Source organism: Chenopodium quinoa, unplaced genomic scaffold (assembly GCF_001683475.1).
Source record: "Chenopodium quinoa cultivar QQ74 unplaced genomic scaffold, ASM168347v1, whole genome shotgun sequence".
In the NCBI taxonomy this organism is placed as follows: domain Eukaryota; kingdom Viridiplantae; phylum Streptophyta; class Magnoliopsida; order Caryophyllales; family Amaranthaceae; genus Chenopodium; species Chenopodium quinoa.
In genome coordinates this window covers 282,375-354,235 of record NW_018743608.1, presented here as the reverse complement: position 1 = coordinate 354,235, position 71,861 = coordinate 282,375, and the positions used below count along the sequence as shown (strand labels likewise).

Below are 71,861 nucleotides of genomic sequence, written 5' to 3'. Positions count from 1 at the left end.
GGCCTTTTTTTAGAACTAGATGAATGTTATCATGTTCCAAACATTACCAAAAACAGTATTTCAATTTCAGCGTTGGATGCCAAGGGTTTTTGATCGGGTCCCTAGGCGTCGTGGGTCTAGGAACCTAGTTAAATTATACCCTAACCTTTACACTAAAGAGTAATATAGTGGAGTAGGGATCGTATCCACAAGGAAGTAGGTGAAAAGAATTGGCTAAAGTGAAATTCGCTTATTGAGGGTCTTTTTTTTTTGGTGTATAAACGGCAATTGCAACCTATAAAATAGCAAATAGAACACAAAAGAAGAAGCTAAAACAAGAAGTGAAGGCGCTAGGGAAAGGGGATCAAGGGAATTAACGAGACGAGCACAAACATAACAATATAAATGGGCATTCTCAATAAATTAGAGGGGGTATTGCCTAACCATCTAGGTATCTCCCAAGCACACTACACAATTTTAAGCACCCGATCCCGACAAGGGCTCGTGGTCAAATCAAGGAGGCTCACATAATTAACTCTAGCTATTAATCTACTCAAGCATAATTAAATCAAATAAATAAACACACAAATAAAGAGATGAAAGTAAATAACAAATTAATAACAATAAACCAAGATTAAAATAAAGCAAAAACAATTAATAAAATTAAAGCAATAAAAGCATGTAATAAATAAAACACTAAATAGAGGAGGGAGGGTAAGAAATGCACAATGTATGATGAATCTTTCTTCAAATTGATTATGTCACTAAATAATCTTCTAAAGCCTCCAATCTTTTCTTGATTTTTCTCACTTCCTCTCTTTAAAAAAATTAAGAACCCGAAACTAATCTAACCCTAAGCTAAGAGAGAGAAGATAAGAGAGAGTTCTAATCTAATCTGGGATGAAATAAGGGGTTTATTTTTTTTAGAGAGTATTAACCCCAAAAGGGGTATTTATATACAAAGATAATAAAATGAAAGGAATAAAATAAAGGAAAAAAAAAATAAAATAAAAAAATAAAGAAAACAAATGAAAACAGTAAAATGAAAAAAAAAAAAAGGAAAACAAAGCTAAGGCCCTGTTTACTTCACCTTAAAAAAATAATATTCAGTAAAAACTATTTCAGTTCAGCAAAAATAATTTCAGTTTAGCAAAATTAATTTCAGTTTAGTAAAAATAATTTAAGTTCAATAAAAATAATTTCATTTCAGTAAAAATAATTTCAGTTCAGCAAAAATAAGGTGAAGTGAACAGGGCCTAAAGCTGGGCACGGGTCGGGTTGGCCTGCGGGCGGCCCGGCACGGCACGAAAGTCGACGTGGCACGGCACGGCCCGACAGCTGGCTCGGCCTGGCACGATCGTCGCCTGGCGTGCCGTGGGTCGTGACACGGACCAAAATTGCCATTTTCCGGCACGGGACGGCACGAGCCCACCTCTTGGCCCGCGTGCCGGCACGGCTTGGCACGCCAATAACGGCTATAATTAGAGCCATTGTTTCTTTGCTGTCGTTGCTCTTCCCCTCTTTCTAATGGCCATTAACGGCTCTTTTCCCTAATTTGCCTATAAATACCAAATTTCACTTCACTTCCAAATCACAATTCAACTCATCTCTTCTCTTAATCTCTAATTCTCTTAATCTCTTATTCACTTATATTCTCTAATTATTTTTATTAATATCAAAAAAAGTTAAAAGTTCGTAATCGTAATTAGTGGAAAGCGTTGAAGCACAGTTGTAAGATCTAACTAATCTTTATTATTATTGTTAATATTATTGTTATTACTTATTATTATTGTTATAATTATTGTTATTAATTATTATTATTATTGTTATTGTTATAGTTTTTGTTATTAATCATTATTATTGTTATTGTTATAATTGTTGTTATTAATTATTATTATTATTGTTATTGTTAAAATTGTTATTATTGTTTGTTATGGCATCACCAAACATGAACAACCCATCATTCTCTAGGAAAGCCCGATTTGTCCGTGGTAATAGTTCTAGGGAATCACCTAATCCAATTACTCCCCTAATTTCAAGTCCGACTAATGACCCCGGTAACGTCCCCCTAGGCTTTGAACAATTTAGGCACGATGGTACTTCCGGTTTTCAACCCTATAACATGAATAATATGAATATGCCCGGATTTCCACAAAACCAATTTCCACCACAAATCCAATTTCCACAATTCGGTCAATTCCCACCTAATTTTTGTGACCCACAAAATTTTTATTCTAGCCAAGGTAGCCAACTAGATACCTTAAATGCCTCCGATTCTACTACTAACCAACAAATCCCCGAATCTACAAACACCCAATTCCCAAACACACGAGCAATGGTTAACCGAAAGTGACATGGTAAATATTTAAAGCCGCAAAAGTGATGTATGGCATTATTTTCTGCTAAATGTAGCCCAAACAAGAGCAAAATGTAGAACATGTGGTAAAATATACTCGAAAGAATCCAAATCCGGGACGGGACACCTAAGTAGACACATGAGAAGTTGTGCACAACCAACTAGTGATCTAACCCAGCCAAAAATTTCCCAATTCCATCCACACGGCTTACCTACAACTATGAGAGGGATAGGGATGAACTAGGGAAAATGATAATACACGCCGAACAACCTTTTCTTTTCTCCGAAAGTGACCCATTTAACACTTACATTAACAAAGCATTACAACCCCACCATAAAAGAATCTCTAGGAAAACCGTTCGTTCCGCCGCCATGAAAAACTTCCTAGAGTACAAAATGCGGTTACAAGACGAATTGAGTAAACTTAATTGTAGAGTGTCTTTGACTGCCGATTCTTGGGATAGTGGTTATAAATATCACTATTTATGCGTGACTTGCCATTGGGTAGATGATCAATGGTTGTTACAAAAACGAATAATCCATTTCAAAATGCTGGAATACCCCCACACCGGTATTAACATTGCTCACCATTTAATGGAAACTATTAAATAAATACAACCTTCGAGAAAAAATCATGTCTATGACATTTGACGATGCAACCTCAATGACATATACTGCTAATTATGTCAAACAAAACTTGACCAATGTAATATTAGATGGTGACGCACTTCATACTAGATGTGTTTGCCATGTTCTTAACTTATGTGTACAAGATGGAATTAGAGCAATTGGTCCATACTATAACAAAATTAGAGATGCTATTATGTCTATTAATAGCTCAAACATGAGATACCAATAATGGAAGTGTTTTCTAAAGCAACAAAAGATAAGAGCAATAAAAATCAAAACCGATTGCCCAACTAGGTGGAATTCCACCTATGACATGTTAGCAATTGAGTACAAGAATCCGTTGACAATTTTTTTACAACCAAAAATTTCCAAACAATGCTACATATGAGGATTATTGGGATAAATGTGAATGATATATGCAATTGTTACATTTATTATATAATATGACGTCTTGTTTTTCTTCTGTTTATAATCCTTGTGCTCAAAACTTTCTTTCAAATGCATGTTTACTCGCCCAACTTTTCGCTGATCATCGCAACCAAAGTGATTATGATCAATATCTTCCAGCAATGGAAACAAAGTGGCGTAAATATTATAGTGAAATTCCTTTGATTTATATTTTTGCTTACATATTAGATCCTAGGAAAAAGTATTAAAATACATTTATGTTAGTTGACATTTATTTTTTATGCATGTTTTTTGACGATAATATAGAAACCTATAAGAGTAATGTGAAGGATCAGCTTTTTTCTTTATATAGAGTCTATGAAACCAAATATGGCATCGTTCCTCGCTCAGGCCCTTCCCAACCATCCAAAAACGTAAGTAAGAAGGCCAAATATTTATTTTCACAAGCTACTAACTTGATTTCAAGGTTTTCAGGTGATTCATTAATAAGGAGAACGCAAAGCGATGTTTCGAAGTTGCAAATGTACCTAAGTTACGACTTCACCAAGGGCATGGACGACGATGGGATAAACAGCCTCGACCCCCTTGCATGGTGGAAACAACAAAGCACGAAGCATCCAACTTTGGCGGCAATGGCACGAGACATTCTTGGTATCCAAGTCTCCTCCATTGCCTCCGAACGAGCTTTCAGCGCATCCAAGAGGGTTTTAGACGAGAGAAGAACAAGTCTAAAACCCGAAACATTTGAAATGTGTGTGTGTTTCAAAGATTGGTTGGATGCTGAAAATCGCTCACAAGACCGTTCTTACGACGACAACGATGAATGAACCTCCGCTTCCGACCGTTCGGGTTCGACTAGTTCCAAATCTATTCAACTAGCCGATGACCTTGAAGAAGAAGAAGAAGAAGAAGAAGAAGAAGAAGAAGAAGAAGAAGAAGAAGAAGAAGAAGAAGAAGAAGAAAGAAGAAGAAGAAGAAGAAGAAGAAGAAGAAGAAGAAGAAGAAGAAGAAGAAGAAGAAGAAGAAGAAGAAGAAGAAGAAGAAGAAGAAGAAGAAGAAGAAGAAGAAGAAGAAGAAGAAGAAGAAGAAAGAAGAAGAAGAAGAAGAAGAAGAAGAAGAAGAAGAAGAAGAAGAAGAAGAAGAAGAAGAAGAAGAAGAAGAAGAAGAAGAAGAAGAAGAAGAAGAAGAAGAAGAAGAAGAAGAAGAAGAAGAAGAAGAAGAAGAAGAAGAAGAAGAAAAGAAAAGAGACAATTTTTGTATATTGTACGATTTTTATCATTATCAATATTATCATTTTACGATTTTTATCATTATCCAATTTTTGTTTAATATCCTTGTACGATTTTAATCATTATTATTATCATTGTACAATTTTTTCAGGTAATAATAATATCAAGTATGCATTATTCACATCCAAAGTACAATTTGTCTTTTTTCCCCGTTAAGTTATAATAATTAATAATACAAAAATAAATATAATAAATTATAAACATTAAACTATAAAGTAATAGTATAAACTAAATATATAAATATAAATATTAAATATAAAAATAATAAAACATAAATTAACTTAATTTAAATTAGAAAAATAATAATACTCCCTCCGATTTTTTTTTAATGCAACTTTGAGGCCTTACACGGTTCACGATGCAAAAGTTAAGGGGTATGTAAAAGTGGGGTTGATTGAAGTTGATTTAAAGTGTGTAGAGAGAGAAAGTTTGGCCCACCACTTGGTAAAGTAGTGGGTAAAATAGTTTAAAGTAGTGTGTAGAGAGAGAAAGTTTGGCCCACCACTTGGTAAAGTAGTAATTTTAAGGGTTTTTGTTTACCCAAAATAGAAATAACATAGAAAGTTGCATTTAATTAAAATCGGACTAAAATAGCAAGAGTTGCAATTAAAAAAAATCAGAGGGAGTATAAGATTATAAGTTATAAACTTTTAAAAATTTAAAAAAATAAAAAAAAAACAAAGGAAAGGCAGCAGCCCACCAGGCCAGCACGTAGGCCAGCCCGGCACGAGCCCACTCGGCACGTAGGCCAGCCCAGCACGAGCCCACTCTGCACGTGGGTCGTGCCGTGGGCTTTTGGGTGGCACGGCACGACACGCTTCCTCTGGCACGGTGGCACGGCACGGCCCAGCACGCCGGAGACAGTGGCCCGCTAGGCACGGCCCGGCAAGGTACGTTGCCCACCTTTACTTCAGTTTAAACAATTCTGCAACTGTTCAAAAGCTTAATGTTACCTTCAGAAGTTGAACCTTCATCCACTGAGATTTGCTCTTCATCCGCCGAGATTTGCACTTCATCAGCTGAGACTGTTCTTCATCGAGATGAACTCTACTCTCATGTGAATCTGGATTCATCGTAATTTATTCAATCACCAGTTTACCTATTTTTAGTAAATTTGTACAAATTCATATACAAAATTACGTACCTGAATTGAGGTTTTGATGCAATGCATTGTCATCGATTTTGCAATTTAGGTCAATATTATTGCCACATTGCCTGCAATTTAGGGTTTGTTGCATAGAGTTGTTATTTAAATCAACATTAATAGCAGAATCAACTTCAATTTCTTCTGAAGTTTGCAGATCGTTTGAAATTGGAGCTTGAATTTGTTTTTGAGATTGTAATACTTTGTGAATTAGGGAATCCATCGATGTTTTGCAGAGAATTTGCAGAGAATTTGAGAGAATATTTCTAAGAAGACGATGTTTTGCATGCGGCTCTAATTTAGCGCTATTTATACTCTAATTGGCACGTGTGAATCAGGCCTTACATTAAGGTTAGTGTTAGCCGGTTGTACGCAAGAACTTTTGTTCTTTGATACGGAGTATAAAATTAAGGAGTTAGTATAACCGAAAATGATTGGTATTGTACCAAATTTAATGAATGATAGAGTATTTAAACAATGTTGTGTTACTTTGTTAGTATAGTGGGATTAAAGAAAAATAATTAGGAACATACAATGCTTAAATCTTGCAAAACCCGCAACTGATTCAAGTGTGGTACTGCATTGAACGTTTATCCGTGTTGCTTTCCTTAGGAAAGTAAAATTCTGCATTGAACGTGAAAAATGTGTTGATAGCGAAAGTGAGTTGGCTAAATGTTGCCCTTAAAAGTTTTTTCTCCTTGGCTTTGATTTTCTGCATTACAGCGTAAATACAAGAATGAGTATACATTAGACATTGGACTGTGTTCCCGGTAATCAAACCTTGAATATATGTTATTTAAAATTTTGTATTGCCGAATTATTCAATCAAACAGGGCTGGGTTTTAGAATTGCTAGAAATTTAAATTATCTATTATAGTCTCTTACTGTAGTACAATTTGAAGAGTACAATTTGTTCTTTCTTGTAGACTCTTATTAACCGCTAATTAACATATTTCTAGACGAGTGAGTATGAATGAGTGGTAATCAATTATCTGAGTGTGAACTGCAAATGAACGCTCCCTTTATTTGCCAGCTTTCACTCTGAAGTCTTTTTTTGTTATAGATGCAGCCACAGATTTTTGATCCTTAGAGATACATCTCTTGTCTCATGTTCTGATTTTGACCATATCTGATTCCATTTTGTTGGTTGATGAACTTTAAAAGTTCTCTTTCTTGCATTTTGGTAGTACAGATATTGTAGAAAGCTAAATTTGACAATTGAGGCTTCTCTTCATTTCTTGTGATGAACCTTTATGACCTGACAATGAAATATTATTGTATTGCATAAGTTGATCATATATGTTTTATCTAAGCAACATCCTGTACAGATCATACACCATTCTACCGCCTTTCTTCTGTCAAAGTCTAATTGTTGATTTATCCATCCCATCATGATCTCGCTAATCTGTGATGGGTGAACGTTTCATGTGATTTTATTTGAATGGTATTAGACATTTCAGTAGTCCTAGACATAAACTAAATTGTATTACAAACAACAATTCAGCAAGGTTTTTATAATTTCAGATTTAGGCTCTTAATTTCAAAAGTTCTGTTATGCAATTTTTCAGCTTATAGTCCTCTATTCTTGTATATTTAGCCATACTGAATGGATAGAAGCTTGCACTTTGTTCGGCTTCATGATACTCTGCTATATAAGCCAGATTATGAGGCTCCGAGCTTGCACTTGGTGGATGATGAAATGTTAAAAAAATCACTCGAGAAACAACATCGATAACAAAATCGATCGAAAATATACATTGATAACTTGGGGAACCGCGTCGCGCGCGGGTCCACAACTAGTTAAAGAAAGAACGCTTATACTTGTTGATGAAAGAAAGCTTCTGCAATTTTTCTTCTACACCACCTATTCCCCATTGATCCAACTCTTATCAATACCTCTTGATAATATAACAATAATAATTTAAGCCCTAAAGAAATCCAGTACCCTTTACCCCCTAAAGTAATTTCCAATACCCTTCATAAACCCTCGGAAATTTATTCCGGTACCATTTATCAACCCCCGTAAATTTATTCCGGTACCTTTTATCACCCCCTGGAAATATTTTCTGGTACCCTATATCATCCCCTGTAAAGTAAATCTGGCAGTAATCCTCATGCCCCTAAAATTAAATTCATTGAAATATCTTGAAATTTATACTGATAATTAATCTTAAGCCCGAATAGTAGTTCTAGTAGTTGTAATGCTGAAAATTTATTTGTTCGATCGTGTTTGCAGATTGAATGGTTAAGGGTGATTATATATAATTCACGTTTTTAGTAATTACCACTTAATATAATTCACGTTTTAGTAATATCAAAATTTACCACCTCTTACATGATATCATTTTGGACCCCATCCCTTACTTTTCTCTTCTTTTTTTTCTTTCTTCTCACGATTTTCCTTCTCTATTCATTCATCTATCTCAAATTTGGGCAAAACCCTAAAATCGAAAAATGAAAACTAAATTGAAGGTTTCAAAAATCATTCTCCTTGCTTCAATACTCAAATGCTTTATAGTGAGGTATGTATTGTTATTTTATGCTTTTAGAAACTTAAATTAGGGGTTTTGAAATGAAATTAGGGTTTTGAAATCAAATTAGTGATTTAATTAAAGTAAGGCGTGATTAAGGTATTTTTACCCTGCCACGTGGACCAATCAGAGTCCGTCACGTGTCACCCTAAGGAGAGCCCAAAGTGGACCTACCAGGTCTCGACACGTGGCAGACAGATATTCAGTGAGGCTTGGCGGCCTTCAAGGCCCAAATCCCTAGGCAGCCCGTCAGTCCTAGGTTTTCTGTAACCTAGGATGGACACGTATTTCCAGACCCTATAAAAGGGAGATGTTTCCTCTTAGGAAACACAGACATTAATTATTCAACAAGAGAGATTAGATTAATTAATCAGATAGAGCAATAATTGTAGAATTAATTACACACGAGAGTGAAACACTCGGATACTGAGGCTATCTATGATAGCTGGATGATCCTTTCTCTCAATAGAGAAAACCTAATCCCACTTTACATTCCGCATCTTTTATCTTCCAAAAACATTCTAACTTGATCGTCGGAGGCGGAACTCCACCCAACCGGAGTCTCCGTTGTTTTGTAGGTACAGGCACCTGGAATCCAATCTTGGAATTGTAACTCTCCCGAGGGACACAGAAAACCCCGAAACATTTGGCGCCGTCTATAGGGAGAATACTGAGATGGCTTCACATGAGTTTGTACCGCCAACTAATGAGAAACGGCCTACGGCCAAAGTTCAGGTTTATTTAGACCAAGACAGTGATGAAGACTTTGATGTCGACACCTATGTAGCTTCTGACGGTTCACTCAAAACTAAGCGCACCCGTCCCATGGAAACAAGGGAACGGGGCAAAGAGCAAGTTGGTCCAAGTGAGCCAACCGGACAGCCGTCTGGATGGACAACCCCAGGCGACAGAAGGCGCAGCCCCAGTTACTAGAGACGAACTCATGAAATTCATGACTAGTTTCAAAGGGAAAATAAAGGACTTAATTGAGAAAAGGACGGATGGCCCCAACAAGGGGCAATCGGCCAGGAAACCTTCTCTTTAAGAGAAAAATAAACCAGTCAAGGACTGTGTCCCTACTCCACATCCTAAAACAAAGAAGGGGAACCGGCCCTTGATTGAGCTGTTCAAGATCTGTTTCCCTAAGACAGGGAAAAGGAAGGCCACGCACCCAGCAGAAGCATTGCACGCACCTAGCATGAGCATCGCAACATGTTAGGCATCGCACAGCGCAGCACGTAGCACCGCAAGCCATGCGTGTGTGTGGGTGGGTGTGCATGCTTGCTAGCCAAGTAGAGCCAGCCATCGCAACATGCTTTGCGTGCGTGCCAGCTCTTCGCAGCCTCTCACCAAGCAGCAGCATCGCATAGCAACAGTGCTCTCGCTAGCACGAGCATCGCAGAAGCGTGCTAGGCATGTCAAGCTATGCGTGCGTGCTAACGTAGCAGCACCTAGCAGCAGCAACAGCAGCATCGCATGCGTGCTTGCTGGCTGCACATGTGTTGCGTGCTGGCAAGCTGCGCGTGTAATGCGTGCTGGCTGGTTAGGCTGCCAGCCTTGGTGCTAGGCGCCAGCTGGCAGCCTTGGCAGCCAAGGCAGGCTGCCAGCCAGCCACGTGGCATGGTTATCCAGTCAAGAGGAGGGGACCAAGGGGTTAGTGTGTGGCGTGTGGAGCAAGGTGATTTGGTCCCCCACTTTGGTGGTCCTCACCTACTCTCTCCCTCCATGTGACACTTGAAGCTTGTTAATTGCCTTGCATTTTCATTTTGTTTTTGATTAAAATAAAATAGAGGAAAATGTAAATCTCCCACATTGATGGGAGAAGGGAGATCAAGTCTCCATTCCCTATAAATACCCAAGTTTTGGGTTTGGGAAAAATCACTTGTGTTGAACTCAATAAGCCATCTCATCATTAGTGAGAAAACCTTTAAGTTCGTAATACTCTAGTTTTATTTGGTCATGTCCCGACTAACCCTCGAGATTAAGACCATTCAGGAAGGGTCGAGGGTGCAAGCCGTAGGAGGCCTTCGCACTTGCGTGGCTCGAGCTTTGAAGTAAGAGCTCGTGAATCGAGCGAAGCACGTGTCAAGGGTAAGAATGTCTTTTCTTTTTCTCTCTCTTATGTTGTTAATTATGTGATTGCATGCTTAGTTGCTTTAATTAGTGGGCGGGTCTTGGGCAAGTTTCTCTTCCGCGTAGCGTTGGACGCTACGAAACCCAACAGCAGTATCGGAGCCGCGCTCATTTTAATTATTGTAAGTAATAATTAATTGAGATGATTTAAAATGGATTTAAATTCTGGTTTTTCTTTCTAATTAAATTAAAAGCTCGTTTTAATCTCGTATATTTTACTAATTCTGGCCAACGAACCCAGATTTCGACTAGAAAATAGTGATTTTTGGGTGGAATCGATGTTCTAAATCGTTTTTTATTCTCTTTGAGGGCTGTCCAGAAGCCAAAATCCACCCAGAAACATGTTTTTCGAGGGGTTTATCGTTTTTGACAAAAAAATTTAAATCTTTAAACCTTGATTAATTATCGCATGTTAAAGGTAGATTAAATGTATGGTTGCATCACCAATCTACTGCAATTATAAACCTTATTAAACATGTTTATGAAGTTATAATTGGTGCTTAATTTGGTGAGTTCATTTTTCACATAAACTTGAAATTTTCACATTTTTGCAAATAAATTGCTTCAAGTGTGAATGTTTATGGTGAACTTGTAATTTTGAAGTCCCTAATATGTTAAAGATAAAATCTTTAATTGTTTATTTGGTTGGAACTTTGATTGCTAAATTTCATGTTGAACTAATTTTTGGATTTAATCATTTTTGAGTTGATTAAAGTCCTAAAAGTTCAAAACTTGTGATTGAAATTTAATTAAACTTCATATTGGAAGATATAATTTTTCAATTATACACAAGTTAGTGTTGGAAATTTTTCATTAGATGAATGGGTTTATTTTTCCAACCTCTTTAATTTTGTCAAATCTCATTATTAATTCATGTATGGTTAAATTAATTATGAGTATAGCCCTTCAATTTTGTATCATCAAGATAGACCTAAATTGATTTTAAGAATGGTTATTGAATAATTTAGGCTTGTGCACTATTAAAATTGAATTTAATTAAGTTCTGTATCTTGGAACCTCCCTATAACAAAGAAAACGTATCTTTAGCAGTCAACTCATGTAAATTCATGCAGTATAATTCCCCTCAAAAAGTTGAAACCAAGAAATCATGTTATGGAGAATTTTCTTAAAGCTAACTCTGCTATGTTAGGTATAGCCCCACATTAATTAAGAAAAAGAAATACATGCAGCTCGGTCAATTGTATTTGCAACAAAGCAGAAATTTCATGTTCATGTATACATGAAACCAGAACAGGTTCACACATGACAAACAGGTCATGTCAGCAGGCATCAGCATTTAAATGATGTACAGATCATGTACATACTGGTAATTTAAGCAACTGACTCATATATAGTAAGGCAGATATTAGTACTTTTCATTTTCTCCAGTTTTAGGCAGAATAGTTGTCAGTAAGAAAAGGGATTTCAAAATCATTTATAGTTTTGCGAAGTAAATTCTCACCTTCATCGGGATCAGAGGAAAAAGACCCATCTGGGTAATCACTTTCATTATCAGGCCTGCATAAAAAAAAAACAAGTTAACAGTAATCAAAATTATCTCACTAACGTATAAAATGAGCAGAAGGAGAATATGAAAACAGAAAATCATAATCGCCTACTGCTAGAGTGCTTTGTGCTAGCTACTAAGAAGCGAATTTTTTTTTCTTTGTATCAGAGACCCTCAGAGTTATGTACAAATACATTCACTAGATTTTGAGGTGAATTTTTGAGTAATAACATAGAATAAAAACAATAATGTCAAGGCTAGAAGAGTAGTTCTGATATACAAAGTATAAAACTTAGTTTCAATTTCAGTTCCATAAATTGCTTACATTAATTTACAGAGGTTAGCTATTTAGCTTACTGTTACTTAGCTAACATCAAACAAAAAATGATATAGAAGTTCCCTTCATCTCTCTATAGCTTTCTCCATTCTCCCACTTCAGTTTAATCTTTACCTACACTACAAGGCATCTCAATTTCAATACAACTTAGACGACTACCTATTGATGTTGGCACAATGTACTACGGAAAATCAGACACTACAAGCAAATCTATAAACTCAAAAATTGTATCAAGGAACTATCCTGATGTGAAAGAGCCATAACATACAAATATTAAAGACTGTAAAGGCTCATTCAATGAACGCGAATGAATTTACATTTTAGAAGCAACGGCTCAGGCTAATGTCCATGGTATTGTTTTGTCAACATTTAGATTGTCAAAAGCTCAATTAGTAACAAGACCGCCATAAAGGGCAAACAAACCAATGAGAAGCATCCCACTAACTTAGCATCTAACTAACACTAAATGTAGCCCTTTTATAAATATGAGTAATACAATAATACAGAGTACTACTTAGCTTAATTCAAAGAATCTAAACTAGTAAAGATACCAGGCAAAAAAAAAATAGTGATAAATTGATCAGACTTACCCTTATCAGTAGTCTTCATTAGAACAATAAGACCCTTAGAGTTCCTGCTGGTGTGATGAAACAAAAGAATTACACTCAGTTTTATAATTTACAAATAGAAAACATAAAAATGACTGTATGATTTAGACTCCCTGACCAACACACAACCTTCCTATGTCATTCGTTCCTGCAATAGTGGTCTTTGTGATTGGGACACGCTTTGCCAATATTTCCCTAATTGATTTTGGTGTGGCGATATTTGTTCATGGAATTAGTATTGATAGTCTTATACTATAATAAGTATCTTCAGTTGAAATGACTATTAGTAATCAATCTTTTTGCGTTTTCATACCATAAGTTGTACACCAATTTCCCACTTCTAAAGAATCAAATTGACCTAGAAAAAAAAAAAATCAACCAATACATAAAACACCAATATTCACTATAGCAAGAATTTAACTTAGTTCCGCAAAATAAATTTTAAATCTAACTCAATGCCATCATATCTACTTAATACAGATAAATTTAACTCAATGGAATAAAATAAATTTCAAAATTTTCAACATATACAATAACAAGAGTTCACAAATTATATATTAACAACAATAATGTATGTACATAAATTGAAAGAGACCTGACGAAATTGAATTGCATGACATTCTTCCAATTAACCCTTAATTCGAAAACCCTTAATTTCTTCCAATTAACAGCCTCGAGAAATTAGAAAACCCTTAATTTCTTCCAATTAACCTCAATTGGCAAAAATCACTCAAACATAGAACAAATTCACGAGTAAATCCATTAAAAATCAATCCAATAACACATGAATAACACAACCAGATTCGACAACCCTAAAACAACAGCAACAAAATCAACCAACAATTCATCAATCGCAAAGGAAAGCGAAATCGAAGCAAACCAGGAGCAGCTTCAATGGAGGTGAGAAAGCTCAGATTCGGCTTCAATGGAGAATATAGAGCACGATTCAATGGAGGCGGAGGTGCTGCTTCAATGGAGTGAGAAGGCGGAGGTGATGCTTCAATGGAGTAAGAAAGCTAGGGCAATTCGGGATTCTGGATAGAGAACGAAGGCGAAAACGAGAGGGAAATTAAAAGTACAGAACATGGAAAGAAAGAAAGAAAGAAAGAAGAAGAAAAGCAGCCCGGTTTTTTTTTTTATATTTCGTAATTCGCACTGGTTTGAACCGGTGCGAAAAATATGATTTCGCACCGGTTTATTAGGAACCGGTGGGAAAAATATTTTCCCCAATCCTGCCCATTTCTTTTCCCACTGGTTTTCAAGAACTGGTGCGAAAAGTGCGCTGCGTAATTCATTTTTTCTACCAGTGTTAGTGCCACAGTTAGAAGTGCGTGTCCCCAGAAAGAGATAGGAAGTTCACTAAGACCCATCATTGATCGAACCATGTCTAACAAGGTTCGATTCCTCCGTTCAGATGCTTCATTCCATTGTGGAGTTCCGGGAGGTGTCAATTCTGAAAGAATACCATTTTCTTTCAAGTGATCGTCGAATTCGTGGCTCAAATACTCGCCACCTCGATCCGATCGAAGTGCTTTGATTTTCTTGGCAAGCTGATTTTCAACTTCACTTTGAAACTCTTTGAATTTCTCAAAGGATTCAGATTTGTTCGACATAAGGTAGAAATAACCATATCTACTATAGTCGTCCGTGAAGGTGATGACATATCGACAACCATTCCTTGCAGGTGGACTCATTGATCCACATACATCCTTATGTATTAGACCTAATAAGTCACTAGCCCTTTCTCCTAACTTGGAGAATGGCTGCTTTATCATCTTGCCTAACAGACATCCTTCGCAATTTTCAAACGACTCCAAGTCGAATGAGTCAAGAATACCTTCATGAAGAAGTTTCTTGATGCGTTTAATGTTAATGTGGCCAAGACGACAATGCCACAAGTAGGTTTAATTCGACTCAATGGTCTTAGCTCTTTTGGCGGTATCGTCAATTTGTCTAATCATATGTAAAACATGCAATTTTATAGAACATATAAGAAAGACATTTCAAAAAAACAACCATTGTTTAAGTCTTGTGATCAAAGTAACCCGGTGTCCAACACCATAGATCAAAAGTATGTTCAAAAGCATGAGAAACTAAGATTAGTAAATTACAATCCATAGACAAAATAAATGTGCCTACAAGCACGATCGAAAGACCATCTTTGTCATCCGCTTGTAGTTGCACATCCACTTGTGAAGCCCTCTCACTTGGTTCCTGAAAAGTAAACATAAAGTGAGTTACACATGGTATCCAATACCTATGAATAGCTTTATACACAAGTGCTGATGAAGATACCTGCGGCAGATGAAACATTCCTCTCCTCCTCATCCTTTTGGAAGAGCTTGCATTCCCTCTTGTAGTGGTCTTTCCCACCACAACAGAAGCATCGCATCTTCGCCTTGTTCTTGAACTCCCTCTTCCTTACTCTCAAGGGCCTTTTGGTTGCTCCATAGGAGGTAGCTCGGTGAAGGAGTTGCACCACCTCTCTTAAAGAGCGTGTCTCCTTTCCCGCAACTATATGCACTCTAAGTGCATCATAGCCCGAGTGGAGTGAAGCAAGCAAGATATGACCCGCCATCTCATCCTCCAATGAGATTCCGAGAAGCTCCATGTGCTTGAAGAGCCTAATCATTCCAAGCACATGAGGTCGGAGGGGCATACCGGGTCTCAATTTGATATTGTAGACCCTTGACCAAAGTCGGCGCCTCTCCTTAGCAAGACAACCCACTTCCAATGGCTTTATCTTCATGTTCGAGAGTGACCTAGTCACATCAAACACAATTCCATCATAGTTGCCATTGTCACTCTTGGTGACTCTCACATTGATAACGTCCTCAAGTGCTTTGAGGAACATGTCCGGAAAATAGAAGGAGAGCTTTTCCTTCCAATCTTCCAGGATGGAGTTAGCCATTAGTCGTGAGACTTTCTTGCAATCGGAAGACCATTTATCATGAGCCTCATCGCTCATGATTCCCTTAAAGAAGAAGCTTGGAATGGGAGTATCAAGAGTGTACTTCAAGGAACAATTCCGAAGAGTTTTCCTGAGTTCCTCTTCCCATTCCTTGAAGTTGACCAAGTTAAGGCTAAAAGCCAACTTGTCAGGGAGTTTCGGGCACATAGAGTTTTTGATTGAGTTACTAGCAGACATATTTCTACAATTAAAAGAATTTGAAATGAAAAACCATTCATAAAACCAATAAGTTTGAAATTTTAAGTGTTCATGCAAATTTTCAATCTTATTGAGCATTTTATCCACGCGTTAACATTAGTCCCTTTTAGGCGAGAATAAAATGATTCCAAGTCCCAAAAATCAAAAAGTGATTAAGCATGCTTTGGCTTGTCTTAACACTTAAAATTTTAGGGTAAGCAATCCAACTGCTAATAGCTCCAAGCTACTCTTGGTCCGATAAAACTTCGCATCTAATGCTTCCATGACATTACATCTCCATTACCACGACATTTAAGGACTCCTTACTGATATCGTTGAGCTTAACCAAGACGACTTGTATACCTAGTATACCTTACTTTCCTAGGGAAGTGGTGACACCTCGCTTTGGCGTAGCCCGTCACCACGCACATTAGTTCGATAAGTGTCGTTCTTGGAATGGCAAATTTGGCTCAATATTATAGGGACCTAGGGTTTCTCTGTTGGTTGATTCAAGTGAACTTAATTAATCATCGCAACATTTGAAATCCTTAACATGCATTTATCATACAATTCAAGCATATATAAACACAATATATATAAATCATAAGTATAAGATGCATTTGGAAACTAGCATGACCCCTTGAGTCTTCAAATCTTCAAGGATCTCCAATGCAACTTCTTGGCTTGCCTTCTTAGAAACGCCGTCTTCGAGACATCTCTGCCAATCTATGCAACCACTATCTACTACGACTAGTAATAATCTAAATATTGAGGTACAAAAACACGCAACGGTACGCAGACCGTATTTAAATTTACAAAATACATAACAGATCGCAGTCCGTATTTACTATCCTAGTCGGGCCCCACTAGTTGCCATTTTCACAAAACTTGTGAAACAATATACATTCCATTCATCCATTCACTATATGTGAATGGCCCATGCATTTTACAACGATAAACAAGTAACAATGCATTAACACGCGCGAACTAGCAACTAACTTAGGTGGTTAATCCAATTAACACGCCTAATTAAAATGAGTCAAAGTTGTTAAACATTTTATGTGATTAAGGCGCAAATAGTCCAAGTAATTAACGAAGCTCCCACTAAACTCCGCATCCAACTTATTTATTAAATTAATTAAGTTGATTAACCCAAATTTTGTCAAAATATTTTGCAAGTGCCAGAAGAACCGAGGCCTAGCCTCGTTAAAATAATTAAAACGGCCCCAATTACACAAAACAATAGCCCACAAAATGCCCCAAGTGCCTAACATCAAAGCCACGGGGCTACGCTTGTTAGGCACCTAGGGTCGCGGCTGTGCGTGTTGGCATGCTTGCCTAGCAGAGCACGCCACGCTTGCTGGCACCAGCATCATCGCAGCAACCTACTACGCATGCTTGCGTGCATGCTGGCGCTGGCAGCGTGTCCTGCCCAGCAGCACTTGCGAGCACCTTCACACAGCACACGCATCATTCTCGCACAGCCCATAGCACCAAGTGTGCATTACATTCTCACACACACCATGCACTAGCGCAACTTGGCAGCCATATGTGGGCTGCTTGAGCAGCCCGGCTAGCCTAAGGGCATGTCTTGGGCGATTTTTCCTCGATTTGCGTGCACTTGCCTCGGGATTTTAATTCCCGATTTATGTGTGATAAAAATTAATTATAAATTTATTTTAGAACCAATTTAGAGAAAAAATTAAAAATAAATCAGGTCCAACTTAATTAAATTCAACTTTAGTAGTGCACAAGCCTAAATTATTCTAAGAACCATTCTTTAAATCAATTTAGGTTCATCTTGATGCTACAAAATTGAAGGGCTATACTCATAATTAATTTAGCCATACACAAATTAATAATGAGATTTGACAAAATTAAAGAGGTTGGAAAAATAAACCCATTTGATTCAGGGTTTTTGGAGTCCCTCGGGAGAGTTACAATTCCAAGACCGGATGCCGACCGTCTGTACCTGCAAAACCACGGAAACTCCGATTGGGTGGAGTTCCGCCTCCAACGATCAAGTTAGAACGTGCTCGGATGTAAAAAGTGCTGAATGTAAAGAGTTTCTCTCAGATTCCGAGAGAGAGTATTTGCAATTAATATTGCTCTGTTTTGTGAGAATTTCTCTGAATGTGCAATAAATGGGGATCTCTCCCTAATTATAGGGTTTTAGGATTAACTCCCCTATCATTACATGGACTGCCATGTGTCGTCAGAGGATTGGTTCTTTTAGAACCTCTTTGAGGTTGACATGTGTCAGCATGCTATTAGTCCACGTGGACAGGGTTATTTTACCCTAAATAGTTGCCCCTCACAGGTGTGACAAGTGTCATCTTCTGAGAAGGCGGCGATTCGCCTCCTTCTCTCTCTTTTTTTTTTTGAAGGTGACGGTTCGCCTTCTAAGGGATTTCCTCTATAAGTAGAGGTTCCCCCCCCCAATCATTTTCCTCACTTTGCCATTTTTGAGAAACTTTCTGAGAGAAAGGAGAGCTCTGATACCGACTGCTATTTCTTGCACAACTGTCTTTCTTTTCTTCACTCAACCGGCTACCGTCTGAGTGCTCACCATTCAAAACATATTAGAACCGTCTGGGGGTCCTTTGACAGATTCCTTTTGCTTTCAATACACCCACAGCCGGTCAACCGTCTGGGGTATCATCAAGCAAAACTTCACAGGAACGTCTGGGTTTTTCAACAATTTTCAATTGCTCTTCAAGTGGGTACATCCGGGCAACCGTCTGGGTATCTAGCAAGCAGCAAACAGATTTCCGCCTACTGATCAAGTGTCAACCTCTTCCACACTCTAAACATCTTCAAGGTACCGTATCTACCCCTAGCAACTTTTTTGCGCTTTTCCAGTTGTATACCTTGTAAAGAATAATGGACTCACCCAACACACACACGGTACGGCATAAGGCAGTTGTCAGCAGGTCACCGGATACAGCTGAGTCTAGAACAGGGGATACCGTCTGGGAGAGATGGGAGGTTATAGATCCCGACTATTGATCAGATGGCTCGGCAAAAGTTCCGGCTGACATAGTACATTATGACTAGGGGGTGCACCCAGCACACCCAGCGATGATATTTTAGAAGAGTCTAAGGAAGTAGGCGGCGATGAGACCATCCAACAATCAGACTACGAGGAGTCATCTTCGTTAGAACCGGATGCCCTCCAAGGGGATGAGGAGGCGTACAAATGGCCTTCCATCAATAATCCTACTGAGGTGCACATGTCCGCCAGGGACGTTGTTAGTCTAAATGCCACCTTCCCCGCCTTTATTAAGAAGTATCCGGTTGGGGATGGATGGGAGGTTGTAGTACCGCCTGTGGAGGCATCCGTAGTCTAGGACAATGATACTGATCATGCCGAAAATTATTTTGGCTACTACGAGGCGACGTTTAAAGCCGACCTCTGGTTCCCCCTCCACAATGCAATAAAAGCCATTCTAAGAGGCTACGACCTTGGCGTTTGGCAGTTAACACCCAACTCCTGGGTCAACATATTAGGATATATAGCCGCCTGCAAGATGTAGGACATAACGCCTAGCTGGGAGGCGTTTACCCGTATGCACTACCTTAACCGTGCCCCAGGCGGCTGGAATGCGTGGTATACACTAACCATGCACCCGGAATATATGATGACATTGGACAAGTCGTCAAAATGGAGCAACTAGAAGAGAAAGTTTTACTTGGTTTCTTCTCCATCTTTGCGTCTAAACCACCGGCTCCGTCATTACAATAAACATCCGGCTCTCCTTGGGAAGAAATGCGCCCTTCCCCGCGTCCCTGAAGAGGCTTGGATGCAAATAATTGAGACAGGGTTCTTCAAGAGAACCTCCATGCCTCTGGATGATGGGACTGAAATTATTGTCCCTAAGAACTGGGTCCCTCATCTAAACTGGCTAAAGGATGAGGCGTTTCTTTCTGCCTGCGACCTTAGCACTCTTTTCAGCAGACGTATGTTAACTGATTAACCGGCACTTTAAGCCGTCTCTAATATTCTGAGTTGTGCCTGACGTGTTGCTTTTCTTTTTGCAGAAAAAGGACTAGAAATGGTGCCTCTTGAGACGACGCGTGCCAAATCTGCTGCCCAAATCCGGAAGGATCAATTGGAAAAGAAGAGGGCCCAACTGGCGACCAAGGACGATGGGGTAAGCTCCGGCTGAACTCTTTTTACCGTCTTTATAGTTGATGTCAATTCTAATATTAATCGGTTGCTCTGATTCTTTTTCAGACGGGGAGCAAGAATGTTCCTCGCTCCCTTGCAAAAATGCTAAAAAGACCGGCTGAGGAGCCCTCTCATACTCCTTCCAAGACAAGAAGGGCTCCGGATGCCCCTCCCTCTTCTGGAAGGCCGCCTGTATCTGACAGGCCTACCTCACAGGCAAGAGCCTGAAAGACCTCGGTCTAAACACAGGGCCAGCTGAGGTTGAGACAAGGAAGCCTGAAATGCCCTCGGGCCGGCAGCCAGCTGTTGCAACCGGCTCCAATGCGGCTGGGGGTAGGGTGACCCCTCAGCCTGAAAATCAAGGTATGGCTTTCACCTTTGATCCACCCTGGCCGCTTGGGCCTATGCGAGTCAAGTCCCAAGCTACCCAATCAGGGGATTCCTCTGACAGCCAACAGAATATAGGTGCCGCCTATGCTCGTTACTTAACACCTAACTCTGTTGGTGCAGATGCCTCATTCCGTTGGCCTGACCTCCAACAATACGTAAAGAGGATGCTGAGGACCCTCACCCGGTCCGAGAAGGAGGCGGGGCCGGGTGTGCACCAGGTCAACATTGACCGCATCAACTCGCTGCTTACTGAGGTAATTTGCCGGTTAGGGTACTTTTGTATAATTTACTCTTTTTGTCGGATGTACCATAATTGAGAGGCTAACCCTTTTCCGGCTGATGTTGCAGGTGATGCTGAGGGTAGACGGCCTCAAGGTTCCCTTGAGGAAGAAACGGGAGGAGGTAAAAGACGTCAATAGGCGGGCGGCTAATCTCATTAATGTTACTTAATACAACACCTTAATGTATGAAATAAAAACTAAAAGCCGGGAGATGAAACAGGAGGAGCTTATCAAGGAGCTCACTGCGGCTGCGGACACATCCAACAAGAAGGCGGCTGAATTTGAGTTGCAAGTGAAAAACCTCCAGGCCGATGTCAAAGCGCTTGGGGATGCCGACAAGGAGAACACCGAACTAAGGGCAAACGTCTCCCGGCTGAAGAACGAGCTGGCCCAAACGCAGGCTGATCAATAGGTCGAGCTGGCAGCCGAACAGGACCGGCTGGTCGCTGAAAACGAGCAAGACTGCGAGGCTCGCATGAAAATGGCCTACTCCCTCATCCACCTAGACACCGAATGGGAGTTCTTGGAGCTAAGGTACAAGTACGCCACCGAGGTGCACGATGCTCAGACTCTTGGGCTTGAGAAGCCGCACTATAAGAAATAAGCTTGATTCCGACGGAAAAAATCCGTTGGAAAACAGTCTTTCGTCGGAATCAGTCTGTCGCAAAACCCTTTGTAGGGAATTCGACCTTTTCCGACGGAATTTCCGTCGGAAGACCGTTTTCCGACGGAATTTCCGTCGGAAGACCGTTTTCCGACGGAATTTCCGACCTATTTATTTCTGTCAGGCTGTTTTTGACTTTAATCAAGAGTCCGTTGCAATTTTCCGACAAAAAATATTCCGTCGGAATATACCATTTTCGACGGCAAATTTACTTTTCCGACGGAATATTTCGTCAGAAATTTCTAACGGATTTTATATCCGTCGAAAATTTAATGTTCCGACGGAGTTTCCGTTGAACTTCCAACGGATTTTATTTCCATCAGAAATTGAATGTTCCGACTAAATATTCCGTCGAAAAGCCCATATATTCCGACGGACTTATATTCCGTCGGAAGTTTCTGACGGATTTCCAACGGAATAAAAATCCGTCGGAATTTCTGACTTTTCCGACGGAAATTCTTGTCCGTCAGAAACAATCCGTCGGAAATTGGCCTATTTCTAGTAGTGCCAGCTCCCTTCGAAGAATGGGCTGGCATTGCCGAAGAAGATCAGGAGGAGAAGCAGGCGGAAGAACGAATGTCGGGTGAGGCTAATCAAGCCCAACCTTAGCAAACTCAAGATGCTCCTCCATCCGGCCAGGGCCAGACGTCTCAGCCTCCCCAGCAGCATTGAGCCTTGTTGTTTTTCTTTTTATCTCCGGCCTGCGAGCCGAGTATCTCATGTATTCTCTTTCTCCCCGAACGTAGTTCCGACAAACAATTATTATTATTAGCCGACTGAGTCGGTTTTGCCCATATTTGCCTTTGATATATTTTGCTTCAATTTTTGCAATTTTCTCAATTTTCTGGTATGCACGAATATTTTTGCAAGTATCCTAACGCATGCGATTTTTCGGGTGCATCGGCTTTGTCTACCCCTGGACAATTGTTTGTTTGGTATTTGCCCAATTCTAAGCAGGCAGCCGTCCAATCAAGCATCCAGATGAATAAAGAGACAGTCATTGGCCGCCTTTATAGAAATTTCTCAAATTATTTTCTAAGTTAGATTAGAAGACGGTTTCGGCTAGAGACCAACCTAGATCACTCTATTAACCGGCTGCGATTTAGCCGTTAGGGTAATCAGTCTTTGCCGGTCGCGTAATAGCAAGTGCCCATTGGCCGAATGTTGGTGTCATGACCATTGTTATGTTTTAGCTACTAAGGCTTTGGCCTTGCTTAAATTAATTTGGATTTGTAACCGGTTGTAGTGCCCTTGGGCACGGACCGGTTATATTTGACCAAGATATCAGTTACCGTTTGTGTTGCTTTGAAGCAACGCCGGTTGTATCGAAGTTTTGAGTTATTCAAACGGCCGTGAGTTATCTAACATAGTAAGTCAGTTAAAGCAACTTGAGTTATGATTTATAGAACAATGTACTACCCAAATGGAAGATGCTCTCTTCGACGAATTCACCCAAATAGGCGCCGCCGGTTGCCTGCTCATGTTGGAGCAGGCGGTTTGAAGGCTATTCAGCCATTGGCCTCGTAAATAGCTGCTAAGTCTGGGACTTAGCCTATATCTACTCAAGTTAGAGCAGACATCTTCCCGGTTGTGCATTGCACAGATGGGACTTTGTACAAGAATAAAAATAAAGCATCTTTTCATTAACATACTCTATTTACAAAGATTTACAAGTCCTTAGAAGTAGTACTTTTTCAAGTTGTCTACATTCCAAGTCCTGGCTAGCTGCCTGCCGTCTGGGGTTTCCAGGCAGTAGGTACCGCCTCTAACTTCTTCAAAAATCCGATAGGGACCTTCCCAATTAGGGGTCAGCTTTCCTTACACATTGGCCCTACCGGTTGCTTCCATTTTTCGAAACACAAAGTCCCCCACTTTTAAGGGTCGTTTGTGCACTCTTCTGTTGTAGGCTCTCGTCATTCTCAGACGGTAGATCTCATGACGCAAGGCGACATTGCCCCTGCGCTCCGGGAGTGAATCTAATGCTAGCCACATGGCCTTCTAGTTAGCCTCTTCACATGATTCGAAGTGTTGGCTTATAATGCTCAATAGGCAGGATGACTACAGTGCCATATGTCATGAGAAACGGGGTTTCACCGGTTGCCCCCTTTTCAGTTGTTTTGATGGCCCATAGGACATGAGGCAACTCATCTGCCCATAGACCGCTAACCCTTTCAATTTTCTTTTTTATGTCGTCTGAGATGAGCTTGTTGAAGGCTTCAACTTGGCCGTTTTCCTGGGGACGACCGACTGATGCAAAACAATGTCAGATCCCTTGATCTCCCAACCAGCTCTTGAGGGTAGGCATCTCAAACTGAGGGCCGTTGTCAAAGACCATAAACATAGGTACCCCAAACCGGGTGATAATGTTCCTCCAAATGAAGGAGATGACATCCTTTGTCTTTATTCCCTTGACTGCCTCTGCCTCCACCCACTTTGGTAAAGTAATCAACGGCAACTAGAATATACCTCCGTTCGCCTGTAGCAGGTGTATATGGACCCAGAATGTCCATGCCCCATTTGGCAAAGGGCACTGGGCTGTAGATAGTCGTTAAATCAGTAGTCAGACGATGTATGAGTTTGCCGAATTTCTGACATTTATCACACTTCTTCACCATTTCCATGGCGTCTACCTCAAGAGTAGGCTAAAAGTAGCCTTGCTACCTGGCCCTTTTTGCTAGAGTTCTGCTGCCTATATGTGATGCACAAAAGCTTGAGTGCAGATCCTCTAGAACTTCTTTCCCCCTTTTCGGGGTAACACATTTCAGCAGCGGTTGGAGGTAGCCCTTCTTGAAGAGTTCTCCATTATGGATCTCAAAACTTGCGGCCCGCTTCTTCAATGTAGCCACTTCTGACTGGGCGTCCGGCAAAGCGTCGTCAGCCAGATAGGCCCGGATGTTATCCATCCAGGTCGAGCTTCGGTCAAGAACTCCTATGGGATCATGCTCAATACTTCTCTTTTCCATGAGTTCCCAAAAGACTGACCTAGGCGTATCACAAGAGGCGGATGATGCCAGCTTAGATAATGCATCCGCCTGATTGTTTTCTGACCTGGGCACCTGACTTAAATGAAATTCGTCAAGTGTCCCGACCTCATCTTTGACCGCCTGAAGGTATTTGATCATAGCCGGATGGGTGGCCTCGTAGTCACCATGGTATTGGCTAACGATAAACTGAGAATCAGAGCAGGCGTCAACCTTTCTTGCCCTTGCCGACTTACACATATGGATACCGGCTAGCAGGGCCTCATATTTTGCCTCATTATTTGAGGCTTGGAACTTAAACCGTAGTGCATATTCATATTTGTCCTCTTCTGGAGACTAGCATATTATCCCTACACCACAGCCATTCATAGTAGAGCTCCCGTCTACATACACTTTCCAAACCTGATCAAGATTTTCCGGCTGAGCCGACCTTGTCATTTCGACAATGAAGTAGGCAAACGCCTTACCCTTCACTGCCTTTCTAGGCTCGAAAGTGATTTCAAGGCTTTGCATTTCAATAGCCTATTTGAGCATCCTACCAAATGACTCCAAAGTTGTCATCGGCCACTTGAGTGGTTTATCTGTGTAGACCACCACCGGATGAGCCAAAAAATAGGGTTTCAACTTCTTGATTGCCATGAAAAGAGCAAGGCCAAATTTTTCAACCAAAGGGTACCGTAGTTCATCATTTTGAAGAACACGGCTAATGAAATAGATCGGGAACTGAATGCCGTCTCTCTCAGCTAGGAGAACAGCACTAAGGGCATGGTTTGAGATGGCCAATTACATGTACAGGACCTCCCCGGCTAGGGGGCTAACCAGCCTTGGCAACGAGTGCAAGTGCTCCTTCAACTTTTGAAATGCCGCCTCAGCATTTTCCCCCCATTCAAATCTAGTCTTCTTCTTGATTGCTTGGAAGATGTAGAGACACTTGTCACCTGACCGGCTGAGGAATCTCCCCAATGCCACCAGGTAACCAGTTAATTTTTGAACTTCTTCTACAGTTGAAACCCTATTTCTTGACTTCATGCCAATCACCACATGCACCTTCCTCTGATCCAAAGAATTGTATTGATGTTCAATTGGTGTTCTTTTAATGTGTTTCTAGGGTTTTTGAAAATGAAAATATGGATTTTTTTAGGGTTTTAAAGGGAAATTTGGATTTTTTGGGTTTACACTTATTGAATTATAGATAACACTAACAAAATCATTGTTGATGAGTAATATAATCAAGTCATAGTGTTTTTTTTTTTTTTTTTAAATGAGGTTATTGTGTGATTGTTTGTCTGATTATAGATTTAATTTTTAAAAACATATACAGTATTATTGTGGTTCTAATTATTTTGTTTACCTTGGATCTTAGTAGTTTTGATTTTCTTATTAAGAAATTATTAGTGCATAATTTTGAAGTATGTTGTTTTTATATAATTTGTGGTGGTTTGTTGTAGTTCAAAATTTTAAATAATTAAAAATCACTGTTTCTGAGTTGATACCACATATTACAATTTTGATGATTTCTTATTACAGTGGGATTACTTAAAATCTGTAACAAATTCCTGACAATTTGAGTTCTTTTTCGTTAAGGCGGAGTAAAAATTCAGGGTTTCTATGACTCGGCGCTATATCGAACAGGAACCACATCATCTATGGCTAGGTAGCTTTGCTCCCTCTCATCCCTTTTGTTTTCTGGTTTTAGGGTTCATATAATTAATGTTGTTATTGCTCTACTACCACTGCCATCTTGTCATTGGTGGTGGTGGGTATAGCGATGGCGGTGATGGTAACCCATCTTCTTTGGTGTACAATTAATGTTCTTACTTGCTTGCTGCGGGTTATCAACTTCATATCACGTCATTCTCTCTAACTTAGTTGCTACTATCCAAGTAAAACTACATCGCCATTCACATATGATGGTCCTTGATATTAGAGTTTCTTGGCTACATATTTGTTGGCTTGTTGCTTTATGATCCTAGATAGGAAGTCAGAGGTAATTCATACCTTTGAAAGGACACTCTGCTCGTTTAGAGTGATCATTATGGATAGGAATTTCTTGATGATATTTTTATTTATTTTTATAGAAATATGAGAAGTTGGTTACTGTAGTTTATGAACGATACCTGAGCTACTGTTGAAAATGAATAGGGGATTTCCCTTTTTGGCCTTGCAATCAAGTTCTTTGATATTGCTGTTTTGCTTTTCCTGGTTTTCCTCTCATCCTCTTATTTTGCTTGAGATCAGTTCTCTTTATTTCTCTCCTCCATTGAAGAGTAAGCTGAGCTTTTTCTCCTCCATTAAATCTTCTTGAGTTAGATTCAATCATCTAATATCTCCTCTCCTTCTGATTCAGTCTCTCTCTCCTCTGAAATTGAATTGTATCCAAAATTAAGCTTCACTTTGAACACTGAGTCTTCTTCAATTCAAGGTTTACAGGTATATTTGGCATTGAAATGTTGTGTTGTATGTCCTAGAATAAAATTAATAAAATTTTAAGGTTCTGGTGGAATTCGGTTTAATGGAAGGCTGTGATTTGGGAATTGAGCTATGTGAATTAAGCTAATGGAATTATGTGAAAATTGATGCGTGACAAGCTGAATTATGTGCGTGGTATTTTTAGTCAGGAAGTTGAGGGGAACTAAAACCCAGTGTAATTAGAAAATCGACGTGGGTGAAATTAGAGCTTGGGTTTCTATGAATTAGGGGTAAGATTATAATATTTGGGCCTCAAGTTTTTAAAAAAAATCATGAAAAACTGGAGTTTTAGATGGAAATTGCAACAGGATTCCAGAAAATAAATAGGAAGAGAGGAGGGAGAAAGACCAGGGACAACGAAAAACATCAAAGCTTAATTGAACTCGAAATTACAGCTCATTAGTATTACTACTATTTTTTTGGTGGCTTTGAAGTTCAAAATTTAAGCTTAATTGTTGTTTTGCAGGATTTTGAATTCTTGCAGTTCCACCCAACTGGTATCTATATATGGTCCTGGATGCCTAATCACTGAAGGTTGATTTTACTCGTACAATATATTTGTTCTTTTCGTTCTTTTGTCTAATGATTCAGAAACTAATCTGTAGAAGAAAATTTTGTAGTTTATTCCGGAATATTTTCGTTTTTCTTTGATGATACCTTTTGCAGCCGCTTTTTTCTAGAATTTTTTCTTTAGAAGTGAGCTTTAATTTCCTTCTCAACTAGAATTTGGATAAATTTTAAAAAGAACGAGTAGACAAACATTGGTTATGAGTAGTTGATTTCAATTGTTGTCATCCTTTGCTCATGTGCAAATTCTTTTGGCTGTCATCCTTGGCTTAACTGCAAATTCTTTTGGTGGTGGTTAATTCTTACATTATAACATGTAAGCCATTTGTCCCTGTAACTATTTGCTGCATAAATTTCATCATTATGATTTTTGGCATTCTGGATCAGAATGGTGGTGAATCTGTCATGACTCAAGTTTCTGAAATGAGTTCAAGATCTTGTCAAGTCATCAGAAAATGGCTTTATTAAGCCACCAACAAATAGAGTGATATCAAATTAGGTACAATTATGTCGCCGCCACTGTTATTCTTGTCGCCGGCACTTTTATTCTTTTCGTTGCTGCTGTTTTAGTACTTGCTGTTGTTATTGTTGTCGTTGCTGATATGGCTGTTGTTATTGTGTTGTTACTGTTAGATGTTGCTGATATTGTGTACTGTTGTTATTGTAAACATGTTTGGACTCGTGGTTTGATTTTCAGATATAGGTGTGATACTTGATAAAGGTTTTTTGGGTATGATCTTGGGTTATCTTTCGTTGGGTAGTATGGTTATGAAGTAAACTATAATAAGTATACTATGTTATTTTTTGACATACTCTTGTAATCAGCAGATGACGACTATGTTTTTCTATTAATTCATTCACAGGAAGAAGGTATGGGTGCCTACTTAAGATGGGAGACTATGACACTCTTATCGAGCTGTTGAAATTTCAGGTATTCTACTTGTTGCAAGTTTTGCAATGCTTTATTTAATCATACTCTGCTGGTTAACCTTTCTCACAAATTTTGATTTTTTGCTTACAAAACCTGTTACATGGCCTCCATCGATTTGGAGAGTAGTTTGCGGAGTTGTTAAATCTGGTATACTTACATATGGTCCTTTCATCTTTCTCGGATTTGTTATCTCCATTTCTAAATACCTATGTTCTGCGTTAAATTTTCATGCTCTCCACTGTGCTAGCTTTTCTCCTGCTCTGCATTGCCATTTTGTATATTCATTTTTACAGGAACAAACCTTGAATGTGGTGCCAGATTTCAAAAACCTTGTGATTCAGGCTCTTCTCTTAAAGGTATAGTCTCGTGAGTAAGCATTCTTCTCCGTCTTTCTGTATATTCCTTTATAGTTGCTTATTAATGCGTGTATCCAATGTAACAATGCATCTCCACTTGCAACCAGAAAATTCTAAGCCGAACTTTTCATGATTGCTGCTACCTGTGGTGCATTCTCCCTTTTGTTATTAGGGGCGGCCTTCACATATCGAAGACAACAACTGCTTAACTTCAAAAATGAAGTCCTTGAAGATGTTGCAGGTATGTTACTCTACTTTCCTATTAGCTAACATATGCATTAATCTGATATTTCTTGCCTGTACCCTTAGCTTCCTTCATGAATCCAAATTTCTGAATGCATGTTATATGGGCTTAATGACAGTGGAAAATAATTGACAGTACAGACTTTAGCAGCCTATAAATTCGAGTTCGCCATTCCTTCTTTGGTTGATGAGGGCAATGCCTTTTATGTTTGAATGTAAAATTAAGATAATTTATTCTTTCTTTCTACTGCCTCTGTTTCATTTCATCGCCTCTGTTACATTTCATTTATGACATTACATTGGTAAAATTTGTTTGGAGAGAGAAAAATAAAGTTGCATGAATGAGGAGAGAGATAGAAGGAAATGACAAGTAAAAAAGGAAAGAAAACATTTGTTGCAAATGATTTGTAGTATCCATTTATGGTAAATGTTTCAAATAAATTGAAACGGAGTTAGTAAAACTTTTAGATGAAGATGAGGGTAAGTTCACCTTTGACCAAGAGAAAAGGTTTTCTTGGCGTGAGATTCAAAATTGCATTCAACAATTTAAGTGAAAGTAACATCATAGGTCAAGGAGGTTTGGAGAAAGTTTACAAAGGCAAATTGATGGATAACAAAAGTGGTTGTGAAACCCCTTACAGCTTATCATAATCCAGGTGGAGAAGCTACATCTATGAGTGAGGTCCAGTTAAAAACTGTTGTTGTTCATAAGAATCTCTTGCGGTTGATTAGTAGATTTTGTACAACATCTGAGAGAATCTTCGTTTACCCATAAAATCTCATAAGCGTTGCTTATCGATTGAGAGGTGGTACTGTTTTTCTTCAAAGTATTATGTTCTTTACTTCTTTACTGTTTGTTTATTATTTCCATCTTTACTTCTGAAATAAAAAATACTTTTTTCCTGGTAGAATTAATGCCTAGTGAGGAAGCGAAGTTTAGACTGACCAAGGAGAAAAAAAGATAGGTTTTCTCACTTTTATAAAGGCTTTCCTAAGTTTTTAATGGAGTGCTTGATTATCAATGTGTTTATATATTGACAAAGTTCGGGACTTTTCTAAGTAAGCATTTGGATGATTATATGTTAGCATTTGGGCTATCCTGCAATTATTTTAATTTGAAATATGTTAATATCAAATTAGTGTTTGGTTTATAGGGTTGTTTTAGTGTTCTTCAATTGTATGGATTTTTTATTAATGGCTTTTTTGGAGAAGAATTTTATCAATTACATGCGGTTGTAAATTTCCTAATATTGCCAAATCTGGTTACTTGAAATTTCTCCCCCTTTTCAAAGGTATAGGGTTTTAAAATTCTTTTGATTTTTCTCTTTTTTTTTTTTTAATTTTTTTTTTAATTAGTTAGGATTTGGGAGATGGATGGTTTTAGTTTTTGTTTTGGAATGCAGGCCCTGGTGATGGTAAATTGCATGTAAAAAATTGATCGGAAATTTCAGAGAACTATCGGGACCTCTTGATGAATTTGCTCACCCATGTGAGTATTCGGCATGGTGATAACATTTTTGGGAGCTATATATCTTTAGCATATGCGAGGACTTGAAGGATGCCAACTCTTGGCAAGATATTGAGGAAAAAGTTAAGAGGAATTCTGAACGAGAGTATGGATTTATCTTAGTTCTGTTTTTTTTTTTTTTTTTTTTTTTTCTTAGGCCTATTTGATAGTCAAGTGCTGTGGCTTTCATCATTCACGAATGTATTTCCAATTGTGGATTTTTATATACCGCTCTTTGTAACTTCCTTTCTTCAACAATGATATTATTCACTTGCTTGTAAAATTGTGTAAAGACAACTTTGCTTCATGGAAAATGGTAATTGTAGACTTTTAAAATGTCATTGTTTTCCTTGTCCAGAGTTTAATTTAGATTCTAACCAAAGATACTCCAACATAACAAGCACATAACATATTTGAGTTCCGATCCTAAAATTGGAATTGGATGACATCAAAAAAGGGAGTGAGAAACACAATGAAGTAGAAAAATGCTTCAACGTTTAGGTGACACATAATTTCAGTCTCAAAAGATATATTGAAACTTAGATACTCTACAATGCATTTTTATAGTTACAACTTACAATTTTGCTTGGTCAAATGGTTTGAAAATCTAAAGTAATGTTATACAAATTAAAGGTTATGCAGGAACTACTTTGTTGTTTCTTAGGTGGTACGAGTTCCTTGATACACTTCAGATATTGAATACGATATTTAAAGTATGGAAGAAAGACATCTAAAAATTCATCTACATTGTATATGCTATCTAAAATAATTTCTAGACATCAAACAAATTACTTTGAATTGAAAGAAGAAATAGTTAAGGCTTTTACACTATTTTAAACCTTTCAAAAATGGGAGTTTATTGTGCTTATGACCAGAGATGTTTTTGTTTTCCAACTTGATTAAATAGTGATATGATTCGTATATGTAAATTAAAAAATTATCTAATATTCGCATTCATACAAATGTAGTGTATCACATACATATGTTGCGAATACAAACTAGACTTAAATTTATCTAACTATAATCAACAAACTTACATTAAATCAACTTTATCATTATTGTTTTTTTGGACAAAAATTTATCATTAATTGCAATAAAGAAATTACGATAACTTGGGGTAGCGCGCGCAACGTGCGCGATGCCACAACTAGTTAAACAAAGCCTAGCATGCTTCTATACACTTAAAAAATTACCGAGTACGCGAACGTACATCGAATATGATCTCAAAATCGCCACGACTACACGAAATCACTTACTTGGAAATCGCCTACAACCCAAAATTACAAAGAGACATTAATACCTATTCAATATAAATTTCCAGCAATATATAAACTCTTTAAATCACTTATGACCAGTGGCGGTTTTGGGCCGGAGCAAGGTGGTCGACGGAACAGGGCCCCCAAATTTAGGGGCCCCAAAATTTAGATATATATAATTAAGTTTGGCATAATATCTTAAAATTGTAGTTGGTGTAGTAGTTAGAGCAATTGTCTTGTGTATCCAAGGTCTTGGGTTCAAGACATGCATCAATCAATTTTCTAAATTTTTGGGTAGCTGACAGCTGGCTTGATACATTGAATGTAGACATGTATTCAATAGTCTCAAAAACTCCGCCCAAAAAAATCTGATTTCCTTTTTCGGTTTTTCCCCAAAAAATTTCAATCTATTATTTCAATTCCAAAAAAAAACTCTACATCTTCTAAACTTTATATTTTTCATTTACTTTCTTTTTTTATCTTCTTCATTTTCTACAATTATTCAATTAATTTTCAAAATTTTCATCTCCCAAAATTAATTTTCCCAATATTAGTTCATATTTCAACGGTTAAATCTTCAATTTGAAGATGAAATTAATTATTAAACCGTTGTTAATCTCCCAATTTTTCCTATATATAAATTTTATTTACTCTTTCAAATTTAAGGCCCCATTTTAAAAAGTTGAACAGGACCCCATAAATAATTTGCAATTTTAGCCCCGGCACTGCTTATAACCCCTCTAAAACAAGCTGAAAATTAATTTAAAACCCTTACTTTTATTCCCAATTAATGGGTAATTAAAAAATCCTTTTAAGAAACATAATTCTAACCTTTATATAAAAATTCCAACTTTATAAAAACGACTATTTCACCAAATGCCACTGAGCAATTACGAAATTCACCAAATGCCATGAGCCTTTTCCTAATTCACCAAATGTCACCGAGTTTTACAAAAATTCACCGAGTGCCATTAATGACTGACGATCGTAAGTTGACCATTAGTTGACCCCACCACTTGCCATGTGTCACCTTCTGATTGGTCCGTTATTTTAAAAAATATGAAAAATAACAAAAAAATAGAAAAAAATAGCAAAAAATGAAAAAAAAAAAAAAAAACAAACCTGCTGCCAGCCAACCATTCCGGCCACCCCACCGCCAAACCCCCTTGCCGCCGAACCCCACCAGCCAGCACCAGCAGGCGCGCATCCCCTTTATGATTTCGGCCACCCCACCCTCCCCTTCCGATTTCAGTGCCACCAGCTAGCCCATTCTGGTAGCCCCTTTCCCCTCCCTTTCCTCACACCCCCTTTCCTCACACCAGAATAGAAGCATTTCCGTTTCCATTACCATTTCCATTCAATTTCAAGCTATCCACTCCATTAATCACCGAACTTTCTCTCTCCTCCGTTGACGGAACCGTATTCTCCCTCACAGCTCGAATTCGCCAAAATCTAAGGTTCCGCGAACTGCAACTTTAAAAGTTAAACCAGTAATAAAGGAGGCAAAAGGTTGATTAATTAAGCCTTTTGAGATTCGAGCAGAAGGTGGGCTTCTCCCCCTATTTTCGAGAGTTTGCACGGCTGAATTTGGGGTGTGAACCACCAGATCGAGGCAACACCTGTTGAAACAATCATAGCAGCAGAAAAGGAGTTCGCAAAAGGAACTTGAGTAGAGTTTTCCGATGAGTTCCCGGAATCAGAGTTTCCATCTCTAGCGAGAATTGTTGGAGATGAGGGGTTTCGCGGCGGGAAAGAGGAGGGGAGGGGGAGGGCTTGCTTCGGCGCCTGCCGGTGAGGGTGCAGGTCGCTGGCGGCAGGGTTTCAAGGTTCGGCGACAGGGAGCGGGTGGTGGAAGGGGTGGTGGCTGGGTGGTTTCAAGTTTTTTTTATTTTTTTTAAAAAATATTATTTTTTGGTCAAAACTAACCAATAAGAAGGTGACAGGTGGCAAGTGGTGGGGTCAACTAACGGTCAACTAACTGCCTTTAGTCATTAATGGCACTCGGTGAATTTTTGTAAAACTCGGTGGCATTTGGTGAATTTGGAAAAGGCTCATGACATTTGGTGAATTTCGCAATTGCTCAGTGGCATTTGGTGAAATAGCCGTTATAAAAACATGTAAAATTGTTGTAATTATGTTTAAAAACACCTATTTCAATAATTTCAACCAACTACAATTAATTTCCATCAATATACATTAATTTAGAAACCTAGGGTTTTCAATTTGGGGCTTTTTAATTCAAAAACTAGATCTGAAAATTATATACATAATAATCATAATCAAACATCATAAAAATCATTACAAAACCTAAAAATAACAATTGAATTAAGGCTAGATTAGAATTAAAACAAAAGAGTTTTTTTTTTGTTTTTTTTAAAAAAAACAAAAAACCGCACCACACGATGGGAGGGGGTTGCTGCCGCCCTCCACGCCGGCGGCTGCTGCTGGCCGCGGGGGGCCAACTAGTGGGAGGTTGTGATGGCGACCGACCACCTTGTGTGTGCGTGTGGGGTGTGTAAAATAAAGGGGAGGGGGAAAAATTACGGGAGAGAAAATGAGAAGAGAGAGAGTTTACATTTGGGTATTCTCCACCTTGGCCAAAATCTAACTTGCTCAAAAGATGGGTATATATACCCCCTCTCAAAATCCTCCTAAGTTTAATTTTCCTTTCTACCCTTAATGATTTCTTCTCCCATTCAAACTAGTCATTTGACTTTCTTTAAATACCATAGACTTAAAATTTCCTTTTATAAAATAATATGCCCCAAAGTTTCTAAACAATAAAATAAAATATTTTCAAAGCAATTAAAAAAATAAAATGGACCTGTAATTATATTAACCTTTGTAAATTTATAAATACCATAAATAATTCATTTCGAATTATTTGAATGTTTCATAAAATAATAATTTAAATTGAAATACGAATAAAAATATGGAGTATTACAACGATGATGATGGTTACCTTGCTTTCTATGGTAATTGATTAGGGGATTTTTATCCACCAAGCGCCGTTTGACAAGTGGACCAACCAGGTTCCGCCACGCGTCCTCCACGGACCACTTAAGACACGCCACGTGTCCACCCATGCCAAATGGGACAACCGGCCATCAAGGCCCATTTCAGTCTAGAAGCCCGATCGGCCCTAGGTTTACCTTAAACCTAGAGAGTTGCACGCTTCCCAAGGCTATAAATACTCGATTAATCCTCATTAATCAAGGGACCGAATAATTAACAGAACAGAGGAGAAACATTACGGAACACACTAATAACCGGCTGATCTCGCTAGCAAAGCAGATTACCTACATTAAATACTCTCACCTAGAGAGACCTTATTACTTTAATTTCTGTATTAATTACTCCTTAATCAGGTACTAACTTGACCGTTGGAGGCGGAGCTCTCAGGAGTCTCCGTTATTTTGCAGGTACAGGCGTCCGGTTCCAGTCTCGGAATTGTAGCTCTCCCGCAGGACATCAGAAAACCCCAAAACATTTGGCGCCGTCTGTGGGGAGAGTACTTCAGAGATGGCATCCAAGTCTGTACCGACCCCAGAAGAGAGGCGTCCCCTAGACGACCCTCAAGTTCAGTCGGACCATGATACCGAAAGTGAATTTGAAGTTGAAACTCATACAGCTCCAGACGGGACCCTAAGGGCCCGCCGTACCCGTCATACTGAAATAAGGGAACGGGAGTATCTTCAAACAGGAAGCGAGCCAGCAGGCGCACCGCTTGCTCGGCAACAGCCGACTGATGGGTCTGCTCCGATCACAAGGAACGAACTCATGACCTTCATGAGGGGATTCAAGGGAGAGATCCAAGAGTTGATCAACAAAAAACCGCCTGCTTCAGTCAAAGAGCAGGCGGCCAAAAAACCTTCCACTTCACTGAAGAGGAAGCCAGTTCAAGGGCGAGAGGCGACTCCCCATCCTAAATCTAAGAAGCGGGAGCCGTCTGCTCTTGATTTCACAAAACTCCGTTATCCTACGGGAAATAGGAAACCGGTTCGTCATATTCAGGCGGACGGGTCAAGGCAAACGTTCACAGATGCTCGGCACCTGCTAGAGCAGAAGAAGAGTGACCGATTATCAGAGTCGGCTTCTACTTCAAATTTTCAGGACAGTTTGCGAAATGCCTCGATGAGGCCAACTCAGTCGTACCATGAGAGTCAGTCAGGCGGCACCTCCCGTCAGTCTGGCTTTCATAGTGCGCAGGCGGTACCAAATTTGCCATTTGTGCCGCAACAACAATATTTTATGCAGCCACCTCCATTTGGTGGACCTGCAGCAAAAAACGTCCAACCTATGGACTGGCAGCTACGGCTGCTTAGACTTGGTGAACAGCCGTCGGCCTTCTCCAAGGAAATTACTGAAGCCGCTCAGCCAGCCAAAGTAAAAAATGTTTTAGTAGGCGCCTATGATGGCACTACTAACCCGGAAGACCATCTGATGGCATTCACCAACCTGATGTACCTTCAAGGGTTGGATGATCCCACTTGGTGCAAGTGTTTCCCAGCAACTCTCAAGGGAATTGCACAGCAATGGTTCGGCAACCTGCCGACTGGTTGTGTAAACAGTTTCAGGACGCTTGCTTACTTATTTGCCTCCAACTTTGCAATGAACATCCCTGCGAAGAAAACGACCCTTGATTTGGGAACAATTCAGCAGGGTGAAAAGGAGGGGCTTCGTTCCTACATCAGGCGGTTCAACCTGATGAGAATACAGATTCAAGGGTTACCGGATGAGGTAGCTTATACTGACTTTTTTAGAGGTCTCAAAGACGGGTCTACCTTCAAATTTGATTTAGTTCGAAAAAGGGTGGCGACTCTTCAAGAGGCCTTGATTGAAGCAGAAGCCTATATACAGGCGACTGATCTGTGTACAATGAAACAGTCGGACGGGAAGAGGTTCGACAATAGAGAAGGACGACAGAAACAGTCGTCCAACAAAGATGAAAAAAGAAAAGGGGTCTGGGCGGCTGATTCCTCTAAACAGCCGGCCAAGAAGAAAAAGGAATTCAAACCATACTCCCCAAAGTATGTGTTTAACAAGGATAACCAGTTTATCCTAAAAGAAATAAAGGGACGGCTCTCAATTGAGAAACCGCTCCCCATGAAGGGTTCTGCGAGCAACCGGAACCAAGACAAAATCTGTGCTTATCATGATGACATTGGTCATCACACCAACGACTGCATTAGTCTCATGCGGTACCTAGACCGCTTGGCTGATCAAGGTGATCTTGACACTTATGTCAAGAAATCTACGGGGAATACTTCCTCAAAAAAGCAGTCGGCCAAAAAGAATCAACAGGCCGACAGTTCCGATACAGATGATGCAGTCGTCTACACCATTGCAGGCGGCTTCTCAGGAGGCGGCCCCACTATTAGGGGCAACAAAGATAATATAAGGCGGTTAGATGTAAATTCCGTTCACCAAGAACGACCGTCCAAATATACATTTCCTGAGATTGTCATCACTGAAGAGGATCTAGGAGGAATAAGGGGGCCGCATGACGACCCTCTCGTTATTGAATGTAAAGTGGCCAACCAGAGAGTTGGTCGAATCCTCATAGATACTGGGAGCTCTTCAGATCTCATCAGCAGCAAATGTCTGTCAAAACTGAAATATCAGACGGACTGCATACATCCGGCCTCCCACCCTTTAATAGGGTTTGGAGGAGGAGTCGTCCACCCACTGGGACGAGTTGATCTACCCGTCCGCCTGGGCGAAAAAGGGGAAGGACGACACATGGTAGTCCGATTCCTAGTTGTAGAGGAACTCTCTGCCTACAACATGATTCTGGGTCGCCCAACCCTGAATAGTGCCAAGGCTGTTATAATCCCGTCACTTATGCTGCTTAAGTTTGAAAGGGACAATGGAACAGTCGGCTCCCTAAGGGGAGATCAGAGGATGGCCCGAGAGTGCTATCTCTCGGATGTCAAACCCACTGCTAAGGCCACTGGGTCAAGTGGAGAAAAAACAGACCTTGACAATGTCAAGGAAAGTGCGCCTGTTCAAGAAACAGGCGACAGAAAAAGAAAGGCGTCCCAAACAGAGTCCGCCAGAAAGGCAAGAAAATAGCAATCATTGGCAGAGGACCGGCCGGATGAGTTCCGCCCTCAGCCGGCTGGTGAGCATACGGACCTGATATTAGACGACTCCCGCCCTGACCGAACAGTCAAAGTTGGGACGACTGCTCTGAGAAACCTTGGTGATGACTTTCACAACCTGTTGAAAGAATACAAGGACATCTTTGCATTTGAAGTCCATGAAATGCCAGGCATTAGTCCTGATCTGGCAGTACACAAACTCGCTGTGGATCCGAAAAAGAAGCCGGTACGGCAAAAGAAGCGGAACCATGGTGAAGAAAGAGGTCAGGCGGCCGCCGCCGAAGTCAAAAAATTACTTGATGCAGGGTTCATTCGGCAATGTTACTTCCCAGATTGGGTTGCAAATGTGGTACTTGTTAAAAAGCCGAATGGCACCTGGCGAATGTGTGTAGACTACACAGACTTGAACAAGGCGTGCCCCAAAGACAGTTACCCTCTGCCCAAAATTGATAACCTGGTCGACTCAACAGCCGGCCATGCCTTGATGAGTTTTATGGACGCCTATTCTGGTTTTCATCAAATTCCTTTGTGGAAGAAAGATCAGGAGAAGACGGCCTTCGTCACTGATCAGGGATTATACTGTTATACGGTCATGCCGTTTGGTCTTAAGAATGCCCCGGCTACATTCCAACGAATGATAAACAGTGTTCTTTGATCAGATTGGGAGAAACGTCGAGGCATACATTGATGATATGATTGTTAAGACTAAACTTCAGAAAGATCATCTGACGGACCTCCGAGAAACTTTCGCCACACTCAGGCGGCACCATGTCATGCTCAATCCCAAGAAATGTGTATTTGGAGTTGAGTCTGGGAAATTTCTCGGATTCCTTATCAACCAGAGAGGAATAGAGGCGAACCCTGAGAAGGTACAGGCGGTCATTGACATGCAGTCGCCTCGTACCGTCCGAGAGGTTCAGAAGTTAACAGGTTGTCTGGCGGCCTTGGGAAGATTTCTAAGCCGATCAGGCGACAAATGCCTATACTTTTTCCAGGCAATTAAGAAAAAGGCAAGGTTTGAATGGGGGCCGGATGCTGAGGCCGCCTTCCAGAAATTAAAGGTTCACTTGCATTCCTTGCCAAGGCTGGTCAGCCCTTTGCCCAAAGAAAATCTCTACATGTACCTGGCCGTCTCTGATCATGCGTTAAGCGCGGTGCTCCTTGCTGAAAGGGACGGCTGTCAACTTCCGGTCTACTTTGTCAGTCACGTACTGAAAAATGCCGAGTTGAGGTATCCCCTAGTGGAGAAATTTGGTCTTGCACTCTTCATGGCTGTTAAAAAATTGAAGCCCTACTTTCTGGCACATGCAGTCGTCGTGTATACCGACCAACCGATCAAGCGGCCCCTTACCACCATGGAGTCCTCCGGACGAATGATCAAATGGGCCATAGAAATGCAGAGTCTCGAAGTTACTTTCGAGCCTAGAAAAGCAGTGAAGGGGCAAGCCTTTGCTGACTTTATTGTAGAGATGACTCGTCCTCCTGACTCTCAAGTTCCAGACCAAGTCTGGAAGGTATATGTGGACGGAAACTCTACTATTCAATTTTGTATTACGAGGGGCATGCCGTCTGTACCTTTACAGTCGGCTACTCTCCATTGAGTTTCACTCTTTATCTTTACAGGGGCATGCCGTCTGTTCCATTACAGTCGGCTACTCTCCCTCGAGTATTTTACTCACAATACTTAGCTAAAAAGTTTAGGGCCTGGCCGATCCTGTAACTAACAGGCGGCTACCCTTCTTTTACTTAGCACATACGTTCACCAAGAACATACCAAGGCCACTGGCCGAATGATCAGACCAGGCGCCTAGTCAACTGATCTAACTTTTAAAAACTAATCCGACCTGTCCCAACATTATAGCAGGCGTCCGGCGGCATCCATTCGGATGAAATTCGTCGCAGAGAGCAGCTCCCTTTTGGGTGGAACATTGTTCTATAAACTAATTACACGGCACCTATACGACTGTCCCAAAGGGCAACCACGTAGCCGTTTTTGATACAAGGATAACTCTATCACTAACCAAACCAGTGGTAGCAGTTGACATCTGAGTCAGATGACCGCCTGTATTACTTGGGATAAATGCAGGGGGTACCTATTGAGATAATAGCCAACAAACATTGGCGAATAAAGGGGTCTAGCCGGCCTACGCCGCCTGGTACCTCTACTTCTCAAACAAAAGTGACGGCGACTGAGTAACTCCAAAGTTAACTCATAGTCACTCCTTCAAATTTGGTATGGAACCTAAAAAGTTTGAGTCGTCCGCCTGTTTTATACAAACAAGGGCACTCGAACCCCTATTCCTACTGGATAACCTATTGAGTAAATAGCCAACAAACATTGGTAAATCAAGGGGTCTAGCCGGCCTACGCCGCCTGATACCTTTACTACTCAATCAAGATTGTGACGAAGACTAAGTAACTCCTATGTTAACTTAATAGTCACTCAAACTTAGTACTGAGCCTAAAAGGTACGAGTCGTCCACTTGTTTTTAATAAACAAAGGCTCTCAACCAATACTCTTGCTAGGTTAACAAATAACAAATTAGAGGCCAACATTGGCAATAAAGGGAAACAACCGGTACCCGCCGCTTGTTTTCCTACTTAAATTCCTTGGCTACTTGGTAATTCTATTTACTTGGTCAAATTGAATAAAGAGTTCGAATACCGATTGATTAAATGGCCGACTGATCATCTATCCTGGAAACAGACAACCAGTCGTCCAGGGGCATAGGCGGCATACTTACTATTTGTACCTGTCTTAACGTTCGGCCATACACAACAGTCTGTCTAGTGAGCAAATTTCAAATACTTAGACAAATTTGAATAAAAACAAAAAAATTTGATTAAAATGAGCCGGCCATAAAAGACCAGCAGAATATTCAAAACCCCGGCCCCCTGGCCGGGTAATTACAAAGCAAACGGCACGCAGGCCGTGAAAAGAAAAAATATACTTAAAGCTTAAGAAGGGGGCAGTTCAGTATCAGCAGCAGCCGCCTGGTCAGCACTCTTCTTGCTGGACTCGGCCTTCGCTGCATCATCTTTTGATGCCTTTCCCCCAAGTGGCACAAGCGCCACAACCGGCTCTTCCTCCTCCAACGCAACGTCCATCGCCTCTTCTTCAGCAGCCGCCAGGATCTGTTGATTATATATTTCCGAACACTGGCGGTACGTTCTTTCCCATGAGGCAAAGTCGGCACTGGGGAACAGTCGTTCCCAGGTCATGCGTTGGATTTGGGCGGAGTCTTCCACCATCTCCCGGACGAGCTCTTGTTTTTCTTGCTCGGCCTTGTCCGAGAGCTCTTGGGTAAGACTCTTCTCCTGGTTCACCAGGCGTTCTTTTACGTTAGCCAAAGATTTCTCCATGGCTTCGTAAGAGTGCATTTTCTGGCGAAGGGGTTTCAGCTCGGCTTTAAATTTGGTGACGGTCCCCTCCAGCTCGTCAACCTTCTTTTGGGCCGCCTCTAGCTGAGCCCGAACAGCGGCGGTCGCCTGCGCCTGATAATAAAGAAGATCAATGGTCAGTACTTCATTTTGGGCAATTTGAAACATTGCTTTATCACAGCTGGAGGCGGCCATAGCCTTTGCGGCCTTTACCTCTTTGTTTTTCCGATCAATCGGCTTGCGAAGGCTGTTGACTCGGAGCAGGGCCTAAGTACAAAGAAAAACAGGCGTCAGTTTCCAATCAAAAGGGTTAACAGGCGTCCTGGAACTTCAAAAGGGTATACCTCAGCTAGGATCCCCGAAATTCCATCGAGGTCAAGGGTGCCGGCACCCTTGACCGCCTCCCTGTCAGAGGGAGGAACTACTTTAACCATTGACTTGGCTACCTCAACCAAGTCAAGTCCCTGGGGGCCGGCTGCATTAAGCAAAAGGAAAAACAAGTTAGACCTAATCAAGAAGGAAGCAAGAGTGAGTTTTTACAAGCAAGTGTCCATACATCTAGGCGGCCCCGCCTGGGTTTTTGAGGAAGTGGCCGGCTGCTTCTCAGCCGCCACTGTTTTCCTGGAAGACCCAGGAGAGCTTGCAACAGTCGTTCTCCGGGCCTTGGGGTCCGGCTGTTGCGAGGAAGAAGCCCTTGGAGTGCCAGACTGAAAACAAAAAGAGTTAGTATATGCATAATACAACTTAAAGGGGAAGAGTTTTCAAAGCTGACCAAGGGTGCCTCCTTGCTGGGGGAGTCGGCGTACGACTGCTTCATTAGCGAAACCCGCAGCATGGCCGCCGCAGTCTTAGATGCTGTTATTTTACTCATGGCGTCGGCTGAAAGAAATAAACAGCAAAGTTAGTAAAAATCCCAAGTAAACAAGGCGTGAAAAAACAGAGTATTCGTCAGGCCGGCTACCTCTAGAGCACCGACTGCCGAGGCCACAGGCGGCCAAGAAGTACTCATCATAGAGCCACTTGAAGCTCGGGACGCAGTGTAGGGGTACTTGCTCTCGTACCCCTGAAGTAGAGTTCACCCTAGTCTCTACTTTGAAGAGTCCTTTGTCTAGGATCTCTCTTTTAGCCTTTGGGGGAACAGGCGGCATGCTGCGGCCGCCTGCAAGAAGAGGCGGATCCCTGTTCCACTTGTTAAAACGTTTGTTCAGCTCCGTGTCTGAACTCTCGATAATAAGGAAGGTGTTCCGCCAATCCTTCCATTTGTTTGCCTTACCTCTCGTCATGAGGTAACCCCTGTGGCTTGTTAGTTGATACCAGCCGGTACCTCCCGACTTAGGGGTCCGGCTGAGATAGTTCATGTGGGCGAAAGCCTCAAAACTTGGCTCCACCCCGTTCAGTTCGCACCCGGCCACATAGCCGAGTACGTTTACCCAAGAGTTGGGGGCTAACTGCCATAACCCCAGATCATACCCATCTAAAATCCGCTGAACAGCCGGATGTAATGGGAAGCGCAGACCAGCTTTGATGGCCGCCACATAGCAGCCAAAACAGCCGTCACCATAGCTGGTACCAGCCGGCCAGACGACAGTATCTTCTGGATCCGGCACAAACAGTAAATACTCCGGGCCCATTTTGTGGTTAGCAATAAAGCTCGCCACGTTGTCTCGCATGGTTGCGATCCGGCCCCGGGGCACCCTGCAGTAGTAGGGGGTGTTTTCCTCTCTGTAAGAGGCGGACGGCTCTGCCCAATTATCCCCCTTCTCCACTGCATGGGAACTTCTCGCCTCTTGTAGGCGGTTATGTTTTTCTTCTGAGTCAGAAGAACTATGGTCAGAAGAACTATGGTCAGAAGAGCTGGAATCGGACTCGTCCCCTGACGAGTCCGAAGAGGACGACGCCTCCCCTCTCCTAGAGGGGCCCGCCTCCTCTCCCTTAGAAGGAGCAGAAGGTAAATTAGACATGTCCACGGTTAGATGAGAAGGGAACACCTTGGTCCCTCTCTCAGAACTGTCAGCTTGACAGTCGCCTCGTTCCACATCTGGCGCCTGGTCAGATGTTTCGCTAAGGAGTACCCTTTGGGAGGAGCCGTCTGAGTTTGATATTCTAGCAGTCTTTTTTGTTCTGGCCATCACGTTCTGCATAGACACAGATTCAGTCGGACTTTGTATAAAGGGCAAAGATGGGTCCAGAAAAGGGCAGGCGGCACTCCTAGTCCTAGATTCAGCCGTCCCCGGTGACCGGCTGATCACTAACTTAGGGCGTGTCGTGTGCTTCCATGGTGCCATTTCAAAAAATAAAAAGAAAATTAAGAGTAAGAGAACTGAGTTACCTTAACGGATGACAGTTGATGAAGTCCTGAAAGTTCGGGTCAGTCGGCTTGTCAGAACAGGCGGTAGGCAGAAAAAGTCCGAAAATGTCAGATCAAGTTCAGGGGTCCGAATGTTCTCGCACAAATTCTCAAATGTGAAAATGACCGAAGTCAGCACTTCCTTTTATAGGCAAAATGAGAAGACGAAGGGTCGCTTCCGAATTCAAATTTGGGCGGGAGAATCTCCCGGCCGTCTGCAAGGTGACACCTGTAACGGGCCGTCGCCTGTCACCGTGCGACACCTGTCACAGGCGACACGTGACCAGTCGCGTGCCACCTGTGAGGGGCAAATGATTAGGGGATTTTTATCCACCAAGCGCCGTTTGACAAGTGGACCAACCAGGTTCCGCCACGCGTCCTCCACGGACCACTTAAGACACGCCACGTGTCCACCCATGCCAAATGGGACAACCGGCCATCAAGGCCCATTTCAGTCTAGAAGCCCGATCGGCCCTAGGTTTACCTTAAACCTAGAGAGTTGCACGCTTCCCAAGGCTATAAATACTCGATTAATCCTCATTAATCAAGGGACCGAATAATTAACAGAACAGAGGAGAAACATTACGGAACACACTAATAACCGGCTGATCTCGCTAGCAAAGCAGATTACCTACATTAAATACTCTCACCTAGAGAGACCTTATTACTTTAATTTCTGTATTAATTACTCCTTAATCAGGTACTAACTTGACCGTTGGAGGCGGAGCTCTCAGGAGTCTCCGTTATTTTGCAGGTACAGGCGTCCGGTTCCAGTCTCGGAATTGTAGCTCTCCCGCAGGACATCAGAAAACCCCAAAACAGTAATTAAACGTCATGAAAAGGCGGCTCATCTTGCTCAAAAGCCATCCGAACTCGAATTAGTATAAAAAATCATTGACAATTGTCATGAAAAGTACATAAGCATTTACGTTACCTTGGTTTAGACAATTTCCAAAAGGTTTTTTCGTGGCAACTAGTATTGAAAATGATCTTACAAAAGAAAAGACTAACTTACTTAAACTACTAATTTTTTTTAATCTCTCCTACTAACCATTAAATATATTCCAATAAAAAAAATATCCCAAGTAACTATACTTATATAAATTCACCTATGATCCCTATCTTATAATTTTCCTAAAACTTTGTACACGTTCTAGCATGTTGATTATTACGAAACAGAGGAAGTAAATAAGTAAATCACCAATTTTTATATGTGGCTGATTACATCGTTCATTGTTACAAGTACTTTTCGGTCAATGTTACAGGGGTTAATTCGTCAGTATTATAAGAGTTACTTGTTCAGTATCATAAGAGTTACTCGGTCAATCCATATGAGTTACTTTATTATTTTACAAACGCTCACATATTGGCCACGCACTATAAATTAATATCCCCACATACAACGGCTATAAACTACGGAGTAGAAGAGCAATAAAAAAATATAAAGATATCCTCCATATTGCCGAAGTTACAAGAAGAGGAATGATGACCACAAGTCCACAAGTACAAGAAGCAAGCAACTCCCCACCAAAAAAACTAAAGAAAAACAATCTTTAGAAGGCACTTGTCATCAATGCAAGGGATGGCAGCTACAACTACGATTGCCTATTCCTCTTTCTCTTCAACCATCTCTCGCTTCTTTATCAGAAATCAAACCACCAAGAACACTATCACTAGTAATAGCAATACCAGTTGTAGCAACAATATCATTCCCTTCAAAACTCGGGTTAATCGAACACCAAAGATAATAAGTGAATCCCAATCATCATTCTTCTCAACTAAGCAAGATTCAACCGCCTGTAAATCCGCAATTGCCTCAACATTGGATTCACTCTTTGTGGTATGCACTTCAATGGCTTTGTCGCTCTCACTGATTGTCGCCGATGTTGACCCGGCATTGGCGTTTGTGGTCAGCACGCCACGGAAATTGCAAACCGATGAGCTCGCTACTGTTCGTCTTTTCCAAGAGAATACACCTTCTGTTGTTTATATCACCAATCTGGCTACTAAGTATGCTTTAATTTTGCTATTATTTAATTTTTGTTTAAAGAAAATATTTACTGCTTTAATTGGAAATTCATTGCAACAATTACATTTTAAGCAAGTTTCTAGTATTGATAGTTTTGTTGCAAGGAAATCTAAATACTTGTTTCAACTATTGCTAATAAGCTCGCATAGATTTTGGGTATTTAGAAAATAGAACAAAGGAAGTAGATTATATATGTGTCAAACTTTACTTGAACTTGGAAGAACATAGTATAAACTTTAGAAAATAATCTCAAGTGCATTTATTTTGTTATTGGACTCTTCATTTGGCATATAATGTATCTGTGTCGGACGCTTAATACTTGGGCACTTCATAAAATATATAGTTTAGTTGACTCTTATTAGGTCTGTTTGTCCACTGTTAGTTTTATTCGGGACTTTCTTTGGTTGGGGGGTTGTGTTGAAGAAGGATCATTGTTTCGTGCAATTTTGTCTGCTGGTCGAGGTCTTGAGGAAACTACAAGGGTTAGGATTCGGCAAAGTAGTGTCTAAGATAATAGTGTATACTAAATCGAGATAGTGGCTATGGATAGGGGTGAACACCGGTCCGGATCCGGACCGTAACCGTGTTGAACCTGAACCGGATTGGACCGGTTTACGCGGACCGGCAATGGACTTGAATCTACCGGTCCGATACAGGTCTAGGTATTATATGTACACCCCTAGCTAGGAGTGAACACCGGTCCAAATCCGGACCAGACTTGAACCGGTTTACACGGATCGGTAATGGACTTGAATCTTCCGGTCCGCTTCAGATCCGGGTATTTTATGTACACCCCTAGCGGACATTAATGGGTTACAGGAGTTTGTTTTGCTGAAGTTGTGCTAAGGGTTGAAAGACTTGAAACCATTGTCAACTATATTAAGTCTATTTTTTGATGTAGGTATCTCAAATCTTTTACGTAGTATTTATTTATTTATTTATTTTATTTTTATTTTTAATAGTTTTCTATAGGCTTGTACAAAACTATTCGAAAATCCAATAATGCGATCCGCAACCGATCCGAATTTTTGGATATCCGATCCGAGTTTTCATTTTGAATTAGATATCCAATCTGAAAAGGTGGATATCGGATGCGGATTTAGATATTGATTTTCAAAATTCGGATATCCAATATCGGGAATATAAAGGCTGAAATATATATATAATTTTAAATTATTCATATAAAACAACTGACCCTGTATTATTAACTTATTATGATATTCTTAATATATTTGATGATAATTTTTATTGCAAAAAGATTACTATTTTGTTAAAATATGTTGTATAAGTTAACGATAAAAAAGTGGTAAAATTAGTGAAATTTAGAAAGTAATCATAATTAATTTTACTTAATATTGGATAATGGATATCCAAACATCCAATCCGAAAATTTTGGATATCCGAAATTTCCGAAATTTTCGGATCGGATTTGGATATCAGTTTCTGATATCCGAATTTTCGGATATCCGATCTGTGAACAGGCCTAGTTTTCTAGAGTCGCTTTAGAGTTTTAGTTTATTCTGCATTACATTCAACCCCATTTTAGGCGTCCAGGACTTTCATACTTTGTAGGCACACAGTCTCTTAGATGGAGCTTAGCTTTATACATTAAATTTCTGTAAAACATATGAATTTTATTAAAAATCTCACTGTTGCTTTATTGGTTTAAACTTCAAACTATCTTATCATGGTGACAAAGATTTATGGACACTTGAAGAGATAGCTATAGCAAGTTGTATCCCAATCATAAAACCAAGAATGTTTTCATTAAAGACACTGATCCACAATTCTGTTTGGAGCCCCTTGAAGACTTATCGAATTAATCAATCAATGAAATTGCTGAACATTTATTGTTCTAGCTACTTCTTTAGACAACCCACAATCTGAATAATAAAAGTGTACTGACCATTTAAAAGCAATATCAAAATAACCCTTAAGGCCCCATTTGGTTTGATGTAAAATGTTTTCATGGAAAATAATTTTCCCATTTTACTTTGTTTGGTTTGTGAAGGGGTAGAAATCAATTTTCCTAATGGTGGAAAATTGCATCCTTAATGATGGAAAACATTTTCCCTTACAAAACAAGGGAAGTCACATTTTCCTCCCTCCTCCTTACCTCCTTTTTATTTTCCACTCATCCATCCTCACATTCCCACTCCTATTTTGATTTTTCTTGAACTTTTCTTGTATGAAACCAAACAAAGAAAAACTAATTTGCAATTGTGCTTCCATGAAAACTGATTTTTCATTGAAAATGTTTTACATCAAACCAAACGGGGCCTAAATGTAGGTTTAGTTTCCATCTATGAATATAACAGTTGCATGAGTTTACATTGGATTTAGTTTTCTGGGTTGTAAAATTTGATGGTTATGAATTTTGTATTGGCTTGTGAAATAGACAGGATGCGTTTACGTTGGATGTGTTAGAGGTTCCTCAGGGATCTGGATCAGGCTTTATTTGGGATACAGAAGGTCACATAGTCACCAATTATCATGTGATTCGTGGTGCTTCTGATCTCAGGTTTGTTGTTCAATACTATTGTGCAATGTTTCCCATTGCGTCACAGCCCTGCTTACCTTTTTTGGATTCTTTTGTCTTCTATCATTTGAAAGTACTATCTAATTTTCTAAAGTTGATGCTGCTATGAGTGCTACCTCTTCATCCCAGTAGCAGTCCTGAATTTTCTATTTCTTTTTTCCAATATCAAATTTCGGATCCTGCATAATTATTGTGAGAGAAAGGGAGTATGATCTTTGGATGTACAATGTATATGTAGGTGTTACCCTTTTATATATCGAACTGGAGAATATTTAAATCTTTAATATAATTATAGCAACGTTGAGTGAATGAGGGTTAAAGAAACCCTGATCCCTTAGCCCACAGTCATTCCCCCCAAAGCAAAGTGGGTCACATGTCACATTCTCATTGGCTACTTTGTGTGACAACATCCCTTCGGCCGGTTCCTTCACCCCCTACTTAAGCTCTGTGCTTGCTTGAATTCATGAGTAATGAAGGGCTAGCTTGTTGTGCATTACTTTGATCATCATTTTCAGGTGATGTATAAATTTTTTAGAACTAAAATGTTGTTAGTGATTTACAGGGTCACTCTTGCTGACCAATCTACTTACGAGGCCAAAGTTGTTGGGTATGACCAAGACAAAGATGTTGCTGTTTTGCGCATTGATGTACCTAAAGATAAATTGAGACCAGTACCAATTGGTGTCTCTGCAGACTTGCTTGTTGGTCAGAAAGTCTTTGCTATTGGGAACCCAGTAAGTTTTTTATTTTTTTTTTTATTTTTTTTTTCTTTTGATATAGGGGAACTCAGTAAGCTATATGACCTATTATGCAGCAAAAAGCCAAAAATTACTGGTCTTGCCTGTTTGGTTGTTGACACTTTTTTCATGATGTTGTTGAGAGGGGTTTTGATGACATGTACTCATCTCTGTTTTCGCTAGTAGTTTAGTTTCAAACTTCTTGTCATATATTTGAATTAGTGATAGGCTTTTAAGTATTCTACAATCTTGTATGTTTTACCAAATATTTGTTGACTAAAATTTCAGTCTAATATCCATTCCTGTAGAATGCATGAAATGAGTATATGCTGCAATTATAAATAATGCTAATGAAAAAATTAAATACAGAGCATACAATAAAGTAAATAAATATAAAAAGTAAAAACTTGTTTTACATTTCAACTTTGCATATTATCCGTTTTTTGTATGTAAAAGTACTATTTCTGGTTTAGTGCATTTAATGATGATCACTTGTCAATAGTTTCATTAGATTAAAGTTGTCCCCTTTATCTAATCACGGTGTGGCTCTAAGGGCTGCAAATTATATAGATAACTGTTCCAAATAATCCAGACATGGCCTCTTATTTACCCTAAAGATCTGTTAAATAGCCCTTTATAAGTCCCTAAGATTCCTAAAATACTCTGCAGATAGGTCTCGCAAAAGTTAATGTCAGCTTACATAATCTATTAGTATTTTATGAGTATATATTTATTGTGAATTACATTTGTTAACTAATATCTGTATATTTAATGAATATATGCAGTTTGGACTTGACCATACGCTGACAACAGGTGTTATAAGGTAAATAAAATTTTCATTTAATAGCTTGAAGGTTTGGGCCTGGCTTTGGGGAAGGTAGATAAGTAAGAAATGATTCCTATCATTGGAAATTTTTCCTTAACTACTGAGAGTTTGTTTTTGTGGAGTAATTCCCAGCTATAGTGTAAATTATACTCCGTACTACTATTAAAGTTGAGATGTTACTCATCAGATACTTCTATTAGTGATCAAGCATCAAATTTTATCAATGTTTATTACGTGAATGCTGTTTTGTATAGGATTATTGTCTTCATGTGAAAAGTAAAGCTCTAGGATGGGCCAACACCTAGTAACATGTGTTTTGAAATACGTACTCTTTTTAAAGCCTATTCATATGAAGACTATTGTTGTTATATTGTAAGAAATAATTCTTTGGGCACTTCTAATGTTTTTAACCCTTATTTTCTTACACAATAACCATAAAAGGTGCCAATACTATCTTCAACTTGGCTTTAGCATGCATATTAACAAAACAACAAAAGAAATAAACGTAGCTATCTTGAGGGTAGGGGTAGGCCAAAAGTGGTTAAATGTGAATGAAATTCTGAAAGTAGACAAAGAGAGAACAAGTAGTAAGACTAAGAAATTAATACAACGATTGCAAATCTGATGTGAAACAACCTGGATTAAAAAAAAAAAAAAAAAAAAAAAAAAAACAAAACTCATATTCTTATTTCTTAAGCTTAACTACTCCCCAAAGACCTCTTAGGTTTCCAAAGGATTGTGGTGCAATTGTTGGACTCGAAATCTTCCATACAAGGGTTTTTTTTATTTCCCTTTTTTTTTTTTTTGTAATGAGTTACCCTTGTGGTTTTGAAAAATTGCCAAACAACCTTACATATTGCAATAATTCACCTTGTAATATTTGAGATTTGAATGAAAGTTTATAGTTTTAAAGGTATGGAGTGAACTTTGAAGACTATTAGGGTACCTCATACATTATGAAAACCATGGGTAGCTTAGATAAAGCATGGACCAAGTATAAAATGGTTTTTGTTATAAAAGGTAGTATAGTTAACTTAATTGAAAGCATATGGTCCAAAACTCTAGAATCATAATGATGAAGTGATACTGTAAAATTTATTAATTCTTGCTGCTATAAAAGTGTGCTTCCATTGTGTTTGAACTGTTATCTTGATTGCAACCTCAGCTACTACTTAATCTACCTGGCCAAGTAAAACTGCAATTCAATGAACCTGGAATTTTTATTTGTTTGTCTTAGCTTTAACCTGTAAATTGCAGTATTTTGATGCCCTTTAATGATAGCATTTTGGAAGCTAAAAAGGCTACTTGTGTGACCACTTTCAATGTGTTTAATGTAGTGGGCTCAGAAGGGAAATCAGCTCTGCTGCAACAGGGCGTCCAATTCAGGATGTTATACAGACTGACGCTGCTATAAATCCTGGTAACAGTGGAGGTCCACTTCTTGATAGTTCTGGCAATCTCATCGGGATAAATACTGCTATATACTCTCCTTCTGGTGCATCTTCTGGTGTTGGTTTTTCAATCCCTGTTGATACTGTAGGTTTTCAACTCTGCCTTTGTCAAGATCTGGAGGGTTTTTTGGGGGGCGGGGGGCGGGAGGCATTGCTTGAAATCTCATCACCTGTGTTAATATATTCTTTCAGTTTATCTTTTCTCCCTTTATTTATTATTTACCTTTTCTCTCTGTGGAGGTAGAAAAGGATGACATGTCTTTTGTCATTTAATTTTCAGGTTGGTGGCATCGTAGATCAGCTTGTGAAATATGGGAAAGTTACAAGACCGATCCTGGGGATTAAATTTGCCCCAGATCAATCAGTGGAGCAACTAGGAGTTAGTGGAGTGCTTGTGCTAGATGCTCCACCAGAAGGTCCTGCTGGCAAAGCGGTATATTTCTGATAAATGTTAACTTACACTGATAAATATCGTTGTGCTTCAAGCATTCCACTTGAGCTGCTGAAAGACGGTTGCATTTTATTGGTGGAATTTGACTTAGGTTGTTCTTATGTTACTACAGGGCCTTCTATCTACAAAACGTGATGCCTATGGACGACTTATACTAGGGGATATAATAACATCAGTGAATGGCAAGAAAGTTACTAATGGTAGCGATTTGTACAGAATTCTTGACACCTGCAAAGTAGGGGATAAGGTATGCTTCTACTATGGTCTCCCTTTATTGGATCCTCATCTATTATATTCTAGCAGGGACTTATTGTTTCATCTTGTAGGTGACTGTGGAGGTTTTACGAGGTGATCACCAAGAGAAAATACCTGTTATCCTCGAACCTAAACCCGATGAGTCATAGTTAATCTTAGGATTCCTTGTATAATGTATGCTATGTAAATTTGGGAAATGGCTATTTGGTGGTAATAACCATGTATAATGTATGTCATATAAATTGGGAACTGGCCATTGGTGGTAATTGACTCTGAATGATGCTCATTTGTATAGAATTATTGTATAAATTCCTACTACTGAAGTTAGTATAGGGTCTTGCAATACAGGGCGGCAATCAAGTTTGTGTTTGGGTCAATCTATTTTTTATTTTTTAATTTTTTAATTTTTAATTTTTTAAGGACAACCCCTAAGGACAACTAATTTTCATTAATAGGAAGGTTAGAGTTCAAAAAATAAACAATACAATTTATACAAGACGGAAATTCCGATAACCAAATAGTTCTACCCGGCACCCCAGACAAGCAATAAGCTAGCTCGTATGCCACTTCATTACCCCTACAGATGAAACTCTAATACATGCTCCCAAAAGAACTATAAACATAATTTATATCATCAACAACTAGATGAAACTACTGTTGGAGTAAAGAAATTAAAAGAACTTGATAAGTTTACTTCATGAGTAAGTTGTGGCGGCCTATTTGGTTTGCCCACGGGTGGATTATGGAGTAGATTTTTGTAGGATTTATGACTAATAACAATTAATAATAGAACAGCTTATCTGATTTGATGTCGTGGCGTGACATAGCATCACTGCCCTAAAGTCGAATTTGCTCCGTACTTGTACATACGGACTCATAGCAATCGACCTCTAGGGTTGCACGACTCTTAACTTTCCGGTGTAATACGAAGAACTGGATTGAGAACACAGTGATCAATGCCCAAAACAAGAAATTATTTTGTGTAACATTTTTGGAGTAAAGAAGAGAAGTATATCTTTTTTGTGTGTACTTATTAAGAGGAGGGGACTTCTATTTATGGTGGAGTAGTAACTCAAAGATGGAAGCCATTCACGGCAATCATGCATGCCCAAGTCAAGGAGTATCAATCAAATCCCTTTAATTGAGTAATCACAAGCAATCAAGCATCATGAACTTAGCCTCAAATATGCACGGTTAGGCTTAAAATGGGTAATAGAAAGAAATAATTATGGCCAAAAAGTCAACTAATTTAATTGATATTTGCAAATTTGGTTATTGATCTTTTGAAGCATAAATGAAACTAGATTTGGAATTTTACTATGGGAAGAAATAATTCCAACATTCCCCCACATGATTCAAAAGAGCAAAATAAGAATTTGGGCAAAGGATACTCGGTTTTGCAAGTATCAATGTCTTGTGGACTTGATTTGATACCTAGTACTTACAATTGTGTTCTACAGTCGTGTTGGGTGGACTTGGCCTTGAACCTTTCATGAGGTTAGTATAAACACAGTTGCGTAGTAAACCTTTCTCAAATCAAAGGTGTTCTCGCGAAATTAAAAATGCCCCACATTTGCCTGGATTTTTCATGAATGCTCTAGAGGTCCTAGCCTTTGGAACTCATAGAGGACAGGTAAGTTCATCAAGTTTGTACTATCACAAACCACCTTCATTAAGGCTATGAACTTATTAAGAGTTCTTTTAACTCAACCTTTTCCACATAACAGTAAAAAGTACCACATCTTTTCATTAATAGGAATGGTCGTGGTACTATAATTGAGTTCTTTTGTGACTTCGTTTGACCCATTGAACACACACATTTCTAAGATGGGTATCAATCACAATTCACTCCTCTATAGGCTTTAAATCCATTCTCTGTGCTGGCTCAATCCAGCACCAAAGGCCTTTGTTGAGGGAATCTCTAATATTCCTCTCATATCACGTGATCACATTTTATTTAATAATTAGTATTCATGCCTCAAAAATGTATACATTTTTATTCCATTGTAAGCTACCTCAATTGTAACTTATAACTCACCAACAAAAATGTAACAAATAGAGTTGGCTCCCCCCCACAATTGATATCAACTAATAGATTTTGCAATAAGATTGCATAACGCTTTGAACCAAAACTTCATTCTTGACTTATCATTGTTGGTTATCTCATAAACATTTTAAACCTGCAAGTTTAATTCTTATTACATATACCATACAATGATCATTAGTGAGCACTTTTACAATACAATCTCCACCTGCACTATAGCAATATTTTCGTCACATAAGATACATTAAGTTAGAAGCTAATGATTCACAATCATAGTCAAACTAACAGATTACGAGAATAATCATGTAATGACTTGATCTCACACCATAACTTTGGTGTTCAATTCAATTTGTATTATAAAGTTGTTTACCTTGTATTATTCCTTACAAGGATGCACACATGGAGAAAGTTCCTTCACTTTAGTTTCATCAATTCATGACTAAGTTGTCATATTAGTTCGCAATTTAACCATTATTTGAACCATTATCAAAACCACAAAGGATAATAATGCAAACAAGACAAATGACCGCACAAACTTAGTAAATCACCAAAGCTAGAGTGAATCTGTCATATCAAGTTTCTTTCTCTTTTAATTTCAATTGACTCATGAAAGTCAACATTACAGCCAATAGCTTTATTATTAAGGTTAGTCAAAACCAACTTTCACAAAAATAATAGGTCACAATAAGGACTTAGATTCATATTAACTTGTTTTCTCCAAAAACTAGCACAAACAAAATGACATGGTCCCTCCACATGATTTAGGATACTTATATATCCATTCACTTCTTGAAGACGCCCCATGACTTCTTCTAATCCTTCAACCTTTCTGATTAAGAAAGCCAATTAGACTTAACTAGTTTGGATCCTGACTTTACTTCTTTCTAGCTGGTCTACTCACCAATTTCACAAAAGAAAAGTCAAAGAGAAAAATAAAGCAAATTAGATTATATGGATCAGAATACAAATTATCATACCAATGCAATTTTGAGTGACGATCTCAATGTGACTCACATGGCTCATAATTTCGAAGAATAACGCTACTCAAGTCATTCTCAAATTAACATATATTATGTCAAACACAATGCATTTAATAGCAATGACATAATTCTAAAATCAAGTTAGCACACTCAACCTTTATCACATATTAGGTCCTTTAAATAGTATATTCAGCAAATACAACAATCATAACACCGCAAAGTCTCAAAAGATAATTGCGAAGCACACCAAGGAACATCTCACCTTAAGTAGGTACCCCCACACAACAAGCAATTGAGGTTATCACATAAACAATCTATTAATCAGGGAATACTTAGACAAACTATCTTGAGATGAACGAGCCAACATAATAAGCTGAAAATATTGATACCCCCCACATAGGATTAACTAACCAAAGTTAAACCACATGCTATTTAATAAACCTTTTAAAAAAAGAGGGTTATTCCCTCTTTTTATAAAGTTCTCATAATTTCAACTTTTTAACCATCCTAATTTGTAAAAATTTTGGTCAAAACAACACTTTTACTTCTGTTATATAAACAAGGAGATTAATTGGTCTCACCTAGACCATGAAGGAAAGATATGCCTCATGCAAACATCAACATGTAGAACAAATCACATTTATAAATCTAGTCAATCTCCAAGTTTATTAAATAAATTAAGTTATCATGAATCAACTCATATAATTCATATACCTACCTAATTATTTAAGTCACATACTCATAAGATTCACAAACAATTAACCTAATTAAAGAACACAAACATCATATCCATTATTCACTGAATTAGGGATATAAGATTAACTCTTAAAGCTCATTAAGAGTCACATAACCAAAGCCTAATCATCCATGAAACTCAACAATAATGGATATAACACAATAAGCAAAAGTATACAATTCACAAGTTGACAAATCAACCAACATCAAGCCACGATTAAGTGAACTCACATGAGAGTCTCCCTCCTCAACACACCCACTAAGGTGAGTCCAACTAACCTACTCATTAGTCTCAGTCTTAATCAAACTCCTCATTAAATTATGCAAGAAATCATCACGAAATACATGTTACACATGAATAAGCGCAAAATAACATATTACACAAAGTAAGAAATTTAATGACAATAAATTAAGGAGTTGTGATTACTAAACTCTCACAAAATACTATAATGACATAGCAACATTCACAACATTAATTTAAATAAAGTATTTGACCTTACTAAAAATCGTCGTCCGATTATAATTACTATATTATCTAATAACATCGTTGCACTTCAATGCTAGACTTAAGTGTAATTACAACACACCCACAATTATAATGCACTAAGCGATGTCTGCAAATGATAAAACTCATCACAACCAGAACAAATGATATAACTTGGTTTGGTTCTCCTAAACAGTCAATATAAAATGGTAACATTGGTATTACACAATAAACTCTTAGCTCCTTGCTGAGGGTCAATGTAGTAAGATTGGTATTACAAAAGATTAGTGTGAGCAACTAAAACCTGGAGTCAAAACAAACTTATGGGTAAAAGCGCATAACCAACAAGACTTTATTCAATCTGGAAGAGTTCATAAATAAATCTTACAATATGGAGCATTTGATCGATTCACAGAACAAAGTAAGTTAAAATAAAAGGATATACATGCTTCAAAGTAAAGCTTAAAACGATACAAAACCAAGTATAATAGACGGAGTAAATATTATGCATTGCATCAAACAAAACTCACCATTAGCCATTAAAGTAAACGGAAATTCGACTTTACATTGTAGGATTTATGACTAATGGCAATTAATAATAGAACAAACTTATCTTATTTGATGTCGTGACGTGACATAGCATCACTGCCCTAAATTAAAGTCGAATTTGCCCCGTACTTGTAAACATGGACTCATAGCAATCGACCTCCAGGGTTACACGACTCTAACTCTCCGGTGTACAATGAAGAGCTAGATTGAGAACACAATGATCAATGCCCAAAACAAGAAACTATTTTGTGTAACATTTTTGTAGTAAAGAAGAGAAGTATATCTTTTTTGTGTGTACTTATTAAGTGGAGTGGACTTCAATTTATAGTGGAGTGTTAACCTAAACAAGGAAGCCATTCACGGCAACCATGCCTGCCCAAGTCAAGGAGTATCAATTAAATCCCTATTGAGTAATCACAAGCAATCAAGTATTATGAACTTAGCCTCAAATATGCACGGTTAGGATTATAATGGATAATAGAAAGAAATAATTATGGCCAAAAGGTCAACTAATTTAATTGATATTTGCAAATTTGGTTATTGATCTTTTGAAGCAAAAATGAAACTAGACTTGGAATTTTACTATGGGAAGAAATAATTCCAACACTTTTTTCATGGCTAGATTTATTCTTTTGGCATTCTAGTTTTTTATTTTTATTTTTTTGTTTGGATTCTTTTGTAACATCCACTTAACTTCTTTCTTAATGGGATGTTTAAGGGTTGGTTCATTCTCTTAATTTCTTATTAAACTCTTTCTCTTTCACCTTTTTCATCATTTCATATTACCTTGTGAATTATATGTATTCGTTGGTCGAGAAAATCAGTTATAATTCAGACACTAAAATATAGCTTTACACATTCTCCTCTTTTTTGGGCATAAGTTTATGGGACTCCAAACTTTCAACCAAAAGTGCCTTTGTGTGAGAGTGGTGTATAAACCAGGGGGCGTACTAGCGAATACAATTGAGCAACATAGTTGCACCGGTGTTAAGTTTTCAAGTAAGTAAATTACATCACGACACACTGAATTTGTATCATTGTTTACAAGATCTTATTGTTTATTTCTTTTCTCATAGCCTTGAAATAACAACCCATCATTTACAACAATTTGAAAATTAATTAAATTATTTATTTTCATTGGCTACACAACGGGTATTGGTTGAAAGGTTGTATGGTGTGGAAAATTTATTGTTTGGGAAGAATTATTTTAGCTTACGTTTTTTGGGAGCAATTCTGCATATGACCCCCGTTCGAAGGTCATACATGACTGATTTTGGCTAAAATTTTGGTTGCTTGTTTGGAACATATGAGGCTTCATTTTTCAACGGTTGGATCATTTATAGCTGCTCACATTCCTGATTTATGATGACATTTTTGGGTTGCATATTTTCTGAGGATGATTTGGTGCATCATGGAAAGACGCATTTACATAACTTAATTTAATTCAAGGGAGTTCTATTCTAAACTAAGTCTTTTCTTGATTATGATTAGCATGTTGTTTAATTCTTAATTATCTTCTTAACAAATATTTGTTTTGTGGTTTTCAACAAATTGACTTTGTGAATAATTGTTTTATTTGTAGGAATGATTATTAGAGATTTAAAATAATAATCTATGTCATATAAGTGTGACATTGCATGTTTTGACTATTTTTTTACTTGATTTTATACTTATGATTTGAAATTAGTATTTAGGGATACCTTAATTGGTTCCATTTACCAATTTGCTTGTTGAAAATTTGAAGCAATGTATCTTATTCATCATGAAGGAATTTGTTAGACACTTGCTTTTGGAATATTATATATTAGCAAGTTGTTTCTTCTAATGTTTATATGTTAGATAATTCATGGTTTAATTATGTATGTTTTTCTATGATTTTTATTACATGCCATGAATTATGTGTTGAGTATGGTTACAAAGTGTATCATTTTTAGCTATTGCATATTTGTTGATATGCATATCTTGTTTTGTGGATCTTTGTTCATACTCAAATGAGTGCATGTTTCCATGTTTTATGAACATTTGTAAAACTTATCAAAGTTCAAGTGAGTGAAGTTTTTGAATGGAAAAAATGTAATACCATGTATGAAGAGTTATATAATTTTCTCCTTAAGAGATTATTTATTTATTTATTTTATAATAGTTACTTTTTGTGAATAATAATTGTGCTATATAATTCTTGTTAGCTAAAATATGACTATTAAGCTCGTAATAATCTATTTTCGGGGGCATACAAAGATTCTTTTGCCATTTTTATTTTACTCTTATGATTCTTTTGGTGGCTATCATTTCAATGTTTTGGTGTTAACTAATAAAGTTGTGTTAACCTTGTAATGTAATTTGAATTATTATTTATCTTTAATTTAAAGGTTAGATTACTCCTAAGTGCCTACCTTAAGAATGAGTTTTCAAGTGTTATTAAATATATATTTTTAGAAAAATTTGAAAAATACCACCAATTATTGTTTACATTTTAGACAATACCACCTCAAGTTTTTTTATTTATTTTTATTTTTTTTATTGTATATTACCACCTAGTTTCTCAAAAACTAAAAAAACTCCCACCAATTTTGCCTAACTCCCCTATATGACGTCACGGTGGGTCCCGCTACCAATTATACCTCTCTTTTCCCTCGATTCTCACCTCTGTTCTTCTTTCTTCTTCCCTTCTCTTCCTCTTTTTCTAATTCTAAAATCAATTAGGCGTTATTTAGGGTTTTAATTTGCTAATTTGTTCTTCAAGCCAAACGACAATGCAAAATCGAGGGCATAATCATGTTATAGAGAGTTTTGTTTGATTAGGGTTTATAAAATCAATTTGGGGGGTTTTTCAATTGAAATTAGGGTTTATAAATGAAATTTAGGGAGTTGATTCTAGGGTTAATTAGTTATAAAATTAGTTAATTAGGAATAAGAGGGAAGAAGAAAGGTGAAATTCGAAGAAAGGGAGAAGGAAAATTGGTAGTGGGGCCCACCGTGACGTCATATAAGAGAGTTGGGCAAAAGTGGTGGGAAATTTTTTGGTTTTTGAGAGAACTAGGTGGTAATATAAAATAAAAAAAACTTGGGGTGGTATTGTATAAAACGTGAACAATAGTTGGTGGTATCTTTCAAATTTTCCTACATTTTATTTCATGCTTTTTGCACCTGAGTATTCTTATTTAATTTGATTTAGTTTATTTTCGGCATTTGTTTGAAGAAACCAAGAACGGTTTATTTGCATGTGGAAAAAAGAATTGTAACTCTTTTGATTTTGTGTCTAATAAATTTTCATATGATGCTAACAAGGGCGGACCTAGATATGGTCATAGTGTGTCACGTGACAATATTTTTTTGGAAAAAAAATTATAACTCAAGTTCCAGTAACTAAAAAAAACTTTAAAATAGTATTTCATCTTTCTGTCTTGATCCCCACCACACTCACAAAATGCCAAAAACAATTTCAATTCCCAAAACTCTCTCTCTCGTTATAATCAATACCCCTCTGTTGCTCTATCTCTCTCTCCTTTCAACAAGCCAATTCAATAGTCATGCAGTAAAACCATTGTTAATAATTTATAATGAAATAAATAAACCCACCAATTCAATTTTTTTCTTTTTTCTTTTTTTTTTTGACAACATCAACTAAAAGAAAAAGCTATATGTTACTTGTTTTGGGTAATAATACCCAAGGCCACGTGGCCCAATAAGATGGTGACACGTGTCACCCTTAGAGAGGTTCAAATGAACCTTTCTTCTGCTGACACGTGGCATCCTCAATAATTGGGAAAAAGACGGCCTTCAAGGCCTAATTCCCGAGATAGCCCACAATTCCTAGGTTTCTGTAACCTAGAAAAGCGGCATAAATTCCAAGATCCTATAAATAGGGAGATATTCCCACCAGGGGAGGAGATTCACAAACATTCATTTAAAACTTAGCAATCATTAATTGCAAATATTTACCTCTCACCTTAGAGAACACTCTCGATCTCGAAATCCGAGAAGATACTTTACTTTCTGCACTTTTTACCTCATTCGAACACGTTCTAACTTGATCGTTGGAGGCGGAACTCCACCCAACCAGAGTCTCCGTTGTTTTGCAGGTACAGGCGCTCAGAATCCAGTATTGGTGTTGTAACTCTCCCGAGGGACACAGAAAACCCCGAAACATTTTGGCGCCGTCTATGGGGAGAGTACTTTTAAGATGGCTTCACATGAGTCTATACCGCCTACTAACGAGAAACAGCCTACGGTCAAGGTTGAGGTCTATTCAGACCAAGACAATGGTGACGACTTTGATTTCGAAACCTATGTGGCCCCAGACGGGTCACTCAGAACTAGGCGCACCTGTTCCATGGAAACAAGGGAACGGGGCAAAGAGCAAGTTGGTCCAAGTGAGATCGCCGGACAGTTGTCTGGACAACCCCAGGCGGCAAAAGGCACAGGCCCAGTTACTAGAGACGAACTCATGAAATTCATGGCAAGTTTTAAAGGGGAAATCAAGGACTTGATCAACAACAAGACGACTGGCTCTAGTAGAGGTCAGTCGGCCAAGAAACCTTCTCCCTCAGAGAAGAAAAAACCAGTCAAGGACCGTGTGCCTACTCCGCATCCTAACCCAAAGGAGGGGAACCGGCCCGTGATTGATCCGTCCAAGATCCGATTCCCTAAAATAGGGAAAAGGAAGGCCATCCGGCATGTTCAGCCAGATGGATCAAAGAAGACTTATTCTGATGCCCGGATGTTAATCCAGCAGAAGAAATATCAACAACTGTCTGAGTCGGCTTCAACGTCGACTTACCCAGACAGCTTTCAGAATACCTCAATGAGGTATTCGCAATCAAACCGAGAGAGTCAATCAGGCGGCTTGTCCGTTCACACTGGCCCTCAGATAATCCATTCGGCTCCGTATGCACCTCAGTAGCCATACATACTATATTGACAAACATATATGCAGCCGGCTCTCTTTGAAAGGGTTAGGCGGCACAGAATGTCCAACCTTTGGACTGGCAGCTTTGTCTGCTCAAACTTAGGGAACAACCTTCTGCATTCTCTAAGGAGATAACCGAGGTGGAACAACCGGCCAAGGTTAAGAATGTGTTGGTGGGTACTTATGATGGTACCACTAACCTTGAAGATCACCTGATGGCCTACACCAACCTCATGTACTTACAGGGGTTGGATGATGCCACCTAGTGCCGATGCTTTCCGGCTACATTGAAGGGCATTGCCCAACAATGATTTGGAAACCTGCCAGCCAGCTGCATCAATAGCTTCAAGACGCTTGCGTTCTTGTTTGCTTCTAACTTCTTTATGAACATCCCTGCTAAGAAAACAAGTCTCGACTTGGGTGCCATATAGCAGGGAGATAGAGAAGGGCTAAGATCCTATGTTAAGCGGTTCAATCTGATTAGAATTTAGATTCAAGGGTTGTCTGACGAAGTGGCTTACACAAACTTCTTTAAAGGTCTGAAGGACGGGTCAACCTTTAAGTTCGATCTCATTAGAAAGAGGGTTGCTACCCTATAAGAAGCTCTGATGGAGGCGGAAGCCTATATATAGGCGATTGAACTCTGTGCCATCAGTAAGCAGTCGGACCCTAAGAAGTCTGACAAAAAAGAGAGTCGGCCTGATCAGCTGGCCAAAAAAGAAGAGAGCAAGAAGAGAAAAGAAGTCTGGGTGGCAGAAGACTCTGAGCAGCCATCCTAGAAAAAGAAGAAAGAAAAAGAGTTTAAACCGTACGTTCCCAAGTACGAGTTTAACAAGGACGGCTACTCCATTCTCACGGAGATTAAAGACCGGGTGACTATTGAGAAACCGGTTGCAATGAAAGGTTCCGTAAAAAATCGGAACAAGAACAAATATTGTCATTTCCATGAGGACATAGGCCATGACACCAACGACTGTTATAGCCTCAAACGGTTTTTGGACCGTCTGGCTAATAAAGTGGTGTTGAAGTCCTACATTCTAAAGTCCAACGTGACCCTGAGGACTAACAATGGACAACCGTCCAAAAAGGCGGCCCAACCTGTTAATAGTTTGGACACTGATGAGGAGCCGATCTATACAATAGCAGGCGGCTTCGCCGGAGGGGGTCTAACCATCCGGTGCACAAAATACTATATGAGGCGGCTAGATGTAAACTTAGTTGATGAGGGCCTGGCGTCAAAAGACACCTTTTCTGAGGTCATCATCACTGAGAAGGACAGGGGCAAGGTCAGGCGGTTGCATGATGAACCCATAGCCATTGAATGCAAAGTGGCCAACTAGAAGGTAGGATTGATCCTTATTGACATCGGGAGCTCGTTTGACCTGATCAGCCATAAGTGCTTGGCAAAGCTCAAGTACAAGCCAAGCAGTATGCACAAAGTACCTCACCCCTTAGTTGGTTTTGGGGGTGGGGTAGTGCATCCGGTAGGGAGGATTGACCTATCCATCCAGTTAGGGGAGAAGGGAGAAGGACGCCACATGGTAGTTTGATTCTTGGTCGTTGAGGAGTTGACCGCCTATAATCTGATATTGTTCTTGTAAAAAAGCCGAATGGCACCTGGCGGATGTGTGTTGACTACACAGATCTAAACAAGGCATGTCCGAAGGATATTTATCCCCTGCCAAAGATCGACAGTCTAGTCGACTCTACAGCCGGTCATGCCTTGATGAGCTTTATAGACTCCTACTCAGGCTTTCATTAGATACCCTTGTGGCAAAAAGATCAAGAGAAGACGATATTCGTTACTGATCAAGGGTTATTCTGTTATACTGTGATGCCGTATGTGTTAAAAAATGCCCCTGCTACCTTCCAACGAATGATTAATACAGTCTTCATTAATCAAATTGATAGGAATGTAGAGGCGTACATTGATGATATGATAGTCAAATCCAAGATACAGATGGATCACCTTGCTGACCTCCGAGAAACCTTCACCACCCTCAGGCGGCACAAGGTCATGCTTAATCCCAAGAAGTTTGTCTTTGGTGTTGAGGCTGGGAAGTTCCTCAGATTTTTGATTAATCAAAGGGGGATAGAGGCCAACCCAGAGAACATACAGGCGGTCATTGACATAAAGTCACCCCGCACTGTCAAAGAAGTAAGAAAATTAACTGGTTGTCTGGCGGCACTGAGGAGATTCCTCAGCTGGTCAGGTGACAAGTGCCTCTATTTCTTCCAAGCAATAAAAAAGAAGACTAGATTTGAATGGGGGGAGGATGCTAAGGCGGCCTTTCAGAAGTTGTAAAGACACATGCACTCATTGCCTAGGCTTGTTAGCCCTTTACCAAAGGAGGCGCTTTACATGTAGTTAGCCGTCTCAGACCATGCCCTCAGTGCTGTTCTCTTGGCTGAAAGAGATGACATTCATCTCCCAGTCTATTTCATTAGCCACGTTCTTCGAAATGCTGAACTACGGTACCCCATGGTTGAAAATTTTGGCCTTGCTCTTTTCATGGCAGTCAAGAAGTTGAAGCCTTACTTCTTGGCATATCCGGTTGTGGTGTACACAGATCAACCCCTCAAGCGGCTAATGACAACTCTGGAGTCATCTGGTAGGATGCTCAAATGGGCTATTGAAACGTAAAGTCTTAAATGTCTTTCGAACCAAGGAAGGCAGTGAAGGGTCAGGCATTTTCCGACTTCATTGTCGAAATGACAAGGCTGGCTAAGTCGGAAAATCTTAACCAGGTTTGGAAAGTGTATGTAGACGGGAGCTCTACAATGAACGGTTATGGTGCAGGCGTTATATGTCAGTCCCTTAAAGGGGACAAGTATGAATATGCACTACGGTTCAAGTTCCAAGCCTCAAATAATGAGGCAGAATATGAAGCCCCGCTAGCCGGTATCCATATGTGTAAGGCGGCAGGGGCAAGAAAAGTTGACACCTGCTCTGATTCACAATTGATTGTTAGCAAAAACCATGGTGACTATGAGGCCACCCATCCGGCTATAATCAAATACTTGCAGGAGGTCAAAGAAGAGGCTGGGGCACTTGATGAATTTCATCTAAGTCAAGTGCCCAGGTCAGAAAACAATCAGGCGGATGCTCTCTCTAAGCTGGCATCATACGCCTCCTGTGATACGCCTAGGTTAGTCTTTTGGGAAGTTATGGAAAAAAGAAGTATTGAACAAGATCTCATTGGAATTATGGACCGGAGCTCAACCTGGATGATGGCATTCGGGCTTATCTAGCAGACGACACTCTGCCGAATGCTTACCCAGAAGCGGTTGCAATGAAAAAGCGTGCTGCAAACTTTGAGATTCGTAATGGAGAACTTTTCATGAAGGGTTATCTACAGCCGTTATTGAAATGTGTCACCCTAGAAAGGGGGAAGGAGGTACTAGAGGATCTGCACTTGGGCTTTTGTGCATCACACATAGGCGGTAGGTCCCTAGCAAAAAGGGCCAGGCGGTAAGGCTACTTTTGGCCAACTCTTGAGGCAGACGCCATGAAAATGGTGAAGAAGTGTGATAAGTGTCAAAGATTTGGCAAATTCATACACCGTCCGGCTACTGATCTGACGGTTATTTACAGCCCAGTACCATTCGCCAAATGGGGGATGGACGTTCTTGGTCTATATACGCCTGCCCCATGCGGACGACAATATGTTCTAGTTGTTGTTGACTTCTTCACCAAATGGGTAGAAGCAGAGGCGGTCAAGGGCATATAAACAAAGGATGTCATCTCCTTAATTTGGAGGAATATTATCATCCTGGTTGGATATAATCTGTTGTGGCTCAAAAGCACTACAAACAGTTAAATTTGAAGATCTAAGCTGAGCTAGGAACTTAGCAGCTAAAACCTTGCTCGTTTAAAGCAACTACACACGACTAATGTGTTGGGTTTCGTAGCGTCCAACACTACGTGGAAGAGAAACCCGCCCAAGACCCGCCCACTAATTAAAGCAACTATGCATGCAATCACATAATTAAGAAACAAAAGAAATAGAAAAGGAAATGACATTCTTACCCTCGACGCGTGCTTCGCTCCTATAGAACTCGGACTTCAAAGCCTTAGCTCCGCAAGCGCGAGAGCCTCTGACGGAGTCCGCCCTCGATACCTGACCCAAGCGGCCTCTACCCCGAAGGTTAGTCGGGGATAGACCAAGAAAAGACTAGAGTATTACAAACTTAAAGGTTTTCTCACCTATAGGGAGATGCCATATTGAGTTCAACTCAGGTGATTTTTCCAAAACCCAAAACTTGGGTATTTATAGGGAATGGAGACTTGATCTCCCTTCTCTCATCAATGTGGGAGATTTACATTTTCCTCAATTTTATTTTAATCAAAAACAAAATAAATTGCAAGGCAATCAACAAGCTCCAAGTGTTACATGGAGGGAGAAGGTTGGTGAGGACCACCAAAGGGGGGACCAAAACACCTTGCTCCCCAAGCCAAACACCAAGTAATGGTCCCCTTCCTTGACCGGGTTTGACCACGCCACTTGGCTGGCTGGCAGCCTGCCTTGGCTTCCAAGGTTGCCAGCTGGCGCCTAGCACCAAGGCTAGGCAGCCCAGCCATCAAACACATAGCCAGCCAGCACACGCACGCGTTGCTGCTGCTGTGCGAGTGGCGAGGTGCTGCTCGCTAGCAAGCATGCACAACTACATACACGCACACACAACACGCTGCTGCAATGCGTGTGCTGTGCGAGTATGCTGCTTGGTGCGAGGCTGCGAAGAGCTGGGCGCTAGTCCCTAGCATGCTAGCAAGAACGCATAGCATGCATACGCAAGGCACCATGCTTATGATGCTTTCATGCTAAGCGCAGCCTAGCTACGGCTATGTGTGTGGCTGGGTGCGATGCCCACCATGCTAGCATGCATGCGGTTGGTGCCCTCGCCTAGCCTAGCACTCGCATGGCTAGGCTAATGCGAGGCTATGGCTTGGCTCGTACTTGTCGCTTGCTTGATTCTACGTCTCGTCGAATTCTAAATTCGACTCGACTCTCGACGCTCAGTTTCGACGCTCTAAGCTCGATATCCGACGTCTTTGTTCGTAATACTCTAATGACTCATCTAATCCTTCGGATTGATTCGTCGTCTCGGATTGGTTACTCGATTGGGTGTGACCCGAAGGGTTCAGTCAAGATTACACTGTAATAATAATTACACATTAATATTACTGATCGGAATAATGCACTGTGCAATTAGTGTATAACCCATTTCCTATGTCGCTTAATGTCTCTTCATGAACTATAAGGTAAGATTCTTCGTCATCCTTATTGCGTCCAGAAGTGTTTCTCGATTTTCGAGTTTGATTTTCAATAAGAAGATGGTTTCTAAAATCCATCTAAGCATGACCATGCATTTTCACAGTCTTGCTCTTCGAGAGGCTTTGTAAACCACAAAGACATATCCCTATTGTTAATAATAGGGGGACATTTCTAGTCTTATACTGTGAGCTTCCCTTACTAAGAGGACCTAGCAGCCCGATTGTTGCCGTTATAATCCCTATTTACGGCAGACGTTTGACAATATCAAAACAAACTAGTACTCAAACAAGAGAATTTACAATACTTATGGTCGAGGAAAAAGGTTCCGGTAGCTATAATGAGAAATATTTTTATGAAGATTTTAAATCTCTTAAAGTATTCTCATAGGTCGATCCGATATAGTTCTAAACACTAGTAGAAAAACTGAAATGGGCACCGCCAAATGCGCACCGATTTTTAAAAACCGGTGCGAAAAAAATAGGCGGGATTGAGGGAATGAGTTTTCGCACGGTTCTAACGAAACCGGTGCGAAAAGTTTGTTTTCGCACCGGTTCTTACAAAAGCGGTGGGAAAAGTGAGTAAATTGCACCGATTCAGTTTGAACCGGTGCGAAAAGTGTTGTAAAAAAAAAAAACGGTTTCCTTTTATTTTTCTTTCTTTCTCAGCTCTTTCATTTCAGTTCTTTCTTTCTCTTTCAATTCCACGATTTTTCCTCCTCTTTCTCCTCCATTGAAGCGTACTGGTCTACCGCTCTCTCTCCTCCATTGAAGCGTACTGGTCTGCCGCTCTCTCCTTTCCTTTCTTCTCTCTTTCGATCTCCTTCTCCATAACCAAGCACAACCTTGAGGAAGAAGAAAAAGAAGAGTAATATTGAGTGCCGTGTTGTTTCCGCCACGCCTTTCGGTTCTTGCTCGGTGCCGCTGCCTCCTCCATCAAGGTGTGATATTGAGATCTCTATTAGCACTTCTATTACAAATTTCTTATATATTTTCATCCATTATAAAATTTCGTTAATTCTCAATTATTTTAGATCTAAATTTCTGATTTTCATTTTAGATTCGTTTTAATTTTCAATTATTGATCTAGAATTTTTTATTTTCGTTTTAAAATTTATGATTTCATCTTTAGATTTGAGGGTGTTTAATGCGGCTCCTCTGTTGTTGTGCTCCGTTGCGGTGGAAGCTGCTCTTAGTTTAGATGGTGGAGGTTGTTGGTGTTGTTTTAGGGTTGTCGAATCTTGTTGTTGTTGTTGCTTGGTTTTTAATAATATTTGAAATGGATTCAAAAATAAAATGCAAAACCCCATCAAATTTGCAAAAAAATAAATAAATAATAAAAAAAATCAATTTTGTGATAAATTTCCAATTTTTTTCCAAAAAAAATTTGTGGGTTTTTCAATAATTTCATAGATGGGTGTTAAAAAAGAGCAAAGACCCATCAAATTTGCCCCCAAAAATCTCATCTTTCCCAGATGAAGTGCTGGAAAAAGTTCTGGGTATGTTAGAATCTCTCAAAGACAGAATTTCACTTTCATTAGTTTGCAAAAATTGGTATAATGCTGAGAGGTGGAGCAGAACCCATATTTTTATTAGGAATTGTTATTCTGTAACACCTGAAATTGTTGCTAGAAGATTCCCAAAAATTAAGAGTGTAATCTTGAAAGGAAAACCCAGATTTTCAGATTTTAATTTGGTACCTGAAAATTGGGGGGCTGATATTCATCCATGGCTTCTTTGCTTTGCAAAAGCTTACCCTTTTTTGGAGGAATTAAGGTTGAAGAGGATGTGTCTTAGTGATGAAAGTTTGGAATTAAGCTTACCCTTTTTTTTGTCTGTGAATTTAGTTACTGGTGAACTACAAACAGACCAGTGGCCTGTTCCACCTGGTAGTAGAGCATTGCGATGCATCGGTGTGGCATTGAATGTGGCTGCAGGGTTGCTTGGAGCCTGTTCACTAGGAACCGGTGCTCGGATTATTGCTTTGGTGGGTGGTCCTTGCACAGAAGGGCTGGGAACGGTATGTTTGGTTTGCAAGTTGTAAGACATCATGCATTTTTTTTGATTCAGTGCTACCTTTTTTGTCTCAAATAGTGACATTAATAGGTTAGCTACTTTCTTTGATTGATTTTTTATTATCTTGAATTTCTGGAAATTGAATTCAGTTTAAGTTAATGCATGGTTAACAATACAATTAAGTATTTCTTTGCTTTTTACATAATTGAATTGAATGGATTGAAGTCAATTCACCTTGTATTAAATTTGTGCAATATGGTTGTCAACTTTGAGTATATTCTGTTGCCTTGTTGCTTGTGTCAGCTTTGTGAGGCATGTGAAACTTCTGGATCAACTAGTTGTATGCTGTGTCACTTCAAAGCTAACTTTGTTTCTTTTATTCTTTGCAGAGAGGTAGCTAAAGGATTGATGAAATATCGGCCAGATATAATCATTACTGTGCATCCGTTGATGCAACATGTTCCACTTCGTATCTTGAGGGGCAGGGGTCTTCTTTAGAAAATTGTCTTTACTACAGTAGTTACAGACTTGAGCACCTGTCATCCTACCTGGTAGGCTGTGCGGTTTCCTTTATGTAGGTTTTATGTTTGTATTTTGTAACAAGACCGTGACATTGGTCCCTGACCTTTCTTTTTCTTCCTCCTTGTAGGTTTCATAAGCTTGTAACAAGGTGCTACTGCCCTTCAAATGAGGTGGCTAAAAGGGCAACAAAAGCTGGTCTTCAGTCTTCCCAAATAAAAGTTTATGGACTTCCTGTGCGGCCATCCTTTGTTAGGTCTGATAGGCCAAAGGTCTGTGTACCTATTCATATAATTTTTTTTCCTGTACTCCATTGCTTGTTTATTGTTGGTTATATTACTATGTTTCTGGAAATGTAATCTGGTTTGGCTGTGTACTAAAGTTTACCATTTGTGTTCTGGTTAAGATTGGCTAGTTTATAACAAGCTTAATTATTAAGTTTGATATACACTTTCTTGGTAATGTTATGGTATTGGTGTTTTATATTCTGCTTATTGCTGATGCAATTGTTTCATGGAATCTCTCCAAGAAATTACGTTGTTTCTCCCTATTCTGCTGTGTTGATGATTTTGCCCTTAATGTTGACATAAAGGGTTTCTGGTATGTGCAGCTGGTGATATTGTTTTTAATTTTTTTTTGTTTTCCACAGCATGAGTTACGCAAGGAACTTGGAATGGATGAGCATCTTCCTGCTGTTTTGTTGATGGGAGGAGGGGAAGGCATGGGTCTCATTGAGGCTACTGCACGAGCTCTTGGAAATGCATTATATGATGCTAGCGTTGGTGAGCCAATAGGTCAAGTTATTGTGATTTGTGGTCGCAACAAAAAGCTTGCTGCAAAATTGAGTTCAATTGATTGGAAGATCCCTGTCCAGGTATACTATATGCGATTATGTGGGTAGTTTTGCATGAATGGATTATGAAAGGGTGTCAGTGGGTATGCTTTTAGGGATCTTTGCAAAGCTGAAATGAAATAAGTCCTAGCTGTCAGAACTTAGCTCAGTTTAAACTTGCTAAGTTCTGACAGCTTGAGCTCAATTTGAGTTTTGTCATGGGAACATGGTTTGAAGCTCATACTAAGACTCAGCTTGTTTCAAATTTTTTTTTTCACAACAGAAATAAAACAAAATGACTTTAATTTATTATAATTATCAAATGACTGTTAACAAGTACTTTATACAAAAAAAAAAGAAAAAAGAATTCAGTAAGAAATTAGACCAAACCTAGCTTATTTGAGTGTTAATATGTTGGGGCTGAACGCAATTTGGCTCATATAACAGGTCAAACTGAGCTTGATCCAAGCTTTGAGCTGAACATAGCCTAAGGGTTACCACTGAATTTGGTTCTGTTCAGCTTTACTACTTTCGTGTTTTGATATCTTGTTTCAATTAATTCTTCAAGATTAAAAGTTGATGGCCAACTAAAAATTCCAGTTGAAGGGCTTTGTTACTAAAATTGAGGAGTGCATTGGAGCTTGTGATTGTATAATAACAAAGGTAAATATCATTATATCTAGATAAGTTTCAGCTTTACAGTATCTGTTACCCATCATATTAAATGATTACATCGCTGGGCAGATATCCATCAGTTTGTCTTAATTATACTATACTGCTAGTACTGCATGCAATGCCCGAGTTTCCTATAACACCTTTTAATCTTATAACATTGCTCAATGTGATTTATAGGTGTTGGGGAGGATTGCTATGTGAAATTGGTGGATGGGGGGGTGGCGGGAAGCATGCAACAGGTGGTGCCGTGGTTGTCGCAAATCAAGCAACGACGAGTAATTGTGATAGTTTCTAAATTGATGATAGTTGTGCTTCATTTTGAATTGTGTTATCATGAATCATTTCTAGTTATAGTTCTTAAATCTTTGTGTGGATTGGTTAATTGAAGTCATTAGTTATTCTTTTGCCATATATGGCTAGCTTGGTACGGAGTAGTAAATTTTGGTTAGTTGTGTTAAGATCTTTTGAAATTTGGCTCATATAGAGTAATTGCATATTGAATACAAGTATTTGTTTTAGCTGTATTTTAGTCCTGCTTTTATTTTATTATAATTATTATCATTTTTTCTGGTTTTACAGGTCAGGGATATGGTTCTGTCATTCCTGATGCTCCACAGGCAGAAGCACATTCTTTAACTAAGGCATTAGCAGAAAAAGTAGGAAAGCATGTAGAGCAGTATGTAGAAGCCACGGAGAAGGTTATTTTTTGGTTACGACAATTGAGTTTATGGTTTCATATTGTAAAAATTCTTCTGTAGTGTTGGTAAATTTAGCTAGCTTTTTTGTTGGCTCAGGTTAAGCTAAAGCAGGGACTTAAAACTGCAATGGCTGTTTCAAGTG

The 71,861-nt window shown here is 39.3% G+C and overlaps 3 protein-coding genes, 2 long non-coding RNA genes and 1 pseudogene across 19 annotated transcripts in view; 5 read left to right on the top strand and 1 right to left on the bottom strand.

Moving 5' to 3' along the window:
• LOC110682870 overlaps window positions 1-93 on the top strand; it is a 561-nt gene extending 468 nt beyond the window's left edge. Inside the window, exon 1 of the mRNA XM_021859208.1 lies at window positions 1-93. This exon is cut by the window's left edge and continues 468 nt beyond it. Coding sequence (XP_021714900.1) covers window positions 1-93 — 93 coding nt within the window.
• A 6,571-nt stretch (window positions 94-6,664) lies between these two features.
• On the bottom strand, window positions 6,665-14,217 carry LOC110682880. Of its 2 annotated transcripts, none has more exons than XR_002503504.1 (4): window positions 13,803-14,217; window positions 12,905-12,951; window positions 11,933-11,988; window positions 6,665-7,064 (listed from the first exon to the last, which is right to left on the bottom strand). It is a non-coding gene; the product is annotated as an uncharacterized LOC110682880 (long non-coding RNA). The 2 variants fall into 2 exon arrangements; XR_002503505.1 differs by having other exon boundaries at window positions 12,905-12,948.
• An 11,367-nt stretch (window positions 14,218-25,584) lies between these two features.
• On the top strand, window positions 25,585-30,971 carry LOC110682879. Of its 14 annotated transcripts, XM_021859218.1 has the most exons (7): window positions 25,617-26,211; window positions 27,493-27,560; window positions 28,457-28,524; window positions 28,651-28,671; window positions 28,818-28,880; window positions 28,988-29,121; window positions 30,527-30,971. In XM_021859218.1, exons 1-6 carry the CDS (start codon window positions 26,204-26,206, stop codon window positions 29,087-29,089), a joined length of 330 nt encoding a protein of 109 aa, XP_021714910.1. In that variant the 5' UTR covers window positions 25,617-26,203; the 3' UTR covers window positions 29,090-29,121; window positions 30,527-30,971. The 14 variants fall into 14 exon arrangements, 3 of the variants coding, with proteins under 3 accessions (XP_021714910.1, XP_021714911.1, XP_021714913.1); XR_002503499.1 differs by adding an exon at window positions 27,981-28,092 and having other exon boundaries at window positions 25,612-26,211; window positions 28,457-28,880; XM_021859219.1 differs by lacking the exon at window positions 28,651-28,671 and having other exon boundaries at window positions 25,637-26,211.
• A 14,212-nt stretch (window positions 30,972-45,183) lies between these two features.
• LOC110682878 (protease Do-like 1, chloroplastic) lies at window positions 45,184-52,385 on the top strand. Its single transcript, XM_021859217.1, has 8 exons — window positions 45,184-45,728; window positions 48,146-48,268; window positions 48,849-49,020; window positions 49,809-49,846; window positions 51,187-51,385; window positions 51,581-51,733; window positions 51,864-51,998; window positions 52,078-52,385. Exons 1-8 carry the CDS (start codon window positions 45,292-45,294, stop codon window positions 52,153-52,155), a joined length of 1,335 nt encoding a protein of 444 aa, XP_021714909.1. The 5' UTR covers window positions 45,184-45,291; the 3' UTR covers window positions 52,156-52,385.
• A 16,194-nt stretch (window positions 52,386-68,579) lies between these two features.
• LOC110682867 lies at window positions 68,580-71,055 on the top strand (annotated as a pseudogene).
• Window positions 71,056-71,209: 154 nt separating this feature from the next.
• LOC110682866 overlaps window positions 71,210-71,861 on the top strand; it is a 1,089-nt gene continuing 437 nt past the window's right edge. The window contains exons 1-2 of the long non-coding RNA XR_002503490.1: window positions 71,210-71,719; window positions 71,816-71,861. The exon at window positions 71,816-71,861 is cut by the window's right edge and continues 20 nt beyond it. This is a non-coding gene — a long non-coding RNA (uncharacterized LOC110682866). The remainder of the gene's footprint in view (window positions 71,720-71,815) is intronic.

Bases quoted from the DNA above. Each gene is read 5' to 3' on its own strand.
- LOC110682879 (XM_021859218.1), top strand. The intron at 27,561-28,456 runs GTTGATTTTACT...ATTCATTCACAG, and splicing joins TGGATGCCTAATCACTGAAG to GAAGAAGGTATGGGTGCCTA. The intron at 28,881-28,987 runs GTATAGTCTCGT...ACTTGCAACCAG, and splicing joins TTCAGGCTCTTCTCTTAAAG to AAAATTCTAAGCCGAACTTT.
- LOC110682878 (XM_021859217.1), top strand. From the start codon at position 45,292: ATGCAAGGGATGGCAGCTACAACTACGATTGCCTATTCCTCTTTCTCT. The intron at 45,729-48,145 runs GTATGCTTTAAT...CTTGTGAAATAG, and splicing joins ATCACCAATCTGGCTACTAA to ACAGGATGCGTTTACGTTGG. The intron at 51,734-51,863 runs GTATATTTCTGA...ATGTTACTACAG, and splicing joins AAGGTCCTGCTGGCAAAGCG to GGCCTTCTATCTACAAAACG.